The 62,948-nt window shown below is 40.7% G+C and overlaps 3 protein-coding genes across 3 annotated transcripts; 2 read left to right on the top strand and 1 right to left on the bottom strand.

Moving 5' to 3' along the window:
* Positions 1-9,298: 9,298 nt before the first annotated feature.
* Positions 9,299-26,578, top strand: cyb5r2 (cytochrome b5 reductase 2). Its single transcript, XM_088339219.1, has 9 exons — positions 9,299-9,425; positions 10,596-10,739; positions 10,819-10,891; positions 12,326-12,432; positions 12,955-13,084; positions 16,591-16,674; positions 19,620-19,705; positions 19,785-19,884; positions 26,372-26,578. The coding sequence occupies exons 1-9, from the start codon at positions 9,411-9,413 to the stop codon at positions 26,542-26,544; spliced, it is 912 nt and encodes a 303-aa protein (XP_088195345.1). The 5' UTR covers positions 9,299-9,410; the 3' UTR covers positions 26,545-26,578.
* Positions 26,579-27,820: 1,242 nt separating this feature from the next.
* Positions 27,821-41,148, top strand: poglut3 (protein O-glucosyltransferase 3). Its single transcript, XM_088339218.1, has 6 exons — positions 27,821-28,157; positions 30,033-30,230; positions 34,178-34,461; positions 36,385-36,595; positions 39,668-39,864; positions 39,938-41,148. The coding sequence occupies exons 1-6, from the start codon at positions 27,923-27,925 to the stop codon at positions 40,376-40,378; spliced, it is 1,566 nt and encodes a 521-aa protein (XP_088195344.1). The 5' UTR covers positions 27,821-27,922; the 3' UTR covers positions 40,379-41,148.
* Positions 41,149-48,087: 6,939 nt separating this feature from the next.
* rep15 (RAB15 effector protein) lies at positions 48,088-58,052 on the bottom strand. Its single transcript, XM_088339217.1, has 3 exons — positions 57,981-58,052; positions 52,753-53,078; positions 48,088-49,641 (listed from the first exon to the last, which is right to left on the bottom strand). Exons 2-3 carry the CDS (start codon positions 53,032-53,034, stop codon positions 49,096-49,098), a joined length of 828 nt encoding a protein of 275 aa, XP_088195343.1. The 5' UTR covers positions 53,035-53,078; positions 57,981-58,052; the 3' UTR covers positions 48,088-49,095.
* Between the last annotated feature and the right edge of the window lie 4,896 nt (positions 58,053-62,948).

Genomic DNA, 62,948 nt, shown 5'->3' with positions numbered 1-62,948 from the left:
CATCCATTTTAACAAGATACTTTTAACAAGATCGTATAATGACTTTTTAACGTTTACAACAAATTCAACATATTTTTCTTTAGTTTGAATTTTAACCAACATCATCCTTTTTATATATATATGAGAAAATAGAAATAATAACTATAATGAGTATAAAAACGGGTACAATTTACCTGCAAATGAATGAGTCACAACACATGGTAAGCTTCTCTGCTGGCTTTGATCTCTATAAGGGGAATTAGCCTTTTAGCACAACATGCAACGTCCGGCAAAACTAACATAAAAGGCGACAGAAACGAAACGAAAATAAATCCAAACAGCTTGACAACATCAATCACATTACTGTCCATGTTGAGAGATTTGTCAGCTGTGGTTTTAATGTTTAAAATTAAAAAATCGTGTCTTACCGTTGACAGCTCACTGTTAGACTGCCAACAAACCCTGCCTTCCGGTCACCTGTCAAAAGCCAAAACCAAACTTTACCCCATACCAGCAGGTGGCACTGTTGGACTCATCATTGCAGGACACTTACCAAAAACTATTCAACATATTTCAGCAGGAATTTCAACAAAACAAGTTATTATTACACCCGTTACACTTATAAAGGTTTGTGTATACAGCATTACATTTTTGGAAAAACCTGTTATATCAGCTTGGTTCTTCCTCTGTTGACATTAGGTCATTCCAAGGCAGGACGTTTGTTCGCCATTTCTTCTCTAAGTGCCTATTCATAACTCCTCATAACCACTTTCTATGATACTTTGTAAGGCTTGTTATATGTGGATTGCAGTAGCGAGACCCTCAGAGAATACACGGCATGCAATGTGTGCCCTTTTGTGCAGTGCTTGACAACAGCTGCCTGGAAACCAGTATTCGCTAACCGCTTTCACACCTACTGGGACGTGGGCCACAGTGCTGCCTGCGTAAACGGGAACCAGGGTCATACAGGGCTTCGAATGGGACCTCTGAGGCAGAAATTATATGTACTGACATCCGCATGCCTCTGTGGCGCTCCGCTCAAAGCGCAAGTTAGAGCATGTTATAGTGCCTGCGGCAAAAAAAAACATACAGTTTTACTGGCAATACTGCGATTTACATGTGGTGGGGACTGAAGTGCAGTAGGGGAGGTGCTATATGGACAAACAGCAAGTGTAGTGTTAAAGTAATGTTCCCTGTAATTTTCCTTACGGGTCTGAGCGTTCACACAAAGTCTGTGAGCAACGCTTGAAACAACAGTGAGCAACAGCAATCCCAAGTGTGGCAACTGAGTCATTATCAAACATGTCCAAAACTCACATTTTGCGGAGTTTCCGACAATGCCAAATTATTTTTCACTTTTGAATGAATTGACTCATGTACTATTGCAAAGGTTGTACGGCCTACAAACGTCGTTTGTTCTTACAATTCTTTCACAAGATATCCATTTCTTTTTATTTCCCGATATATTCTGTCGCATAATATTAACATTTTGGGGGACTTATGTAGTCGGTAGTAAGATACAGAACTGTACTTAATCACATTTTTAGTGGAAGTACAATGTTGGCAACAAGATTCACTTGATATAATTGGAAATTATCTGAATGCATCGCAAACTTTTTCTTCTTTTTTTCTGTGTTTTTTTCTACTTTTTTTAAATTCCTTGAAAAAAATCTCATTGTGTTTATTTTTTCCGAGCTGTTACTTTTTTATTTTTGTTCTCTATTTACTTTTTTCCTACATTTCTTTCTTTTCTTTTTTTCTGGCTTTTTTTTCTGAATTTCTTTTTTTCACTTCCTTTTGTTTCTTTTTTTCTCAGCTTTTCACTCCTTTTTCATTTTGGTATTTTTTTCTTTTTTGTTCTACCAACCCCCCCCCCCCCTTTAGGTCATTATGTGCATAATTTTACATAATATTTGGTCATGTTGGGATTAAAGAAGCAAAAACAACCTGAAGAGCCATTTGGGACCCGAAAGAGCCGGTTCCTTTTAGTGAGCCGAGCCAAAGAAGCCGGTTCTCGCCAAACTGTACTAACTTTACTCAACTTTGTCCTACTTCGACTCGACTTCAAAATACCGCATTTAGGACACAACATCAGGGGAACCCATGTATTTTTACCTTCATGCACTGTAACTTTAACTTAAGTCGCTTCTTAATTAGTAATTTTGAGCCCTCATTTTTGTGCGCTGGCTAGATTTTCTTGTGCTGAGAATGTGCGAGCAGTGCGCAATTGCGCACGCGCGCAGCTTAGAGGGATCACTCGTCACAAGCATCATTTCTAGTTTCTGTTTTCCAAAGCACATCTCCTCTGCTGGAGACAAGGGGTACTGCAAAATTGTAACTAAAAGGACTGTGTACTATTTTGCGCCTCCTGGTGGTAAAAAATGCATTCATTGAATAATTATACAAATATAATGATATAAAAATGAAGAAAATTCCATAAACTGTCATATAAACATGCATAAAAAAATACTCATCAGTCGAAAAATGTGCATTTATTTTACGTAACATGTTGATCACCTAAACAAGGGAGCTGACATAATTTTCAGTCATCTTGCTACTACAGGTACTCAATAACCTAAAAAAGGCTGGGCATACAATTGAGAAGTAAAATGGTCACTTTGAGTCTCTGTAGTTTGTATTCTTGCTGTGCTTTCTAGCACTTGTTTTCTGTTGTACTAAACTAGTGGCAACCAACCTTTTAGAACAGGGGTGGCGAACACGCGGTTTTAGAGCCGCCTGCGGCTCTTGGCCTATAAGAATGCGGCTCTTTGCCTCATCATACTTTCTCTATACTGTGGCTCTTTGCCTCGTTTCATGTTTAGTTTTTTCCCCTCTTAGAACACACTTGAATCCATCAGAGTTAATAACAAATAATAAATAATATTTTGAAATTAATTACACCATCCACTGATCTAAAACTAAAACCAGTTAAGGGTGTCCCCCGCCCATTGCATGAAACAATGATAAAAATCATACATAACATCTTAATCTGACGGGGATCCTTTCGGCTCTTTGTGTCAAACATGTTCGCCACCCCTGTTCTAGAAGCTCAGAACTAATTTTTTTGTTTCTGATTAGCACAAAAGGTTACCAGTTGAATATGCATTTCTAAAACATGTTGTTACCATGTTATTACAATCTTAATGCGGGGTTGTAATTATTAGAAGATAACATAGGCTTAGTCAAACACTAAACATCATGCTGGTTAGAACTCATACTTCCCAGAAAATCATAATGACCTATGATGTATTTTAAGAACCTGTCCGCGGGCTACACAGTTGCTTTAGGGGGAACCACGCTGAAGACCCCTTCACTACACCTCATCTCATCTCATCTCATCTCATCAGCCGTACCGCTTATCCTCATTAAGGTCGCGGGGGGGCTGGAGCCCATCTCCGGGCAGTGGGCTGAACTGGTTGCCAGCCAATCGCAGGGCACACAGGGACAGACAACTCATTCGCTCATTCACACCTAGGGACAATTTGGACCGGCCAATTCACCTGAAATGCATGTTTTTGGAACGTGGGAGGAAACCGGAGTGCCCGGAGGAAACCCACGCAAGCACGGGGAGAACATACAAACTCCGCACAGGAAGTCTGGAGCTGGATTTGAACCCACGACAGGTTCCCATGACATGAACTGTGCCGCACAAGCGCTAACCACTGCGCCGCCGTGCTGCCCCCCTTCACTACACAATTGGTCAAATAAAACACACTGTCCCTTTAGGAAGCAAGCTTACACCATTGTACACTTGTTTTTACATTAAAACACTCACTGGCTGTCTGCCATGGTTAAGTACGTTGAAATGAATTAATATCTCGTTTTTAGACATATATTAGAAACACTTAAGATCTGTAACAGAGAATGTAGTATTTGGGAAACAAGCAGGCCAGGAACTCAATATCTATGGGCTTGTATTGGACAAGTTAGGGCCAGAAATGAGATGTAAATTGTTGTAATCTTCTTGAGTCAGTATATATTTTTCTCGTCAGTATATATCTTCATAGAACATTGCCCACTCCAGTGTATTTTCGACTCCTTGCAGACTCAAGTAGTTGGAAAACCAGAAGAAGTGAAAATAGAATAGAATAGAATATACCTTTATTGTCATTGTTACAAAATGGGTTAACATATTGTGACGACGAAATTGGGCATGACACTCCAGTTTTACACATTCACAGTGAGGTATGAGCCAAGAAGATAAAGGAACAGAGAAGATAAGGTTATAAAACAAGGGGGATAAGGCTATAGTTATAATTTACATGGTATTTACACAAGAAATGTCGGCATGTGGGATGTTACATACAGTGTTGGGTAGGGTTACTTTAACTGGATTACTTTCAATTACTTTTGGATTACTCCAATACCAAATATGCTAATAAAAGACAAAAGAAACTAAATATGAATAAAATGATGACTCACAACACGTGGTAAGCTTTCTCTCCTGGCTTTGATCTCTTTGATCTCCGGCAAAACAAACATAAAATGCGACAGAAACAAAATGAAAATATATATAAACATCTTGCCAACATCATTTTTTGCCGTTCCATGTATTCCGTTACTCCCCAAGCCTGCACAAAATGTAGTAATTTTATTCATATTTAGTTTCTTTTGTCTTCTATTAGCATATTTGGTATTGGAGTAATCCAAAAGTAATTGAAAGTAATCCAGTTAATGTAACCCTACCCAACCCTGGCTGTAATACAAGAACATATTTTCAGTCCTTCCTTCCTGAACTCTTCATGTAAAAGCTTTATAGGGCATATAGTCATATTGAAATTATAGAACGATAAAACAAGAAATGCAACAATACTACCCTCTAGAGGGCTCAGTGGTGATGTACTACAAAATTAACTACAGAATTTGAATTAAATTGACAGTAATTGCGTTCTTTGGCTTTTGCGCACAAAAATCTCGACCGCAATATATTTTATCACGGATACATTTAGAAAACGTAATGAGAACAGGGCAGGCATTAGGTATGCTGCTTTAAAGTGCATTTTTTTTCATCAATATTTGCACTTTTGCATGTGATTTTTTTCTGTTTAGTGTAGCACTCCCATAGCAGAATTTCAGGGGGGTGTATGTAACGGGTGTAATAATAACTTTTGTTTTATTGAAATTCCTGCTGAAATATGTTGTATAGTTTCTGCATAAGTGTCCTGCAATGATGAGTCCAACAGTGCCACCTGCTGGTAAGTGGTAAGGTTTGGTTTGGATTTAGACTTTGCGACAGGAGGGGAGGGTTTTGGGCAGTCTACAAAGAGCTGCCAACGGTAAGACACGATCTTTTGGTGCTCCGCAAAAAGTTAATTTTAAACATTAAAACCACAGCTGACAAATCTCTCAACATGCACGGCAATGTGATTGATGTTGTCAAGCTGTTTGGATTTATTTTCGTTTTGTTTCTGTCGCCTTTTATGTTAGTTTTCCCGGACGTTGCATATTGTGCTAAAATGTTAAATCCCCTTATAGAGATCAAAGCCAGCAGAGAAGCTTACCACGTGTTGTGTTGTGGTTCGAGAACGTTCTCCATCCTGGCACCTGTGCTGTGGAATGCTCTCCCCCTGAGATTTGATTTGCAACCTCAGTGGAAATGTTTAAATCTAAGCATAAAACACACTTCTACTCTATAGCATATGATTAACCTATTCTTGGACAATATCTCTGTATTATTTGTGATTGCAGCATCCTTTGCTGTCTGGTAATCCTGAAAGGGGGATGCTACATGTGCGGTCCCTTCTCAAGGTTTCTTCATTTTCCTCATGTTGAGGTTTTTGAGTTTTTCCTTGCCCTCTTGTTGGTTCCAGATCAGGGGATGGTGTAATAATAGTCTGAAAAATAGTCTGTGTAATAACCTGTGCAGCCCTTTGAGACTCTTTGTGATTAAGGGCTATACAAATAAAAATGACTTGACTTGCATTAAAAGTAAGGAAACAAAGCAACACCACGCCTAATTTTTAGATTGTAACAACCTTTAAAAAAATACAGCTTACACATAATAACGTTTATTCCCGGGGTTCGCCAACCTTTTTGAACCCTAAATCTACTTTTTTTGCTACTGATTATCAGGAAGGGCCACCACTTTGAATTGCATTTCTAAAATAGCCAATTATGTCATTACTATGTTGTTACAATATTATTATTATCTTATAACCAGGTTGCGATTATTAGAAGTAGGGTTCAAACAAGCACAGTCAACAACTGAAACATATTTTTTAGGGTGCGTTGTTTGTGGTATCATTAAAAAGTTAACGGTAGAGTATTTTCTCAATTTCCAACTGAGTTAAAAGACTCATTATCATTTTTCTTACCACCTATCATCTTGTACAGTATCTTATTTTAGCATAGCTGTTTGGAGCAGAACACATTAGATAGGAAGAATGGGGAGGACAGGGGTGGGTTGGAGATTAACATCAAGCTTGTCGCCATGTCTTTCTATTTTTTTTTTCATATTGGTTAGTGTAGCTTGAAAATGGTGAAAGTAAGAAAAGGCCAACACAGTACAGTCCAAACTCCAACCCAAAACCAAAGAAAGATGAAAAAAGAAGAGTTTGTTAGAGTGCATCTAAAAAACGCAGGTACTTGCAAGCGCAACATATGCTTGGCAAAGGCTGCAATGATGACACAAGCCAGGAGATGGCGGCAGCGGGTAAAAAATATACAGCTCATGTCAATGATTTCTCATCCCAGTTGGAAATCAATTTTCCTTAAAAATAACCCATTACTAGTGAGCTATTTTCTAAAACCGTCTGCGGGCTACCAAGGTGCTCTAAGGGAGCTACCTGGTGCTCCAAGGCACCACGTTGGAGAACCTTGGTATATACAGTATTGTGCAGGGTGGGGCGAATCTATCTCATAATCCATAGACTTGTAGGAATAGACACGTGGACAGGGTTGCGTAGGGTTACTTTAACTTGATTACTTTCAATTACTTTTGGATTACTCCAATAGCAAATATGCTAATAAAAGACAAAAGAAACTAAATATGAATCAAATGACTAAATTTTGTGCAGGCTTGGGGAGTAACGGAATACATGGAACGGCAAAAATGATGTTGGCAAGCTGTTTGGGTTTATTGTCATTTTGTTTCTGTCGCATCTTATTTGTTCGTTTTGCCGGAGATCAAAGAGATCAAAGCCAGGAGAGAAAGCTTACCACGTGTTGTGAGTCATAATTTTATTCATATTTAGTTTATTTTGTCTTTTATTAGCATATTTGGTATTGGAGTAATGCAAAAGTATATTGTTCAGAATACATTTTATCTGCATGAATTGTTGGTCCTTGCTTTTCAAAGAGTTGTGTTAAACATTTTAAATGGCGTCAACACATGTTATTGATGATCAAGGTGTCATGTCCTGCACGGTCGTCATGGCACCCAGCTGGTCCCGCCACTTGACACCGGCTGAGACACATTGACTTGATTGCGTGTGGGATATTTAAGCGCTCCTTTTGGGACTGCCCGGGGCCAGACCATTGCTTGACTATGAGGAAAACCTGTTCATGCCTGTTTGTTCTGAGTAAATGCCTTGTTTGTAATTTTGATTGCCTTTAAGCCTGTTTTGTTTTGTCTTTGGTCCCTGTGTGTTGGACAACTTTTATTTTCCAATTAAAGTGACGGATCGTCTACGAATTTGAGTTCACACTTTCTGCTTCCTGGCCCGTTCCCTGACACAAGGGCACTTCCAGCGCTGCCAATTTTTTAGAATTATTGACAATGTCAAGACCAGAACGGAGATAGGACCCACTTGCGTTGTGTTTCTAACAAGTTTTATTAGAAGAAAGAAAGAGGGTTGCACCCATGATCTGGTGATTGCTGGACGCGGGAAGCAGGTCGCTCTGAACGCGGAAGTGGAACTTCCGTGGTAAGCGATGGCGGTGTCGGGAACGGAAAACGGCTCAGTAGCCGGGACAGGAGAGCAAAAATGTGGTCGGGGTCGTAAGCGAGTCGTAAGCCAGGAAAGGAGAGTAGACCTGGTCGGGGACAAAAAACGGGTCGAAGCCGGGGGACAGACGGGAGCAAAAAACAGGCTTGCCTAGTGTTAACTGAGGTTCGCGGACGGACTGACAACCGGTGACAGAAAGGAGTGGGTTTCTATAGGCACAGGGAGCCAATCAGAGGCAGTTGGTGCCAAAGGAGCGGGCACAGGTGCATCACAACGCTAATCATGACAAACAAACTTTAAATGCTCAAAATTGTTATTTCAAGTTTACAATTGTGTGGACGTCCTCGTCCATCCCTATGAAAATTTCTGCAATCATTTTTGAGCGACGTTCATGACGTGTGTTAAAGGATATTGTGGACATAAACAAATCAACCATAGTTTCTAGATGATAAACCCCAAATTGTCCAGATATGAAAATGTGCTTTATAACCTAGTGCGCTATATATACCGGAAAGTACAGAGGATAAAATTGGAAATTTATAGCTACAGTTGGCAGCACGGCGGAGCAGTGGTTAGCGCGTGTGCGGCACAGTTCTGAGGTCATGGGTTCAAATCCAGCTACCAAACTTCCTGTGCGGAGTTTGTATGTTCTCCCCATGCTTGCGTAGGTTTCCTCCGGGCACTCCGGTTTCCACCCACATTCCAAAAACATGCATTCCAGGTGAATTGGCTGGTCAAATTGTCCCTTGGTGTGAATGAGCGAGCGATTTGTCTGTCCCTGTGTGCCCTGCGACTGGTTCAGGGTGTCCCCTGCCCACTGCCCGAAGATAGCTGGGATGGGCTCCAGCACTCCCGCAACCCTACTGAGGATAAGCGGTGCAGATAATGGATGGATGGATGGATAGTTACAGTTAAATGATTCTGGTAACTGTTCTGTCTTTGAGAAACATAAAGAGTGGTCTTTGTGTGCCCTCTTGTGGTTAACATATTGATTGTTTGTCCACCTGCCTTATAATAAACTCCCACATCCTTCTTAACACCTGATTAATAATTTTCTTTTTAGCAGTATATGTCGAATTAAAAGAAAGCTACTTATATTGTTTAATCTAAAATCTGGCTAACTAGAAAATAACATTGCAATTGTAAAAATGCATGATAAAGTGAATGTACACTATATGAACATTACCTCTGGGGATAAAGGTCAATACAGAGCATTTTGTCTTAACAAGACCTAAAATGACTTCATTGACAAGAAAACAAGATGACTAAATTTTATGCAAGAAAGTGAGATATAACAAAATACTTCCTTCATTTCCAAACCGGCACCCACTCTTTGTAATGTCTGTTTAATCTCCTCCCTCATGCTGTGGAAGTGTGATGTCATACTATGTAGCGTCAGGCTGGAATCTGGCTTCCTATTGGTCCTCTCAACAGCGTAACCTCTCGTTCAATGGAGTAGGGAGTGAAAGTTGTTGAGTGGACTCTGGTCTTTCATACTGCTTGAACAGAAGAACAATCTGCAACTCTGCCTGACTTGTTACAATTATGGATCAAAGTATGGTGAGAATATTTGAATTTTTTTCCTATGTAATCTACTTATTTACCCGAAGCTACTTTTTGGAGGTCCATTATTGTCCCATGTCAAATCAAGTCACATTTATTTATATAGCCCTTAATCACAGAAATGTCTCAAAAGACTGCACAGGATTACAAATACACAATTGCCTGATCTTAAACCAACATGCGGGCAAGGAACAATTAAAAACCTCAGCGTGAGGAAAAAGAGAAACCTTGAGAAAGGACCCCACAAGTGGTAATCCCCCTTACAGGATGACCAGGGTAAATCACAATTAGCATTACTATACAAAAGCATAGTAAACACTCGGTAACATGTTGAAAATTTGTCCGGAAATTGCATGACAGCAGCGACGCCCCCAGCCTGTAAACTAGTCCAGAAAGTCTATGACGGCCACGACGCAGTTTCCCATCTCTGCCAGCTGGTCCATACAGGCGTTCACATGCTTCAGGTCCAAACACTGGTCCGCTGACTCATCTCCAAATTGTCCTTCTCCTTCGTATCACCACCAGGCAGGCAGTCGGAAAAAGACAGGACAATACAGAATATGAGGTGGGCATCAATCATAATCTTTGGAATAGAAGTGTGTCTTAAGCCTCGATTTAAAAACTTCCATTGAGGTTGCAGATCTTATCTCCGGAGGCAGGGCATTCCATAACACCGGGGCCCGGATGGAGAAGGCTCTCGAGCCTGCAGACTTCTTGGCTCTCTGAGTCACAAGTAGACCGGTATTTTCCGAGCGCAGACTCCGTGTAGGAACATAGGGGGAAATCAAATCAGAGAGATAAGAGGGTGCAAGTCCATGGAAACATTTATATGTTAATAAGAGAACCTTAAAGTCACATCTTAAGTGGACTGGGAGCCAGTGCAAGTTGGCTAATACAGGAGTAATATGCTCAAACTTTTTGGTCTTAGTCAAAAGTCGAGCTGCCGTATTCTGAACCAGCTGCAAACTTTTAATGCCAGACATGGGGAGACCAGGAAGCAATACAGTAATCAAGCCGAGAAGTAATAAACGCATGAATTAAAACCTCTGCATCCGATTAGGACAGCATCGAACGAATCTTCGCAATATTACCGGGTTGGTAGAATATTGATGACTTTTGGGGGTCTTGGTCTATCTTCATCAATGGTATACACTATCTATGTTCCAGTTCTTGCCTGTGGTAGTAGCTGTGTTTGCAGTAGTTTTAAGTCTACTGTCCTACTTTACGAGCGGTTCTGCAAACAAGAAGAAACCACCTGTCACCCTGCTGGATCCTTTGGTTAAATATCCTCTAAAGCTCATCGATAAACAGGTATAAAGAGAAGCACACGATCTGTTAACCAGTACAATGATGTGGCAGTATCTTATTTGTTAACTTTGTTCCTATGCAGGAAATTAGCCACGACACCAAGAAATTTCGTTTTGGGCTTCCCTCTGCCAATCATGTACTCGGACTGCCAGTTGGTACTATGACTCCCTGCTGTCCTTACAGGGGAATCAAATGATATCGGAAAAATATCATGTTGTATGGCCCTCTTGCAGGTCTAAACACGATAGTTCGTGTCTGTGGAATATGAGTTAAAGAGTAATATCCATCTTCGGGGGTGGCAATTTTGAGGGTTGTTAAAGGGACAGTGTGTATTGTTTAGCACCTCCTAATGGTAAAATAAAACAATTGATCCAACAAACTACATGTCACGGTTGCCATGGCGCCCAATTGGCCCCGCCCGTGTGTGCCAGCTGTGGCTTGTTGACAGATTGGCTTCCCTTCTATCTAAGCTCAGTGCTTTCACTCACCCTTGGTCAGTCCGTCAACAAACCTCTGCACCCGCTAGACGTGGGTTTTGACTCTGTGAGGTTTCCCATTTGTGTATCCTGTCCGGTTTGGATCCCGTCTGTTTCGTCCTGTTTTGATTTCAGTCTCAGGTCTCCAGTGTCTGGTATCGTGCCCGTCATTCTCGTCCTGTCTGATATCTGTCTCCAGTCTCCTATATCTGCGACATCATCTGTCCGTTATCGGCTCGTGTAACTGGTATCGATCTCGTTGGTCTCTTGCTTTCTGTTGTTCCACGCCAGACTTCTGTCTTTCTTCTTTTGCGATCGTTGAATCACTGGGGTTTTGTCTTAATGTGCATGACTGCCCCATTTCCTGTAAAATAAAAGCTGGTTCTTGACATTACATCAAATATCATATCGATGAGCATTTTTTTAAACACTCATAGGACAGGAATTTTTTATTTATTTACATGACATGAGTTTCACCTAGGCAGCTCGGCGGCGCAGTGGTTAGCGCGTGTGCGGCACAGTTCTGAGGTCGTGGGAACCTCCTGAGTGGGTTCAAATCCAGCTCCCGGCCTTACTGTGCGGAGTTTGTATGTTCTCCCACTCAGGTTTGCTCCCACATTCCAAAAACATGCATTTCAGGTGAATTGGCCGGTCCAAATTGTCCCTAGGTGTGACTGAGCGAGTGAGTTGTCTGTCTCCGTGTGCCCTGCGATTGGCTGGCAACCAGTTCAGGGTGTCCCCTGCCCACTGCCCGATGATTGCTGGGATGGGCTCCAGCACCCCCGCGACCTTACTGAGGATAAGCGGTGCAGCTGATGAGATGAGATGAGACTACTACAGCCATATTATAATATAGAAATACTTCAAAAATACTTTAAAATACTGCTACGATAATACTACAGAAATACTCAAAAAATACTACATAATACTACACAATACTACTTGTCTCGCGGGCCGCCTGTTTGACACCTGTGGTACAGCAGTTGTACAACTTTAATCGAAGTGCATTATTTGAACTAGCAGTGGCTCATGCAACATATTATTGTAAGGAAATCCTTCGGGTGAGCTTCTGCTTCAAGACTCTGTTAAAACTCACTGTGTTCTTTTTACCAGGCCAGCACGTGTACCTGTCGGCCAAGGTGAATGGCAACTTAGTTGTCCGAGCATACACGCCAGTCTCCAGCGATGACCAGCAAGGATATGTTGACCTTGTTGTCAAGGTATTTAAAGACGATCGGTAACATTTGCCATGTACAGTTTTAGGCATATTTCTGAAAAAACAGTAATTAGTTCAGTTACTAGTTACTTCATTTAAAAGGTAATACAGTTACGGTATTTCTTGCCGACGAATGGGATTACTTTTTTGGAATGTTTTCCTTTGTAATGCGTCTCAACACTGCTGAAACAGATTCTCGAATGAAGTGGAATCTGGAGTTATGTGGCCCACAAGAAGCACTAAATTGTTTCTTTAGAAGTTAAAAGCTAATATTTTACAGTGAGAGACAAAACTAAATATATGAGCACTGCAAAGCTGAGTGTTCTGACACAAACAGCACTGCCCGAGGACAGCATTTCCCAAAAGAAAAAGCTTAGAGTTTAGAGTTTGTTCTTGCCCTTTGAGACTTTTGTGATTAAGAGCTATACAAATAAATGTTGAATCGATCTGACACGTTTCTGACTATGTAAGCAGGCTAACAACATCCTAATGCTTTCAATTCAAAACAAACTTTTTATGTGTTCAGGTATACCATCGAAACAGTCACCCGTCATTCCCTGAGGGAGGTAAAATGTCCCAGTTTCTGGATAACATGGCTACTGGAGATGTTATTGACTTCAGGGGACCGAATGGACTGCTAGTGTATAGGGGCAATGGTATGTTGGGCATTATACACCAGTTTCACGTAACATTATATATGTATATATATATATATATATATATATATATATATATATATATATATATATTCAGGTAGAGTGTCTTAAAATCAACCTTGTTAAGTAACCCAAAACAAGGACAAGCCATTTCATAAGGAACAGGCTATGATGCAGGGGTCGGGGACCTAAGCCTCGGAAGCAATATATGGGGGGTCTACTCATGAGTACATCTGGCTTGGAGATCAAATAGGACTTGTACAATTTTAATTACATTGCTTCATACTGAACCGATGGTTTTACCACGAAGCAGAGGCAATGCAGAGTTTCCAAGGTTTTGGTCCAGTGCAAGTAGGACACAATTTTAACTACACACACCAGCAGACCCTGTTTTGGCTGTAAATCCTTTAATACCGTATTTTCCGCACTATGAGGTGCACTGTGTTATAAGGTGCACCTTCAATGAATGATATATTTTTAAACTTTTCCATACATAAGGCGCACCCCATTATAAGGCGCTATAAGTGCATGCTGGTTTAAGATCAGGTAATTGTGCAATTTTGTAATTGTAATCCTGTGCAGTCCTTCGAGACATTTTTGTGATTAAGGGCGTCATAAATAAACGTGACTTAACTTGACTTGGCTACAGTAGAGGATGTAGTTACGTTATGCAACCATTAGATGGTGCCGCGCTAAAGGGAATGTCAACAAAACAGTCGGATAGGTCAGTCAAACTTTATTAATAGATAACAAACAAGCTTTCCACAACTCCATTCACTCCCAAAATGAATAAACAGCCGTTTTATTATTTTCTCTGGGGTAAAGCATTTTCGTGACACATCTTTAACATCTTTGAACAACAGCAAGGCATAACATTTTACTTTTCCTCCATTTTGTCAACACGCAAAAAAACGTCTGATACTGTTATGGTAAATTAAACGTTAGTGCAATCGCAATATAGTGACACTCGTAATGTGCAAAAACAACAAGTGCAAAACAATAACAATAAAGCAATAACATAATAACTGTAAAATGTAAAACGTAAACACACACCAAGTAGGACCACCTCTGAATTCTTTAATGTTAAGTTCCCGTGCCAGCGCTGTTGCCTTCATTCGAATAGTTATTGTACTGACACTTCTACTTGCTGCTCTTTGTTCAACAACCCACTGTTCAAGTGTGTCCTCTAACTGTGGACATCTCACTTTATTGCCACAGAAACTTTGTTTAGTCTTCCTTACTTGGCCATCGATTCATTAGTGTTGAACTCTCTCGCTGCTGCTCTATTCCCGTGTTCTACTGCGTGACTGATCGCCTTGAGTTTAACCCTGCGTTGTAAGCATGTCTCTTAATAGGAGCCATTTCAGGGTCTTTATACAAACGCACAAATAAAAGAGAATCGTTGTTTAATATTTCCCAGTATGCACAGCGCACTTCTTCTTCTACGCGAAAAATGGAGTCGGTGGCTGCTTACCGTAAGTTGCGAGACCTTGTAATTCAATATTGATCCATATATAAGGCGCACCGGATTATAAGGCGCATAGTCAGCTTTTTTTTTTTAAAATCAGATTTTATGTGCACCTTATAGTGCAGAAAATACGGTAATCCCTTATATGGAACCTCATTAAATACCAAAGGTTCACTGTTGAGACGCTTTATGATGAAAATTCACAGATCAAACTTTAACCCAAACAAACCTTTTATCCAGAAGCTCTAGCAAAGCACCTACAACAATTTGATTGGGTAAGCGTTAGGAAGGGCGGAGCTATACACAGGACACGTATACTTGTTCTTCTTTGCTCTGTGCCGTCTGAACTGAAGGTAAATACGCTGGTATCCTTGCTTGCAGTATTTTGTGACATTTTTACAAAAGAACTTTGCTTTCACTTTGTTTCGAAACCATTATTCAGGAAAAAAATGACAGACAAAATGAGCCTCAACACTCTTAAGTAATTGCGGGAGGGAGTCAAATTTTAAGTGGTATATTTAATTTATAATTATTTCATAGATTTTATGAAACCATCAAACGTCACACAGTTGAATATAATGCCTTGATGAATGTGTGGCTCGCTCCCAAAAAAAAAAAAAAACATAAATATGTTTGCTTTTATGGCTCTTTATGTCAAAAAGGTTCTCAACTGCTTCTATGATGTATTCACAAGTGTCCACCCTCACAGTTATGGAGGAACAATTCTGTCATATATAGAAATAAATGTATGGACAAATAAATACCTAAATATATATTCCATATTATTAAATTAAAACATTAAAAAAAATCGTGCAATACCTAAATATATGACTGAAATGCAATTTATTCATCTTTTTTTAAATATCTGTATTTATTTTGTCGTGTATTTTGTCGAGCATTTGTTGTGTATTTGGGCAGCTCGGCAGCTTAGTTCTAAGGTCATAAGATCGAACCTTCCTCCGTGGAGTTTGCATGTTCTCCCCGTGCTTGCGTGGGTTTCCTCCCGGCACTCCGGTTTCCTCCCACATTCCAAAAACATGCATGTAAATTGGGCGGTCCAAATTGTCCCTAGTAGTGAAATGATCGAGAGAGGTGTCTGTCTCGATGTGCCCTGCGACTGGCTGGCAACCAGTTCAGGGTGTCCCCTGCCCACTGCCCGATGATTGTTGGGATGGGCTCCAGCACCCCCGCGACCCTACTGAGGGTAAGCGGCGCAGATAATGAATGAATGAATGAATGAATGTTGTGTATTTTGTCGTGTACTGTGTCATATATTTTGTCATAACAAAAGGTTATTCAAATGAGGAGGCGGGTCAAACAGGCTCAGCCAATGATCAGCCAAAAGGTGAACAGCTCCTCATTTGAATAACATTTTGCTGGAACAAAAAACATGATAAAATAAATGAAAAAAACAAATGACAAAAAACTACAAAATACATGACAAATGATGCGACAAATTACTCATGAAATATACGACAAAATACATGACATAATACACAACAAAAGGCACAACAGACTAAATGACAAACTACATGACAAAATAAGCAAAAAGTAGACGACAAAATACACTCCAAAATAGATATCAAAATATGCGACATTTTCACATCAATTATACGTCAAAACACTCAAAAAAATCAAATGACAAAATACATGGCAAAATACACCACAAAATACACGCTAAAATGAATCAAAACATACAGCACAAACAAAATACATGACAGAATAAATACCAAAAGGAATAAATGACAAAATAAATGGCAAAATGTGTGAATAAATGAATCGCATTTAGCTCATATATTTAGGTATTTAATGATTTATTTATGTGTAAATGTATTTGTATAGGATGCAGTATATTTTCAGGTATTTATTCATTTTTGTATTTAGTTCTACACATGCCAGAATTAGTCCTCCATACACCGTCAGGGCCCTTATTGACGCCACTATTATTTGCAAACGTGAAACTGGTGTATACAAAATCTCCAGCAGATGTCAGTGTTGCACAAGAAGAGCTTAAACCAATAGCCTTTTCTCCCATCAGGTCAATTTTCAATCCGTCCGGACAAGAAGTCAGAGCCAAAGAACTTGAAGATCAAACAAATAGGCATGATTGCTGGAGGGACCGGTGGGTTTTAGTCTTTTTTTCCACATCTTGTATTTATAAATTGTAGCTGCTTTTTCTATACAATGAGATATGCATTGTGAGTGTAAGATGTACAATTGTGTCACTTGATCACTATTTGGAAGATCAGAGTGTAGGACATATACCGTAGATTTCGGACTATAGAGCGCACATGATTATAGGCCGCACCCAGTACATTTTTGAAGAAAAAAAAATTGTACAAACATAAGCCGCACCTGCCTATAAGACGCGGTCAATCATGGACAATTCATCACATCCACTACACAGCATCATCTCCAAACGGAAGAGCAGCTTCAGCAACAGACTGCTGTCACAGTCTTGTTCCACAGACAGACTGAGGAGATCATTTCATCCTCATGCCATGAGGCTCTTTAACTCCACCCGGGGGAGTAAAAGCCCACATTAAACCACACCCCCACGTTTGCATATTACCCTATTTTTATTACAGTGTGTATTTTATGTAGCACTATTTAAATACTCTATATCAACACGTTACATTGGGTATTTATGTATTGTATTCCTTTTACTTATTGTTTTATTTTCAACACAAGGATACTGCTGGAAGTGTGATTTTCCCTACGGGGATGAATAAAGTATCTATCCATCTATCTATCTATCTATCTATCTATCTATCTATCTATCTATCTATCTATCTATCTATCTATCTATCTATCTATCTATCTATCTATCTATCTATCTATCTATCTATCTATCTATCTATCTATCTATCTATCTATCTATCTATCTATCTATCTATCTATCTATCTATCTATCTATCTATCTATCTATCTATCTATCTATCTATCTATCTATCTATCTATCTATCTATCTATCTATCTATCTATCTATCTATCTATCGATCAATTGAAACATGAGATATTTACAAAGAAAGACGGTACACAAAAGTTTTAATAATATACCGTAGATTAACGCCAGACTTTTGATAAACAAATATGTGTCAGTACGATGTCACCAGTCACTGAAATACGACATATCATTGGAAAGCTTAAACTCTTGGGATTCAAAATATCTATCTATCAATGTACCCTGGTCATATCCCTCGAGAGGGGTGACCGACAGCAAAACAAGCACATACAAAAACAAAGAAAACAAAAAAGGGAAAAAGTAGCAAAAAACACACAAAAAAATTGGACCATGGCCAATCAAAATACCCAAACACCAAGTAAAGCACCTCGGCGCCCACGTCGGTCATGCTTTCGTCCCTCCAGATGAAACAGGAAACAAGAAAGCCGCCATGTCACTCAGGTCAGGGTGACACAACACACTTTTGTTCAACAGCAGGGCCCGACAGCTTTCACTGGTTTACCCCTGCCGCATCATATAGGTGCCCTGCCCATCCCTTAGAACGCATCCGAACATCCCACTATCCTTTTACAACACCCTTTTACTCCTTCGTATTACCAACAAGAGCTCTTGCTTCCATTACATTTAGATCTCTTTTCTGCAGTGCACTCAACACCATCCATCCATGTCAATCGCGGCCGAAAGATATGATTTTTAAAATATTCTCATCACGATCATTCATGAACAAGATACCCGATAACTAAAAAGCCGGCGTACAGCCCCTGGTCATCTTCAACTTCTTTGAATGTCCGCGAAAATTGCTTTGTTACATCAAGGACAATTCATAGAATCCTACCGTGTAAAATATTTAGTCCAAAACACACGATAATGCCAACAGATGAATATTAAAACGCCTGAAACATTTTTGCTTCTTTGGACATTGCTTTTTGTAATCAGTTCGTTTCGCCACATTATTTCCTTTTTCAAATAAAAACTCGTTAAATTATTCCCAATACGGTAATTAGCCCTCCCCTTTCGATTCACACATTTTTTATGATAAGGGTCTCTTATGCTAACATTAGCATAGCGCTATATCTCCTGCCCGCTGCTATCAATAAACAGCAGCTTGCACACCCCGACGGAGCTTTTATCGTCGCCAGCGACTAATCAGGCATGCCTAAGGACTGTACTTCCCAAATTCATTCAATACGTGGACTGAGGAACCAGGGGAAAAAACACTGGACTGCGTGTACAGTAATATCAAACATCTACTTGGATCTGGCCATCTCTGTCTGTCCCTCACCCCCCTCATACACCCCAGGAAAACAAAGCCTGCAACAAGGACAATACAAATATTTTCTTTGTTCTTTTATCTCCTTTGTTTTCTTTTATCTTCACTCTAAAATGTGAAACTGGGGTGCCACGTCCAATTTCGTTGTCACAATATGTTCAACCCATTTTGTAACAATGACAATAAAGGTATATTCTATTCTCATCTCATCTCATCTCATCTCATTGGCTGCACTGCTTATCCTCAGTAGGGTCGCGGGGTGCTGGAGCCCATCCCAGCAATCATCGGGCAGTGGGCAGGGGACACCCTGAACTGGTTGCCAGCCAATCGCAGGGCACACGGGGACAGACAACTCACTCGCTCAGTCACACCTAGGGACAATTTGGACCGGCCAATTCACCTGAAATGCATGTCTTTGGAATGTGGGAGAAAACCGGAGTGCCCGGAGGAAACCCACGCAAGCATGGGGAGAACATACAAACTCCGCACAGGAAGTCCGTTAGCTGGATTTGAACCCACAAAGGAGGTTCCCAAGACCTTAGAACTGTGCCGTACACGCGCTAACCACTGCGCCGCCGTGCTACCTCTATTTAATTCTATTCTATTCTATTCTATTCTATTCTATTCTCTTCCTGCTAGTTTCATTCATGCACAAAGAACAAAGATGTCCTTCTCGACACATGTATTCCACCTGTCTCACTCTTTACTTGGGCGCCCCTGGCGGCCGTTAGAAAAAAATGCATAAATTAGCCGCATCGTTGCATAAGCCGCAGGGTTGAGATCTTGGGATAAAAGATGCGGCTTATAGTTCAGATTTTTATTACCTCGACAGGTATCACACCAATGTTGCAGTTAATTCGTACGATCACAGCTGAACCCAGTGACAGCACAATGTGTCATCTCATTTTTGCCAACCAGGTAAGCGTTTTTTTTTTTTTAAATCATTGTCTCGACGGTTAGTTTTTCTTTTCTCATGTTTCTGTGTGTTGTACTGCAGACTGAAAAAGACATTCTACTCGGGAAGGAACTTCACGAGTTGGAGAAAAGCCACCCTGACAAGCTGAAGCTGTGGTTTACACTGGACAAACCTAGTGAGGGTAATCATGCGTTTCTTCAACCTAAAGACCGTTTCGACTTTTACAAAAACACTCGCTAAGTGTGACTGAATATGTCCCACCATCAGCTACAATCCTTTCTCTGTTGCATTTCATATGGTATTATAAAACCAAAGTGTTTCTTTGAGAACACTATCGGATGTAAAGACAGAGTGACTCAAACATACCTGTGAACCTCAGCCAATTGCTCCCCTTATTAATGCTAAGTCAAGCCAAGTCATGTTTATTTGTATAGCCCTTAATCACAAGAAGTCTCAAAGGGCTACACAGACTATTACGACACCATCCCCTGATCTAAAACCTACATGAGGGCAAGGAAAAATACAAAACCTCAGCATTGCAAATGTCAGGAACCGGAACAGCATGACGTTTCTCACACAAGCGTTTTATTATATGGGAAATGGGGAGTCATGCACGTTAGACAGCAGTCTGGCTTGAAATGACAGGAAGCCAGAGGCCGACGAGGTTGATACCAATAGCCTGAGCAGATATCGGACAGATGGGGTCGATACTGGACAGGACTGGACAGACAGGAATGATATCGAAACAGGATATTGAAATTAAACAGGACAAACAAAACGGGAACGAAACTGGAAACCGATGTTACACAGGACAAAATAAACGGGAACAATAGGAAATTATATATATATATATATATATATATATATATATATATATATGAGTCATTCCTAAGACTTAAAAAGTGGTCGGCGGCGCCCTCTGTTGGCTGCGGCTGCATCGGCTCGCTACAACGGGTCAGGTGCAATCGACATTTCGTTCTGTGTACATTGTTACACAGAATGACAATACAAGGAAATTATTATTATTATTATATATATATATATATATATATATATATATATATACCCCAGCCATATCCCCCTAGTGGGAGGTGGCTACAGTCATTTCTGTCTCTTTTTGGGAGATTAATACAGAGGAGGGGATTCCCAGCCTCCTAGCTCAACCCAACTGAGGTGTTGGGAGTCATTAGGTGACCAAACCCCCCAATTCCAACCCGTAATGCTGAACGCCAAGCAGGGAGGCAACGGGTACCAATGTTTAAGTCTTAGGTATGACTCGGCCGAGACTTGAACCACAACCTCCCAGTCTCGGGGCGGGCGCCATACCCTCAAGGCCCCCAAGCTGTACCTACAGGAAACAGGACTCAGTCAAAACCCACGTCTTGCGGGGTAGAGGTTCCTTGACGGACTGACAAAGGAGGGGTGAGAGCACAGAGCTTAAATACATGGAAAGCCAATCTTTTAACGAGCCGTAGCTGGCACCACACGGGCGGGAACAATTGGGCGCCATGGAAACGGTGACAGCAAATTGTTCTTATTAAGCGATAATGAACCTTACAAACTGGAATGAGAGAGAAGAATGAAGACAGGGAGAGAATGAGAGAGGGAGAGAGAGAGAGAGAGAGAGAGAGAGAGAGAGAGAGAGAGAGAGAGAGAGAGAGAGAGAGAGAGAGAGAGAGAGAGAGAGAGAGAGAGAGAGAGAGAGAGAGAGAGAGAGAGAGAGAAAAGCACAGCTCCAGTTGCTTTGTGATTAGTGCCTCACTTTAGTGACATCAAGTGGGCATATTTAAAACTGCAGCTCGTTTTTCTCTTGCACTTCTCTCAGTGTTGTCTCAAGGGCCGGATTAAAACTATTGGTGGGCCTGATCTGGTCCGAGGGGCCGCATGCTGACACCTGTATGGTGGTGTAACGCAATAATATCAGCATTCTATAATGACGTCTTCTTTTACCAGTGACCGAGATGATTCGTTCTAATTTTAAAAAATGGGTTTCCGTAATATGTATTCTCCCTTGTGCTTTTCAGTGGTTTTACTTTACCAGGGGTCTCCAACCTTTTACTTTTTGGTTACTGATTAGCGCAAAAAGGTACTGGTTTGAAACGCATTTTGAAAATAGCAACTTATGTTATTACTGTGTTGTTACAACGTTATTACCAGGTAGAAGTTAGAAGTAGGGTTGAAACAAGGGAAGTCATCCACTATAATATTATTTTTAAAAACACTGATTATGTCAATGATTTCTCATGCTAGTTATAAATCAAATTTAAATCACCATGACCCATCACTGCTATCTTTGGGGGCGCCATGTTGCAGACCCCTGCACTACACCTCATAGAGACATCTTATGGTCAAATGGTACACGCTGTCCCTTTAGCTAAATCTTTTGAAATCTCTCGAGTTTTTACTTTCAATCCGTCCAGACAAGAAGTCTTTTTTTGTTTTATCATCCTTTTAATTATTTTAAAGCACTGTTAAAAGTGCAATGCAGTACTCCCCCCCTTATATTTCCATTCCTCCTCTTCCCAAGAAATCCCGGAGTGTTTAACTTGAAATGCTGCAAGCTAACTGATAAATGGAGTTGCACTTTAAAAAAACATGTAATTTTTGTACACACCCAGGAAAAGGTGTGTTTACATCATACCTGTCAAAGTACGTTTATAATGCATTTTAAGACGTGAAAATCTGTACGGAAAAATGCAAATTTATAAATTATGGGTACCATCCGGTATACACCGACTATCACGAAACGGCAAATAAATCAAGTCAAACGAGTTCGCCGCTGTAGCCTCTATCTCGGTATCGTTTTTTTCCGTTGCAAACAAAGGGAACGGTTTGATGCTACTGTGCGTGTGCGTCTGCCGCCTGGGGATATCCCATCATGCATCATTCTGTGGTAGTTGTGTAGTGAAAGGAAGTCCGTCTCTTTTTATGATATAACGAAACACATGTACAATATAACATCTTCTATCTATCTATCTACCTTGGTCATATCCCTCAAGAGGGGTGACCAACAGCAAGACAAACACATACAATAACAAAGAAAATAAAAGGGAAAAAAAAAAAACTACATTAATAAACACTTTTGGAAAAAAAATGTGGTGTAAGATTATTTTGTATTTTGTAAGGGAAAATACGACATTTTGTAAGGGCATGGAGCCCTGGAGCTTGACAGGTATGTTACATGAACACTTTGAAGTCTGTGGTGCACTTTAATCGCTGTATTAACTCGCGGAAGTGTAAACACCGAGTGTCGAAAACATGAGCTATCTGCTGACAACCGGTTCATCGCGCCGTATTTAAAAGTTAGATGAAATGATCTAAGCTTGAGTCCTTTAGATGCACTCTCGAATCTTCTACAAAACGAGCAAACGTGAGGGAAAATCCCAGAACAGCATGCGGCAAGATGTAGGCCGGAAAAGCAGTTAAAGTCGTTTACAAAAGGCACATTTGCATAATCCTTCAAGCGAGGGGGAAATAACAAACACAATATTTTACATACTGTAATCTCTGTTGGGAAATCCTCGAAAGATGTCCCCACTCCGCTTTTCTGCGTCTTTCTAGAGGGAATAACGGATCCATGATCATTCTTCTTGTGTGTGGAGCTATGCTGAATTTTAGAACTGGGTAGAATTATTTTTGAACGTAATTATTTTATCGGTTTCAACTTATCAGACGGGGACGCTTTCCTGATTGTCCTTTTTTAGGAGCAATATTGTTCATATGAGAGATAAAACTGTCACGGTTGCCATGGCGCCCAATTGGCCCCGCCTGTGTGGCGCGAGCTGCGGCTCGTTGACAGATGGGCTTTAAGCTTTAAGCTCAGTGCTTTTACTCTTCCTTTGTCAGTCCGTCAAGGAACTCTGCCCCGCACGACGTGGGTTTTGACTCAGTCCTGTTTCCTGTAGGTATTCCGGTATTGTTCCTGTCTATTTTGTCCTGTTTAATATTGGTTTCCAATTTCGTTCCCGTCTAGTTTGTCCTGTTAAATTTCAATATCCTGTTTTGATATCAACTCCGTCTGTCCCGTTGTTTAATATCGGTTTCCAGTTTTGTTCCCGTCTAGTTTGTCCCGTTAAATTTCGATATCCTGTCTGTCCTGTCCGGTATCGACCCCATCTGTCCGATATCTGCTCGGGCAATTGGTATCGATCTCGTCAGCCTCTGGCTTCCTATCATTCCACGCTGGACTGCTGCCTAATGTGCATGACTCCCCATTTACCGTAAAATAAAAGGCTTGTGTGAAAAACATCACACATTTGGGTCCTGATCCTGTTCCTGTTCATGGCAAAAACAATTGGCGTCACCAGACATCAGTCACAGGGGGGAATATTAAATGCATAGAGGAGCACCAATATTATTACCCAACCAAAAACTGTACAGAGCACTGACCAATGCACGTTAAACATACCCAGCAGCACACTCAGCAGCAGTTGAAACCAGGTTTCATGTAAATGTAAATGTTTTGCATTTATATAGCGCTTTTCAAGTCAAAGCACTGTAAAATGTGCTTCACACTTACCCATTTACACACACTCACAATGCATGCAAAGCAACTAGCTGCTTATCTGGGGCATTAGGAATTCAGTGTCTTGCCCAAGGACACTTCCGCATATAAAATAAAACAAAGGAGCTGGGAATTGAACCAGTGACCCCTTAATCCCAAGACGAGCGCTTTACCCCCTGAGCTACTGCTTAAAACAATAGACAGCCAGCTCCCTCCCAGACACTTATATCTTCTTGTGATTGGTCAATATGCAGTTTTTTTTCCACGGATTCTGTGTTGTTGATCTTAATTTCTTGACATGGTCAGCGGGCAGCACGGCGAATGAGCGGTTAGCGCGTCAGTGGCACAGTTCTGAGGTCATGGGATCGAATCCTCCTGTGCGGAGTTTGCATGTTCTCCCAGTGCTTGCGTGGGTTTCCTCCGGGCACTTCGGTTTCCTCCCACATTCCAAAAACATGCATGTCAGGTTAATTGGCCAGTCCAAATTGTCCCTAGGTGTAAATGAACGAGTGAGTGGTCTGTCTCTGTGTCTGTGGACTGGCTGGCAACCGGTTCGAGGTGCCCCCTGCCCACTGCCCGAGGACAGATGAGATGGGCTCCAGCACCCCTGCGATATAAAATCTAACAAAGAAGTTCCCACATTCAGGTAAATGTTTTCATTAAAAAAAAAGAAAAACGTAGAAAAACTCATCTCATCTCATTAGCTGCACCCGCTTATCCTCAGTAGGGTCGCGTGGGTGCTCGAGCCCATCCCAACAATCATCGGGCAGTGGGCAGGGGACACCCTGAACTGGTTGCCAGCCAATCGCAGGGCACACTGGGACAGACAACTCGCTCACTCATTCACACCTAGGGACAATTTGGACAGGCCAATCCACCTGAAATGCATGTCTTTGGAATGTGGGAGGAAACCGGAGTGCCCGGAGGAAACCAACGCAAGCACGGGGAGAACATACAAACTCCGCACAGTAAGTCCGGTAGCTGGATTTGAACCCACACAGGAGGTTCCCAAGACCTTAGAACTGTGCCGCATACGCGCAAACCACTGCGCCGCCGTGCTGCCCACGTAGAAAAACTAAAATCATCAAATCAATCATTCCAATGATTGTTTTTATGCTATTTTTCTCACTTTTTAATCTGCATGAGTTTCCTGAGTTAAATAAACTGTAGTGGTTGTTCTTGATAAACACTTTACAAGATCAAATCTTGGTGAAGGAAAATAAATATTGAGGTAAAGAAACCTCAATACTGGCAGCACGGCAGTGCTTAGCGCGTGTGCGGCACAGTTCTGAGGTCGTGGGAACCTCCTAAGTGGGTTCAAATCCAGCTCCCGGCCTTACTGTGCGGAGTTTGTATGTTCTCCCCGTGCTTGCGTGGGTTTCCTCCGGGCACTCCGGTTTCCTCCCACATTCCAAAAAACATGCATTTCAGGTGAATTGGCCGGTCCAAATTGTCCCTAGGTGTGACTGAGCGAGTGAGTTGTCTGTCCCCGTGTGCCCTGCGATTGGCTGGCAACCAGTCCAGGGTGTCCCCTGCCCACTGCCCGATGATTGCTGGGATGGGCTCCAGCACCCCCGCGACCCTACTGAAGATAAGCGGCGCAGCTGATGAGATGAGATGAGAAACCTCAATACTTGTTTTATAGTCATATCATACATCGCTGAACTGTTAGCCTCCTAAAAGACCCCCAGCCCTATATCTTAGGCACACTTTTTATAACATTAATTTACTAATATGTCCTCTGTGAGAATGATTTTCCTAGCATGTGGCTCCGTGAGCTAAATGAGTGTGACACCCCTGATGTGAATAGTTCGTATCAGTCAAATCAATGAAAATATATAAAAAAGCAAACTGGGATACTATGCAAACGCCTTTGCAGGTGTCCATTATCAAAAAGGAATAAACCTTTTCAGTTTTAAGGCCGGAACAAAAACTCCATCCTTGTATGGCAAAAGACACCAACAGACTAGCATTGTTTAAGATTTGTATTTGTCTTCAATAACAGCTTGATTAATGCTCCTCTTGAGGGGTTCCTCTTGCCGGTCTTTCCTTGAGTAGTACAATTGCCAGTTCTATCGGGTCTGAATCGACCAGATGAGCTTACAACCTTCAGTTTTTGTGTTTTGAGTATGTTTTTTCTTTTTTTTTGTTCTCTACTGTCAAGGTTGGAAGTACAGTTCTGGGTTTGTGACCTCAACTATGATCAAGAACCACCTGCCGCCTCCATCTTCAGACGTTCTTGTTGTTCTTTGTGGTCCTCCTCCAATGATCCAGTATGCCTGTCTGCCGAATCTGGAAAAACTGGGCTACAAAACAGAACACATCTTTGCATACTGATGGAGAAGAAAAACAAATATTAATTACACTTTCAAAATCCGAATAAATATTTTTTTCTTTTATTATTTTGTATACAAACTGTCCTTTTGTATTCATTCAGAAGAGCATATCATAATGAAATCAGTCTTTTGATCAGCTTGATGATGAATTTAGAAATTAATTTCGGATTTTTGGAAGAAAAAAGGTTGGAAAAAAAATCATTAAACATTAAATTTATTTTAAATTTTGCGTAGACATAAACTTCCATTTTGATAAATTCCCTTTTAAAAATTCTGCGTCAGTGGCAGGCGTGAAAGTTAACCCCGTTTGCCGTTGCTAACATGTTTTATATACAGGGTTGGGTAGGGTTACTTTAACTTGATTACTTTCAATTACTTTTGGATTACTCCAATACCAAATATGCTAATAAAAGACAAAAGAAACTAAATATGAATAAAATGACTCAATTTGTAGACTGCTAACAATATCCGCATTCTGCCCTTAAAATCAGAAGCCAAACCAAACCTTACCCCCTACCAGCAGATGGCACTTTTGGACTCGTCATTGCAGGATGCTTATACAAAAACTATACAAACATATTTCAGCAGTAATTTCAACAAAACAAAAGTTATTATTTCACACGTTACACAAAGAAATATGACTTGACCTGACATAAGGATCTATCTATCTATCTACCTTGGTCATATCCCTCAAGAGGGGTGACCGACAACAAAACAAACACATACAATAACAAAGAAAATAAAAGGGAAAAAAAATAGCGAAAAAACACACACAAAATTTTTGGGACTATGGCCAACCCAATTGCTCAAACACCCAAACAAGTTAGGCACCTCGGCACCTAAGTTGGTCATGCTTTCGTCCCTCCAGATGAAACGGGGCACCAGAAAGCGGCCATGTCACTCGGGTCAGGGTGACACAACACACTCTTTTGTTCAACAGCAGGGCCCGACAGCTTTCACTGGTTTACCCCTGCCGCATCATACGGGTGCTCAGCCCATCCTTAAGAGCGCGTATACAATCCCACTATCCTTTCACAACACCTCTCCACTCCTTTCTATCACCAACAAGAGCTCTAGCTTCCATCATATTTAGACATGAAGATGATTGAAGATTTTTAAAAGAATATGAGACTGTACCGGGGATTAATTTTCAAACATTTTCGAGATTTTTTTTTCATGTAAAAAAGTGTGTTTTGGCTCAAAAAAGGATGAGAAAAACATGCCATTTGGAATTTAAAATGAGACATGTGAAATAATGATGTCCGAGGTAACCTGAATGCATCACCATTTAGGAGGTGTGTCTATCTGAGCCAACATGTCACCCTACTCGTAAAAGTTTTCTGTGAAATGTTAAAACTGTCTCCCGACTAAGTTACAAGATGCTAAAACGCAAAATAGACGCACCCCTTTTCACTAACCCCGCGTTACCGTGTCTCCAACTGGCCTTCGCTGTATTTATTGGTTTACAAGTTGTAGTTACTAACTGCGAAGGGATTAACCCAAAGAATTGTCTCATCTGGGGTCCAGGACTTCACCCTGATGTCGTGTTGCCCGTTCGCTACTTTTTCATCCAAGCGGTCGATTTCAAAGGAGAAAATCTGAGTTCATCAGCAGGTAAAATTTCCCTCATTTTAATATATACAAATGTAAGTTGCATTCATTCATTACAGGCATTCTTTCTGGGCTTTAGTGCCTTGCACTGATTCGGTACAAATGGGGGTACGTGAAGGCACGTAAAGTAAAAAGTAGACTATTCATCCACCCATTATCTACAATTATACGCACTGCTTATCCTCAGTAGGGTCGCAGGGGTGCTGGAGCCCATCCCAGCTGTCTTCGGGCAGGGGACACCCTGAACTGGTTGCCAGCCAGTCGCAGGGCTCACAGAGACAGACAATTCGCTCGCTCATTCACACCTAGGGACAATTTGGATGTTTTTGGAATGTGGGAGGAAACCGGAGTGCCAGGAGGAAACCCACGTAAGGACGGGGAGAACATGCAAACTCCACACAGGAGGTTCGATCCCATGACCTCAGAACTGTGCCGCACACACGCTAACCACTGCCCTCCGTGCTGCCTATATGATTATGTCTCATCTCATCTCATTAGCTGCACCGCTTATCCTCAGTAGGGTCGCGGGGGTGCTGGAGCCCATCCCAGCAATCATCGGGCAGTGGGCAGGGGACACCCTGAACTGGTTGCCAGCCAATCACAGGGCACACAGGGACAGACAACTCGCGCTCATTCACACCTAGGGACATTTTGGACCGGCCAATCCACCTGAAATGCATGTCTTTGGAATGTGGGAGGAAACCGGAGTGCCCGGAGGAAACCCACGCAAGCACGGAGAGAACATACAAACTCCGCACAGGAAGTCCGGTAGCTGGATTTGAACCCACACAGGAGGTTCCCAAAACCTTAAAACTGTGCCGCACACGCGCTAACCACTGCCCCGCCGTGCTGCCTATATAATTATGTATTTTTGCTTATTATTTATTCCCTTTAAATCAGTTTCTTTCAAATGTTTACAATTTTCATACTATCTATGACAGTTTTCTCTTAGGCAAGTAACCCAGAGGATTGCAAGGCGCTTTTACTTAAAGGGACAGCGTGTATTATTTAGTGCCTAGTGGTTAAACAACACTTCATTCATTAAAAAAAAACAATACTGATTTGAATGAATAAACAAAAAAACATGAACCATTGTATGAACATGCTTTTTTCTTTTTGAATACTTGTACTTCGAGAAATATATATAACGTAAGCCTTACCTTGAGGGAGATCGCATAATTTTGCTAATATATACCCAGAAGCCTCAAAAGGCTGTCTTTCTGCTTTATATAAAAGATTACCTTATATAGAAATATAATATAGGAACTTTAGTGTTAGATTTCATATCTTCTTTAAACTTCTGCAAATACACCCAGATACTATTGTTTTCAAGGTTGTATTTGTTGTATTCCCTAAACAGTGCGTCAGTGACTTTTATTTTTAATACAATAATATTGAGATGGGTGTTCTCTGGTTGATAAATGGTAGTCAGCAAATACAGCTACAGTGGGTGCTTTGGCAACATCCAGTGGACATATTAAAAACGGCAAGTTATTGTTTGACGTTTTGCAGCTCACTTTTCTCTTTTGCTTCTCCAAGCTTTGTCTCGCAGGCCACATATAATAACGTGGCGGCCCATATATGGCCCTCGGGCCATGATTTGGACATTTGATCTTCCGTGATGAAGCAAAATTTCCTGGAATGCCTTCATGTAACGCCAATTTGGGTCTTAAATAACTTTAATATTTCAAGTCTAGTAGATCCCCCCCAAAAAAAAGGTTGAAAACCACAATTTGTTCTTTTAGGGTCCTCGTCATCTAAGTCTGCTTTGTATCAATTTCTGACATCTCATTTTCTTTTTATACTTAATATGGAATGAACCAAATTCATCTACCTTATTCTTACCTTGAATGAGAATGATTTACTGTTTCTGTGTAGGTAAGGACACATTCAAAGTGAAGATAACATCACTGGAGAAGAAGGAGCGCATCCGCATCCACGTACCCCCTCTTTTGGACAGAGGAGATGGATCTTTCCTGGTGAGGTACCGCTTGTACACTACAGTACCAACAGGCCTCAAAGTTGAGATCTTCCACCATGAAGATCCTGTCGCCAAATCACCCTACATCGTCCCAGGTGAGTTTGGCATCCGCTGGGACATTGTACCGTAAATTCCGGACTATAGAGCGCACCTAATTATAAGCCGCAGCCACCACATTTTAAGAGGAAAACCGATTTTGTACCTACACAAGCCGCACCTGTATATAAGCCGCATGCGCCCACATTTAAACATGTAACACAAACACAAAATTAGCCCAAACCCGACTTCAAGTCTCGCGATTGAAACTAAATGTCCTTCATTAAAATCCACAGTCCAAAAATCTCAGCCAGCAAAATGAACGGAAAATTATATTTAAGGTTTGATGCAGACCTGCAGAGTCCGGGGTCCCGTTGAAAGTAATCCAAGGAAAAAAGTGTATATTTCCAAAGGTAAGGGTGGGAAAAATATATCAGATGAACACATTTACTCACGCAACTCCTTTTTCTTTAATCAACTTTTTATCCCCTCTTCTTTCCTTGTTTGTCCCTCACCTTTGCGGTCCCCACTTAAACTCGGCGCCCCGCATTTGTTCCGCCCCTCATTTTTCGTTCACCCGTGCAAAACATATCAGAATAAGTGTCTAAAATAAATACATTACAAAAATATACAATTGCAAATACATATTATACATGGGTTGCACATATTTACAAAGAAAGACGGTACACCGAGAGAGTTTTCAAAGCTTCAATAATAATAATATAGCTTTCATCCCAAATGGCGGCTGTGACAGGGCAGTTAATGGTAGCAACATTCGAGCGCCGCTGGCGGCCATTAGAAAAACTACATAAATTGGCCGCATCACTGAATAAGCCGCAGGGTTGAAAGTTAGGGGAAAAAGTAGCGGCTTATAGTCCAGAATTTACGGTATATTGATTAGTCCGATTGAGATCAGAATTTGAGTTTGCGGACCGATCCAAAATAATCATTTACATTAGGGATGCACCTAAATAAGGAAAAAAGGGGTTGAAACCAAGATAAAAAAATGCGAAAGGTTTGGCCAAAAACGGAAACAATGAAAATAGATAAAACAACTAGTTATTTGATAATAAACTGACTTTAATATTATAAGACACTGATTTAAATTTTATTTTATCATACTCTCAAAAAACATCGAACAATGCAACAGATAAAGCTGTTGGGAGCTCTAAAATGCAAATAACAGGCAAGTTAATGAAAAATAAATAGCTTGATCTATCTCTTCCTTTTTAGAATATATTTTTGGGGTATATTAGCTTTTAATTGGCAGGCGAATGAATAGTGACCAGAAAAAGGGAGAAAGAATGATGAGGTAGTTGGCGCAGTGTTATTACAATATTACAACGAACCAGTTACACTTGCTTATTTTCTAAAGTAAAATAATAATAATAATTCATATATATATATATATATATATATATATATATATATATATATATATATCTTCTCATCTCATTAGCTACACCGCTTATCCTCAGTAGGGTCGCGGGGGTGCTGGAGCCCATTCCAGCAATCATCGGGCAGTGGGCAGGGGACACCCTGAACTGGTTGCCAGCCAATCGCAGGGCACACGGGGACAGACAACTCACTCGCTCATTCACACCTAGGGACAATTTGGACCTGCCAATTCACCTGAAAATGCATGTTTTTGGAATGTGGGAGGAAACCGGAGTGCCCGGAGGAAACCCACGCAAGCACGGGGAGAACATACAAACTCCGCACAGGAAGTCTGGAGCTGGATTTGAACCCACGCAGGAGGTTCCCAAGACATGAACTGTGCCGCACATGCGCTAACCACTGCGCCGCCGTGCTGCCCTATATATATATATACTGGACTGTCTCAGAAAATTTGAATATTGTGATAAAGTTCTTTATTTTCTGTAATGCAATTAAAAAAACAAAAATGTCATACATTCTGGATTCATTACACATCAACTGAACTATTTCAAGCCTTTTATTATTTAATATTGCTGATTTTGGCTTACAGCTGAAAAAAACTCAAAAATCCTATCTCAAAATATTAGAATACTTCCTCAGACCAAGTAAAAAAATAATTTTATAACAGCAAAACTAAATCAAACATTTGAAAATGTCCATTGATGCACTCAGTACTTGGTTAGGAATCCTTTTGCACGGATTACTGCATCAATCCGGCGTGGCATGGAGGCAATCAGCCTGTGGCATTGCTGAGGTGTTATTGATGCCCAGGATGCTTCGATAGCGGCCTTCAGCTCATTTGCATTTGTAGGTCTGGTGTCTTTCATCTTCTTCTTAACTATACCCCACAAATTCTCGATGGGGTTCAGGTCAGGGGAATTAGCAGGCCAATCAAGGACAGTGATGCCATGGTCAGTGCACCAGTTACTGGTGGTTTTGGCACTGTGGGTAGGTGCCAGATCATGCTGGAAAATGAAATCCTCATCTCCATAGAGCTTTTCAGCAGATGGAAGCATGTAGTGCTCTAAAATCTCTTGGTACACAGTTGCATTTACTCTGGACTTGATAAAACACAGTGGACCAACACCAGCAGCTGACATGGCTCCCCAAACCATTGCTGACTGTGGGAACTTCACACTGGATTTCAAGCAACTTGGATTTTGCTCCTCTCCAGCCTTTCTCCAGACTCTGGCGCCTTGACTTCCAAATGAAATGCAAAACTTGCTTTCGTCTGAAAAGAGGACTTTGGACCACTCTGCAACTGTCCAGTGCTTCTTCTCCATAGCCCAAGTCAGACGCTTCTTCCGTTGTCTTGAGTTCAGAAGTGGCTTGACCATGGGAATACGGCTATTGTAGCCCATTTCCCGGACACGTCTGTGAACTGTGGCTTTTGATACCTGGACTCCAGCTTCAGCCCACTGTCTTTGAAGCTCCCTCAAATTCTGGAAGCGGCTCTTCTTCACAATTTTGTTAAGGCTGCGGTCATCTCTCTTGGTTGTGCAGCGTTTCCGGCCACATTTTTCCCTTCCAACAGACTTTTTGTGGATATGCTTTGAAACTGCACTCTGTGAACAGCCTGCTCTTTGAGAAATTTATTTTTGTGTCTTACCCTCCTGATGGAGGGAATCAATGATGGTCCTCTGGACAGCAGTCAGATCAGGAGTCTTCCCCATACTTGTGATTTAGTTTACTGAACCAAGCTGAGTGTTTTTAAGGCTCAGGAAACCCTCGCAAGGTGTTTCGAGTTAATTAGACGATTCAGGTGATTAGTTGAATAGCCTACTTGTATACTTTTTCATGATATTCTAATATTTTGAGATAGGATTTTTGAGTTTTCTTAAGCTGTAAGCCAAATTCAGCAATATTAAAATAATAAAAGGCTTGAAATAGTTCAGTTGATGTGTAATGAATCCAGAATGTATGACATTTTTGTTTTTTTAATTGCATTACAGAAAATAAAGAACTTTATCACAATATTCTAATTTTCTGAGACAGTCCAGTATATATATATATATATATATATATATATATATATATATATATATATATATATGAGAGAGGGGGGATGAGTCAGAGAGAGAGAGAGAGATAGAGAGAGGGGGATGAATCACAGAGAGAGAGAGGGGGGATGAGTTAGAGAGAGAGAGAAAGAGAGAGAGAGAAGGGGGGTATGATTCTGGGAGAGAGAGTGTGAGAGGAGAGGGAGAGAAGGGAAAGAGAGTGAGATTATAATTACAAATAACAAAAGACCTTTTCTAAACTCGTTTATTAAGAAACAATGGCATTGAATGTGTTATCTGTTTTTTTTTTAACAGTTGAGTGCATGCAGTTTTACACGTGAACCCACTCACCTCACTATTCAAATTCAACACTGCTCTCTAGCGGCCAGTGGGAGCATTTGTTTTGCTTTCAGTACACAGTACAACACAATTTTACTTGAAATCATGATTGTTTGACTGCATTATTGTCTGCATTGTCAAACCAGATTGAAGTGTTGCAAATATGAACTTGCCAAAAGAACTGAACTGCTGTAAAATCTGTAAAAGTAAATCAATTTCTGAATGTGTAGGTCCTCTCTATCACGAGTACTGCGAGTGTCCTGAACCTGACGCCGCCACTTGGCAGAACATCATGCAATGTCCACCCGACGAGCCTCAAATCGAGGCGGACTTTAAATCCTTTCCGAGCATCAACCTGCAGAATCTCAGAGACCAGGGCCCTCAGAGATTTGCCAACAGAGGAGGCGTCATTCACTACGCCATCATCAACAATCGTCTGTTCCGCCGAACACTGGGAAAATACACCGACTTCAAGATGTTTTCTGACGAGATGCTGCTATCCCTGACGAGGAAGGTAGAGATTTCAAATCCCTCCACTCGCTATCCATACCTGTCAACTTAAAAGTTTTCCCATTTTTTTATGCATGTTTTGATCGTTTCAAATTGTGTACTCCAAAGAACAACTTTTGTATGGGTGGGGAAAAAATCCTTCTTTTTTGTCAGACTAATCTTGTCCTTGCAGTTGGTGGAATGGAGTGTGAGGTACTCCACAGAGTGAATCAAGGAAGCAAGGTTTTGGGTGCTCTGAGGAGAGTGATGAGCAACAAGAGTATGGTATGGATGTTAAGAGGGGACTGTATGTGAGTGTGATTGTGCCGACTGTGTTGTATGGTGCAGAGACTTGGAGACTGAACGCAGATTTGAGAAGGAAATTAAATGTTTTTGAGGAGTATGTTAGGAGTGACAAGATTGGATGGATTGAGAAATGAAATTGTGAGAGACAGAACTGGAGTAGTAGTGGAACTGAGCAAGTGCGTGTATAAGAGAGTACTCGGATGGTTAGGACACATGGAGAGGATGGATGAGGAGCGAATGTTGAAGAGTATCTACAGAGCAGAAGTAAATGGAAGGAGACCAAGAGGAAGGCCGCGATTGACGTGGATGGATGGTGTCATGAGTGCACTGCAGGAAAGAAGTTTAAATTTAGTGGAAGCTTGTTCTCTTGTTGGTGATAGGAATGAGTGGAGAGGTGCTGTCAAAGGATAGTGGGATGTTTGGACGCGTTATAAGGGATGGGCAGGGCACCTGTATGATGCGGCAGGGGTAAACCAGCTAAATCTGTCGGGCCCTGCTGTTGAACAGAAGAGTGTGTTGTGCCACCTTGACCCAAGTGTCATGGCGGCTTTCTTGTGTCTGGTTTCATTTGGAGGGATGAAAGCTTAACCAACTTTGGTACAGAGGTGCTTAACTTGTTTGGGTGTTTGGGCATTTCGGTTGGCCATGGTCCAAAAAGTTTGTCTGTGTTTTTTGCTATTTTTCCCCCTTTTTTATTTTTCTTTGTTTTTGTATGTGTTTGTCTTGCTGTTAGTCATCCCTCTCGAGGGATGTGACCAGGGTAGATAGTTAATATATATAATCTCGTCCTACCCATTTTGACTCTGATCCAAATTGTCTCAGGTACTGGTAGCAATGCTAATATTGTTGCAGTACTGGAGGGACATCAATATAGCAATGAAAATTGAGCTCTGTAGCTATAGAGGCAATGGACATGTTAAAAGAAAGCTTGAAACCTCATTTTTCATCGGAAAAAAGTAACTTTTACGACTAGATTTGACCATTGTTTAATTAACAACAGGTAAGCATTGCTTAGTTTCTTGAAAATACTCGTTTCCAAGAAAACTTTTTGTGAAAGAGTGCATTTTGAACAAAACTTTCACTTGGGTGATTTTTTTAATTTTTTTTTCCTTTTTTCTTTTGCATTTGTAATACCCTCAATATCTAAATCCTTTCCATAAACACAAGGGCACTCTGCTTGCCAAATAACATTTTTTTTCCCCAAAAAAGGGAACTTGTGCATGAACGCTGCAAGAACTTTTGAGCACCCGATGTTTACAGTGAGGTGATCACATGGTTTTGGTCATTCAGGAGGAGCCCTCTGCACACTCTCAATGGCTGGATAGAGAAAACAAAGCATCACGAGGAAGTGGGGCTCCTCGATGTGTGAACAAAGATCTGATCAAAGTCATTCCTGCCATCGAATGGTTATTTATCATATTTTAATCATTCCCAGAGGCTTGATACTTACTGATCAGCAGCGCCAAAGCTTTTAGCATAGTTTGTAAAATAAAACGACAACAAAAAAACATGTTTTTACATTTTGGCACTCAGAGACAATGCTTCCGAAAACATATGTATACGTTATGGGACTGAATGTGTTGAAGAAAAGCCTTTTAATGGTTTGATAACCGAATGGATGTGTAATCCCCAATTGTGAAAGGTGAGGGTACCCGACGTGGAGTTTTTCCTCAATGTCGGTGACTGGCCATTGGAGACGAGGCCAGCTGACGCGAGTCCTATTCCGGTCCTGTCCTGGTGTGGGTCTGAGGACACACGAGATATTGTCCTCCCTACCTACGAGGTCACTCGTTCCACTTTGGAGAGCATTCGAGGCGTTACTAATGACCTGCTCTCCGTTCAAGGCAACACAGGTAAAACCCTCAGGAGTGGAAGGAATATGTGGTCTAAATGTTGATTTATCTTTTTTGCTGTGCACACTTTCAAACAATTCCTATTAGAATTTGGTCCATTGTCACATTCTGAGCTATATTTCACATAGATCACTTTCTTGCAAACTTGAGATGATCAGATTAGCATGTATCCACTCAATCTGGGGCGGCAGTAGCTCAGGTGGTAGAGCACTTGTCTTGGGATCAAGGGATCCCAGTTCGGATCCCGGCTCGTCCGTGTTACATGTCGAAGTGTCCTTGGGTAAGACACTGAACCCCTAATACCCCCAACAAGCAGGTTAGCGTCTTACATGGCTGCAATACAAGGCCGCTATTGGGAAATGTGGAGCACATTGTAAAGCGCTTTGGGTAGTCATTGACTTGAAAAGCTCTATTTAAATGCAAATCATTTCATTTCATCAGACATCAGGGGGAAAAGACGAATGGACCCTGAACTCTGGACTACAAAGCAGACAAATTCAATTTTGTCTTTATGGAAGCCGCAAAGGATTTTAAGATGCAGGCATAAGTAGATCTGGCGCATAGGCAATTTGGCGTCTACACCAACTGCGCCGTACCCCTGTACACCTCAAGCCATTTTCAGCTCTACTGCAAGTTGTTTACACATGAGTTTTCGGATCATGTTATCATTTGCGTTGGAGACTACTGGAGCGGTTAGGAAAACGAGCACATATCTAACTACTATGCCAAAAGAAAACGCAAATGAGGACTGCATTCCATAAAATAAAAGCCCTATATTTCCAGACGACGCAAGGACAACCATACTGTGGAGATTGCGACACAAACATAGTTTTTGTGCTATTGGCATCTGTGGTTGCCACAGTAACGGACAAAATTGCATTCGCTTGTCTTCGTTCCTCTATGATTAAAGGAAATTCCTGCAACCTGACAATGACTGATGATAGTCAAGTCAAGTCATGTTTATTTGTATAGCTCTTAATCACAAAGAGTCTCAAAGGGCTTCACAGGCGTATTTTTTTGGTTTCTATTTCTGTCTCCTTATTTTCTGTCTGTTTTTCCTGCTTTTTCTTTTCTATCTTTCTTTTCTGTCCTTCTCATTTTTCATTCTATTTTGCTCTCTTACAACGAAAAGAGAACAAAAGCATTTCTGATGGCTAACTTCCACTGCGGTTCAGTTCGTATGTATACATTGTGGACTTGTTTTCTAGGTGAAAAGTTTTAAATATCGTGAGCACGCTGTAAACATTAAATAGAGTACTGTCAAACCTCCCGATTTGCTCCTGTTTTATGTTGTTTAAATACATACTGTAGTTCTTTTCACTATTTATGTATTTGATTTCCCTCTTCGACTACCAGAGTGCGCAAAAAGTAGCGGCTTATTGTCCAGAATTTACTGTGGTCATACAGAGCCTAACTGAACACATTGTGTCTGCTCCTGATATGATCCCAGCAATTTCAGCTTCTTTATTTAAGTCTTACATGAATTTGGTCACACTGGCTTTGCAGAATGGATCTCCATGATGAATTCAGTGCATTGGTCTTTGTGCTGCTGTAATGCATAAACCGGATAACTCCAACATCTTCAGTTCAGCCACTGGTCAAGTTTATTCTCTTGATGTTTTCTTAACTTTGCAAAGAACACATATGAAAATGTGTTAATGGGGGAAGGGTTTTTACAGATGATCAGAAAATGTTCATCTTAAAATATAGTAGTATTATTTAGATTGCATTTCATTACGACCAACTACTTACGCCTCACTACTAACCCTAACCCTAACATATATTATATCTTGTTATCCCAAACGGAAGGCGGTATTATGTGGCTGTCTAGAGCTGTGTCCTCACTGGTCCCCCGACAAACCAGGCAGTTGAAGCATGCGTGGACCACGATTATGTGGCTTGAATTCAAAATAAAAGCAATCTTCATTGCCAACCCAGGAACTTAGGGACTTCTATATTGCATGTTGATGAAAGTTTCCCCTCCACCAACACTGATTGAAGTTATTAGTTTATCTGCAGGTTTAGAAGAATGATGATGGTTCTGATGCCTCCTGGCTCAGACGATTGCCTTTACCCAGCTTGTATCAAGGCGAGACAATGTTGTAGAGTAAAGGCTGCAGTTTTTAGGGTGGAAATAATAGAACCTCATACATGTTAAGTTTCAGAAATGGGAAATCGGGAGATTTTTTTTTCAACGCGATTATTATTATTATTATTATTATTTGAAAAGACAACAATAAAACTCGTTTTTCAATCTACTTTATTGTTATTTTATGTTTACATGTGATTATTACAATGTTTAATTATTCTAAATTTTCTGGTGTTCTTTAACATAGTCATATGTAGCACTCTTATTTGTCTGCTGCTATCGAAGGAATGAGATCACGTGGAGTTCGAGATTATGATTGCCGAGTCTCGATCAAAGGTTTTTCAGGTGCAGAATGGCGAAAAAGACGCTGATAAAGACTATGGATAATTTGGCTACATTTTAATCGGCAAAACTTTGTTCACATAAAAATTTCGGTGACCCAAAAAAGACATTTTTAGAAATCGGTAGATGTTGCTTTCAGATCGGTAGGCAGGAGAATCATAGCCAAAGCGGTAGTCTCCCGACCAGATCGTGAGACTTAACAAGTGTGCAACCTCTATTTTAGTTTGGTGTTTCTGTCAGCTTTTCATTCTGTCATGTTCAACTGATATTTTCTTTCCCGCTACTTGTAAGCATAGTTTTCTACTTTGTATAGTGATTTTATGCACATTATGGTTCACTACACAATGCAAATTAATGATTAATGTGGTACCCATAGCAAATATAATCAAGAATGTTTTGTTTTTGTTATTTTCCATTTGTGACGTGTGTTAAAAAACGTAATATTTTTAACCTGAAAGCATTTATAACGACCGTCTGTTATTCCTCCTTATATTTGTGCTCTCAGAAAGAAAAGGAAGCAATCTCAAATTGTTTGCTCAGGTATTGTTTAGTCTGATAGAACTCAAACTGGGAGGAAAAAAACTGGGGTTTACAAAAAAAACAAGCAAAGATTTACACCAGATAAAATCTATGACTTTCAGGTCCCTCCTGGGCAAACAAAACGGATCGGGCCTTTTTCCGCGGTCGGGACAGCCGAGAAGAACGTCTCCAGCTGGTTGCTCTGTCCAAGAAACATCCAGAACTTCTGGATGCCGGCATCACGGGGTGGTTCTTTTTCAGGGATCGAGAGAAGCAAGTTGGCAAAGCGGCCCTCGTTGGATTCTTTGATTTCTTTAAGGTGAGCAGTAAATTGCTAGAACCAGAAAGGTAAGCATTTGAGTTTCTTCTCGGCTCAATTTTATCCTCCACAGTACAAGTACCAGGTGAATGTGGACGGTACTGTGGCGGCATACCGGTTTCCTTACCTGATGCTTGGTAACAGTCTAGTTCTGAAGCAGGACTCGCACTACTATGAACATTTTTATAGTAGTCTGGAAGCTGGCACCCACTACATTCCATTCAATAGAAACCTGTCTGACCTGTTGCAAAAAATCAAATGGGCCCAAGAGAATGATGCAGAGTCGCAAAAAATTGCCACGGCTGGCCAGGCCATAGCCCGTCAACTGCTGCAACCCGGCAGAATCTACTGCTATTACTTCCGAGTGCTGATGACGTACAGCCGGCGGCAATCGGGCCAGCCGAGCCGCCATCCAGATATGGAGGCCGTGCCTCATTCCGACGAACACGAAAACGGGTGTAAATGTCATCGTGAGAGCAGCACAGGAGAAAAGTTTGCCAAAGATGAACTATGATGGACCTTCAACAGCCATGCAATCAAACCTTGCGTTTTAAAAGTGGCAACATGTGAGAATTGAGGTTACAGTAACAGCAGTATGAGATTTTTCAAACACAAACTCCCCAATTTGATTGTTATTTTTCATCCTGACTGTGTTTACATTTGTTTTTGTGTATCATTACGGCAGTAGTCATTTTGAAGAAAATGCTCTATTCATTGTATGAGAAATATTTTTGTGCTTAACTGTCAATACTTACCAACATGTTTTCTCTTCCAGACCTAAATTTTGAGATATTCTACCTCATTTCTAGCACGCTGGAAACATTTACAGTTTTTCTTCGAAATTTCTAACTCATTAAAATTGTAAAATGTAAAAATAAATCTGTGAACAGCAGTCAGTTGGAATTAGGTCTTGACTTGTCATTGCGACGTTTGGATTAATTTATTTGTGAACTTTTCCAGTTTTCATGTTTTTTTTAACACATAACCCCGTATACAGGGCGTTTGCAAATAACCCTATCAGAAGAGGCGCACCACGAATGACATTTCTTACCCAGATAAACGTTTCCGTGTGTAACTTTTGACTTTAAATAAAGGATTATTTTGCTCATCTTACTCACCACAATCAACAAAGTACAGTGTTTGTTTGCTCCTCGCTCCATTGCTGTGTACAGTACTGCCTGTTTACATGTTGGGCTTCTAGGCGGCTTGCCAGAAGCAAGAACTTACCTTATACAGTATATGCATGTATACAACTGTCATTTTCTGCGTGGGGGCAGAAAATACAATTAGAATAGTCCTAATTGTCATTGTTTACAACGAGATTGGACGTGGCACTCCAGGATAATAGGGTGGTCCTTAATGGGGGTCGAATTTTTTTTTTTTGAAATATTGGGCTCTGACCCCCCGCATATGTTCTTTTATCGATAAAAACACACTGTATGCAATTTTGAACAATTTGGATAATATTTAGAGGTAGCTCAACGACTTTGAAATTTCCCAAAATGGTAAAATTTTGGCAATTTTCGAGAAAAAACGGAAATCTTAACCCTATGTGTACGGCGTTTTAGAACATCCAATTTCAGTCCATTGCTTATAATTGTAACACAAGAAAAGTTACAAGTAACTTTGTACACTAGGTCTGATATAATGTGCGAAAAATCCTTATTTTTCATACCAAAATTTCAGAGGCCTTGAGCGACCTCTAAATATCCTTTGATTTTGATGAAACTTTGCCTAATTACGTTTTGTATATATTGGAACATATTCAAGGGGTCAGAGCATGAAATTTTAAAAGTCGAAAAATAAGGACCACCCTAATAATAATCCTACCCTGGTCATATCCCTCAAGATGGGTGCCCAACAGCAAGACAAACACATACAAAAACAAAGAAATTAAAATAAGGGAAAAAGTAGCGAAAGCATAACATAAACACACCTAAACATTTTTGGACCATGGCAAACCCAAATGCCCAAACACCCAAACAAGCACCTCGGCACCTAAGTTGGTCGTGCTTTCGTCCCTCCGGATGAAACCGGACACAAGAAAGCGGCCATGTCACTCGGGTCAGGGTGACACAACACACAGTTTAGTTTAACAGCAGGACATGACAGCTTTCACTGGTTTACCCCTGACGCATCTCACGGATCCCACTATCTTTTTACAACACCCCTCCACTCATTCCTATCACCAACAAGAGCTCTAGCTTCCACTAGATTTAGACCCCTTTCCTGCCGTACACTCATAACACCATCCATCCACGTCAATCACGGCCTTCCTCTTGGTCTCCTTCCATTTACTTCTGCTCTGTAGATCTTCTTCAACATTCGCTCCTCTCCATATGTCCAAACCAACCGAGTACTCTCTTATCCACACGCTTGCTCAGTTCCACTACTACTCCAGTTCTGTCCCTCACAATTTCCTTTCTCAACCTATCCAATCTTGTCACTCCTAACATACTCCTCAAACACTTCATCTAAAAAACATTTAATTTACTTTTCAAATCTGCGTTTAGGCTCCAAGTCTCTGCACCATACAACACAGTCGGCACAATCAGGCTCTCATATAGTACCCTTTGCCAATCCGTACTGATACTCTTGCTCATCTCTCTCTTCAGAGCACCCAAAACCTTGCCTCCTTGATTCACTCTGTGCAATACCTCGCACTCTATTCCACCAACTGCAGCCACATCACAACCCAAGTACCCAAAGCTTTCAACTTCTTCCAGTACCTGTCCCTTCAACCTTATTTCCAACGCCATGCCCACTCCATCACGTGAACACTTCATCACCTTACTCTTCCCAATATTCACACATAACTTACGCCTATCACATACGCTTCCAATCTCCATTACCAACCTTCTCAATATTTCCTCTGAATCAGCCACAAGCGCTGTTTCATCTGCAAACAACAACAGACTTACCTGCCACACCGTTCCACTGTTATCCATCATCTCTACACCTCTGCCAAATACTCTTGCATTTACCTCTTTCACCACACCTTCCATGTACACATTAAACAGCCATGGTGCCGTCACACTACCCTGTCTCACACCAGTCAACACAGGGAACCACTCACTTGTCTCACTCCCTTCTCTTACACATGCTCTGCTGTTCACATAAAAACTCTTCAATGCTTCCAACAACTTTCAACCCACTCCATACATTACCATCACCTGCCACAGTGCCTCTCTATCAACTCTGTCATTCGCCTTTTCCAAGTCAATGAAAGCCAAATAAACATCCTTACCTTTTGCAAAATATTTCTCACACACCTGTTTTACTGCAAACACCTGATCCACACATCCTCTTCCTTTCCTGAAACCATTCTGCTCCTCCATCACCACCTCATCCATTCTTCCTCTCACTCTCTCTATCAAGACTCTTTCATACAGCTTACCTGGCACTGATAGGATAATAATAATTACTTAAACAGACTAGTATACAATTTAAAAAAATAAATTGAAAATGTTCCAGAGAAATCAACTCAAACAAATCAGGCTTTTTCTTTAACAAGTAAGCCGAAATTTGTGTGCATAATTTGTCCCTCAGCTACAAGTCCCTGCGGTGTTTTGCTTACCGGATTAGGTAAACTGTGCATGTGCATTAATGCACACAAGTGATTAAACTCAATCAATTGGAAAATCAAAGGACAAATCTAACCATTTTAGTTAGACTACTCCAAATCGGAATAAGACGTATATCGGATTTTTGCTCTCGTTTGATTAACCGAAATACCGGCAATACTAGTTGTCTTAGTGAAAGTGATTTAAGCAAGTAGCATTAAAAGGACATTGTGTATTACTTAGCGCCTCCTAGTTGGTAAACAAACTTCATTCATTACAAAAAAAAAATCTGCCATTGAACATATATTTTTAAAATTACTTGAAGGTCTGCAATTTTAGCATTTACTTCACATAACATAATGTTTAGCTGAAGGGAGCTGGTATAATTTTCCACTATCTTGCTATTACGGGTACCCAAAAGCATCAAAAGGGCTGTGCAAAAAAGATAAATAAAATTATGCTTTTTAATCAGTTTGAGTCTCCGTAATTTGCATTCTTCCTTCCGATTTTAGCACTAATTCTCAGCGATAATCTATTGTTCTAATAATAGACATTGTTCCTTTAATTTATTCAGCGAAATGAGACTTGAAATGTGTCCCTCAGTGTAAATATTAGCAATGTTGTGGTTATACAATTGTCATTTGTATGCAAACAGTTGATCATCACCTGAGGCGATGGTAGATTGCACACTCCCCCCCCCAAAAAATTTAATTCGAACTGAAAGTCATTCCTATATATGTGTAATGGAGAGTATCCATGGTCAAACTAAATACTAATAAATTAACATGAAACAGAATTATTCTGACTCCGTTTGTTTGATTTAAAAGGTGTACTGTATCCAAAAGATGTATCATTGGTGTTTTCTTGGTGAGAAGAATGAAGCAAAATAGATTTATTGCATAGAAACAGGAAAAGAATGTAATGCTCGATGCGCACAGCGAGGAAGTTGGTTCAAATAAGTCTTATGTCTATGCGTCGGCGATAAGCAATAGGTGTAAGGTTCCTGGATCACGATTCACAGATCCCTGAATCGCCTGGGTTGTCAGGGCACCACTGAGGACTCTGGACAGCTCTCTCCACTGCTGATGGTTCCTGGCCTGAGTTTGGATTATAGCATATTTGGCACCAGTCCATTCTTTGATGTTGTTGGCCCAGTTATTTTTCTGACTTCCTCACTCTGCCCCTTTGGGCTGTGCCCTGGAGAATAATAATCTTGGCCAGTCCTGATGATCTTGTGACATGCCCAGTTTTTGTCTGTGCACAGTTGACAGCAGTTCTTTGTCCAATGGGTCCAATGTGCCTTCTGATATGTGTTTTGCATTTACATTACATTTGTTACATTTGTCACGGGGCTTTTATAGCTATACCCAGAAGTTATTTGTAGCATCGCATCTCCATGGCCTGGATTTTTCTTTCCAGCTTTGCTGTAAAAGTCCATGTCTTACAAGTGTAGAGGCAGATGGAAGAAACCAGCGCTTGCATGATTCTGATCTTTGGTGTCGCTGGTTTGTCCTTGTCCCTCAATATGGGTTTTAGTCTGCCAATTGTGGATTTGTTTTCAACTATCCTGGCCATGATTTCTGCTTCAGACCACTCTTCTGATGTTACAACAATTTTTTTTCTTAATTTGGTAAGAGGTTCAAGCTCTTGGTGGTTGATGGTGATATCTGTGATGATACCTGAGGGGTTGTTGGTCATTCCTATTTTTTCTCTGCTGACTTTAACATACTGGCTCCAGGCAATTGTAGAATAGAGGTTCTCAAAGGTGTTTGGGTGTACTACCCCTCGGAGTACATTCGTTTTTAAAAATATTTTTAGAAAAGTCTACATTGTCATCATTTAAGGAAGATTGCACGTGATTCTACAAAACTACATTTATCATGTTCTGTGAATGTGAAGTGATGTAAATAAGATTTCTAGGGAGTGTATAAGAACACTATTAGTTTACACTGCTTTGCTGGATTATTATCTTTAAATATTGCTAACTGCCACCATGCCAAGCTTTGATTAAAACCTGTTAATTTGTGGTCTGGTCGCCCAATATAGGTGAGTATACCAGTATATCTTTAGTCACTTGAACTTTTGATTGGTTTAAGATAGTTTGTGGTCTTAGATTCTGTAACAGGTATGTGTCATAAGCCTATTTTCATCTAACTTTGATTACTTTGATGACTAGATTCAAGGAAAGTTTGTCTTTTTCAGGAAAACATCCTTTTCTGTAAATAAATCGCTTTCTTAGATCTTATTTTGTGTTTATGGATTCTCGCTCGCACCGGAACATGAAACCAGCTTCAAAACAGTTGGTTTAAATTATCCAAAATGGGTCAAGTGTAGTACCATTCACTATTTGGTATACTGTTTTTCTAAATTGAGTTTTTTATGCAAAACAACCCCATGCTCCACTAACTGTATCAGATTCTGGCCTTTGAAACAAAAAAAAATACACATTTGTTAATCAAATACACTGCTCACTAAATGTGAAGGATTTTATTCTTATTCAGCGACAGAGTTGCCTATGAACATCAACATCAATTTCAATTGTGTTGTCAATTTAAAGAGAAACTAAAATGACCCAACTCGATTTGACATTCCACATCCTCTCTATTATGCATTTCCGACCTAATACCAGTGTCAGAAATAACGTCTGCCCGGACGTTTTACGTCGGGCGTAAGACTTTTCAAAACGTCTCCGCCCGGGTGGCTGACAACTTTCTCAAGAAAAAAAATGTATATTTTTTTTCAAATGAAACGTTTGCTTTATTCCGATTTCGAAATCTTCGTTCGGTTTGCAAATTTCGTAATTTCGGTTCGTTTGGCAATTTGCATACTCCGCAGTCAATCAGAAGCCTGCATTAAATAACTCCGTGCTTCCGGACTTTCTCGAGCCTATAAGGTCGTGCCTTTGCATATCATTTTCCAAAGTGGACGCACAGAGAACACAAGAAAAATGGATAAGTGGTTAGGAATCAAGCCAAAACGTCAGCCCCAGAAGAAAGATTCAAAAGAAGCTAACAAAATTGATGACGCTACAAAACGTAAACGTACATTAAAAGCATCGTGGAAAGAGGAGTTCACGTTGCTTGTAGCAGATGACGCAACGCAAACATTGCATGAATGAAGATGAGTAAATACAGGTACATCCTAATGGCAGATGGAAAACAGTGATGTCTTATACATGCAATGAATGTTATAAGTAGATTTATAATAAACTTAAATTTACAGTGTTGTGCTGTTATATATTCTGATTATCAATCCTTCATACTTTGCGGCAATGGTTTTTTTAGCGATTAGTCGTCTTATTGTGTTTCGAGTTGTGAAAAATGCGGCAGGCAACTTTTCAGAGTTGTCTGCCCTGGTGTCCGGTAACCTTTTGTCATGAGTTTAAGACACTGCTAATACTTTGTAAATAATAATTTAATAATTTTTGGGGGGGCTCTTCTAATCTCTCTTCAATGTTTGCCTCTGTGATTTTTTTTTTTTTAATCTTCATTGCTAAAGACAGGAAAAGTCCCAGGAAGTAGAGGTCTCTAATCCTTTTTATAGAAGACTGATTGTGGTGAAGATGTTTTTGGACCTTATTGTGCTTTTCAAATGTCAATCTGTAAATTCAAAGTCAATGTGTTTTGCTCCAATTAGACATCAGAGAATGCAAGCAATTTAAGCATTACCAAGCCCAATCCCAGATAAAAATAGCTGGGTACATACACCCATGGAGACCCTTTTTCTCAGTTTTTTTCTCAGAATCAGTATAGTGATACAATTAGCGTCTATCAATTTAAGATCACTTAAGCTAAAAACTACGTACTTGGATGTCAAACTTTTGGTGCACCAATGAAAAAAAACATCTAGTTTTTTCTTTAAATACTTGAAAGTTGCTACTCTGAGTCTAGTTTTTCAACACCAAGGAATCCAGCCCAGAATGCCTTTGCTTCCGAGAAGTCATCCCAATTTTTGGTGAGAGTATTCTACACCATTTTTTTTTATTCTTGAGGAAAACGCATCACGGGTAAGATCTGTAGTTTATTGTAAAATCACAGGTTGTTTCTCTTTTAAAATCTTTTTCAGATTTACTCCTAAATTACCTTTAACAACCTACCGACAGTTAACTTAAGGTTTTATAACGACAATAAATGTACCGTATTTTCCGCATATAAGACACACCTAAAAGTCTTAAATTTTTTCAAAAGCTGACCATGCGCCTTATAATACAGTGCGCCTTATATATGGCTCAATATTAAATCGCAAGGTCTCGCAACTTACGCAACAGCCGCCGACTCGATTTTCCCCCGAACGTGGAGTAGTCCGCGGTGTATGCTGGGATTTATATACCGGCGTTTCATTGGCTAACCAATGTGTCAATCATCATTTGAATCGATCGCTATTGGCTAAAGTTATTCGGAGCCTCGGATAGGCTAGAGGGCCGAAACAAACCCTGCAATTGGCCGAAAAAGATGTGTCAATCATCAGTCAAATCACTCACTATTGGCTGAAGTTATTCGGAGCCTCGGATTGGCTAGAGCGCCAAAACAAACCCTGCTATTGGCCGAAAAAGATGTGTCAATCATCCGTTAAATCGATCGCTATTGGCTGAAGTTATTCGGAGCCTTGGATTGGCTAGAGGGCCGAAACAAACCCTGCAATTGGCCGAAAAAGATGTGTCAATCATCAGTCAAATCGATCACTATTGGCTGAAGTTATTCGGAGCCTCTGATTGGCTAGAGCGCCAAAAAAGATGTGTCAATCATCCGTTAAATCGATCGCTATTGGCTGAAGTTATTCAGAGCCTTGGATTGGCTAGAGGGCCAAAACAAACCCTGCAATTGGCCGAAAAAGATGTGTCAATCATCCGTTAAATCGATCGCTATTGGCTGAAGTTATTCAGAGCCTCGGATAGGCTAGAGGGCCAAAACAAACCCTGCAATTGGCCGAAAAAGAGAGCCGAATAGCAAGCTTGCTAAACTACGCCATAAAGAAACATGTTTCATTAGTCTGTATTTGTAAACATTTTACTCTCCTGGATTTACTACACTCACGGTTGTAAGAAGACCATGATTGCGTATCACTATTGAACGTGAGAACTTAGGTGAGCTATGCGGCTTTTAATTTTCCCGGTATCTTGTTCTAGAACGATCTTGATGTTGCTGTGATGAGTTGAGTGAATTAAACTCAATTCCAAGTGTTTATTGTCATATGCACAGTAAAGTTGCGAGCGAAAAAGAAAATAGAAACTAAGGAATGGTTGGCATTTCTTGAATCCCAAGACTTTAACCTCCCGAATGATATTTGAAATGATGCATTTGAGTGACATCGTACGGACACCGCATCCGCACTTGTCTACGACACGTATTTGCTTCTTTGCAAGCTTTGGGAATGTTAAGGGGGTAATCAGTTTGACTGAATCATCTGACTGTTTTGTCGACGTTCCCATTGTAGCGCCTTATAATCCGGTGCGCCTTATCTATGGAAGATGTAGGACCAAAAACTACTTTTTGGGGGTGCGCCCTATAACCCGGTGCGCCCTATAGTGCGGAAAATACGGTATGTAACGATTGTTTAAATGGTGATCAGAGAATTGGCTGGAATTAGAAACACATCAGTTGAGTTTTGTCCCGTTCGGTTCACAACCTAAGACTGATTTGTGAGAATCGATTTACTCGAGATGTTGGGATCAGCTGAACTTAATCATGAGGGTGAGAGGGTCGCCCTGATTCTGAGTGATGACCGACTGCATCATTCCAGAAGGTGTGTGCAGGTAACGAGACCCCTTGAAGAAGTTCTCGAGAAGAGCTCTGTCGATCTTGTTGCACTTGCCAAGGGCCGCCTCGAAGTTGTTACTCAGGACGCCGTAGATATTGCTCTTGTCATTTTTTCTCCCCAAGAACAAGAACAGAGCGTAGCAGTCCTTGCCCACAGAAGTGCAGAAGTCCACCATTCTTTCGTGCATGTTCTTGTCGCTGGACTCTCGCTGGGCCATTTTGACGCTTTCACTGCACGTCTCCGGGAGACCGCCGTCCTCTTCACTGCCCTCCCTCTGGGACAGGTGGAGGACCTGCACTGCGATCTGGATGCGAGGGTTTTTTGTAGACTTCTCTAACACGGCCCAAACCCAGTCAGCCCCTAGCAGAATGCGTTGTTCTGCTGTCATGGCCGTGCAGTTGAAGGTCTCGGTCAGGTTGAGGTTGACACTTTGGGAGATGTAGGTCATAAGGAAGATCTGTGGAAAAAAAAGGTCAAATTACTCCCACTTACTAAATAGGCAATAGTTTCTCGTTTGGCTATTGACACTATCACGCCAGATAACTGCCTTTGCAGACGAAGGAATTCAGGTATTAAATCATTTGATAGGAGACACTCTTAAATGCTGTTGCCTGTAGCCAAAAATGTTTGAGAAAACTGTAATTTTGCAAAACCTTTCTGCAATATGTGCCTCTTTTCGGAGAACTGATGGGATTTATTCGTGTATTAGAGGAAAACGAGTTTACCGGGTTTGAAAGTTTGACTGCTGGCTGGGTGTTCTGACAACCTTCATTTTTAGTACATGCCCCCAGCACACTAAAAGGCGTGGTGACAGAGTTGACAAAACTTTAGGGCTAGTGAAACACTCTCTAAGTCGTGGTGAATTTGATCCAAGTGCGGACACAATTTGTGCTTTGCTGATCTGTGCATTAAAACTATTCATCTAGTCATCTATACTATACTACTATTCTTCCTTGATTGGTTGGAGAAGTGCTAGACCTGAAGCTATCCCGCATGTCTTCTGTCAAAAGGTGCGGTAAACCTTGACTGCTGCAAGGCAAACAGGGACAACCATGCAGACTTATAGACCAAACAATAGTGATGTCTTGAGATAGGTAACCAATAATGAGGCCGTCAACATGTTTCTTCAGATCTGGTGTTCGCTCTCGCACTCGGCTTGTGATCCGAACTTGGAAGTGGATCTAACGTAGCGAGCGATGGCGTGTCAGGGGCGGAAAACTGGTTGGTAGCCGGGACTGGGAGAGCAGACGTGGTTGAGATCAAAACAGGTCGTTGCGAGAGACAAACAGGAGCAAAAAACGAGACAGGCGTGAGGCAGGGTCGAAAAAGGGCTTGCCGTGTAAAAACAGAGACGGACTGACAAAAGGGGACAGATAGGAGTGGGTTTAAATAGGGACAGGGAGCCAATCAGAGTTCAAGGCAGTTGGCGCCATCGGTAATCATGCCAACCAAGGGTTCTGGTTGTCACACTATCCAGCGTGGAAAGGGGACTCCAAGTGCCCAGTGGTCAATTATACAGTATCCACCAGTGGGAATATCTACAAATTGTATCGTAAATGTTCCGATCTTAAGCAGACTCCAGTAGGTCCTTCTACCATGTAGAGTAGACGAACAGGTTCACTTGCCTGAACTTTGTTTGATTATTGAAATGTGCCAATGTCATGATTTAACAAGTTTTCCGGCTTTATGTGTTGTGCTCTCATCAACAAAATAGACAAGAAAAACGGCGTGCAGTTTACGTGACTTTACTGGGTGCTTAAAGATTTTTTAACAGGTACAGCACTCGTTGATCGACCCACAGCCTACATTGTATCACTATGCGCCGTGCGCATGTCACAACTACAATGTTATTACACAGAAAGTAGTTCCTTTTGAAAATAACAATGTGTTTTATTATTTTGATCATCACATTATTCATTTAGTGGTAACAAATGCTTCTTATGCTTATCCATATATTTAAATGAAGTATTTACTTCTTGTTGTATTCAGATTCAGATATACTTTATTGTCATTCTTGTACACGTGTATACAGAACGAAATGTCGATACATCTGACCTGCACAGTTACGTACGTATGTACAGATATAAATAAAATGGTGTATTGAGTTGGAGTATTAAAGTACTAATAATATACTAAATAATTATAGCTATGTATAGTATTATACAGTAGTGCAAAGAGTGCAAGAGGAGCAGCTAACCAGATGTGCAAAATAAAATGTGCGACGAGGCATATATTCACCTGTATCCATACATTCAGTGGTTATTCTTTCCAAAATTGTTTCCAAGTGTTTTGTTTTACTGTTATAAGGCAGGCTTTGAGTCTGCCCTAATCTTACCATACCACCTACAAAATGGAGTTGGATCGAGTCTTAACAAAGATCTGTTGGTAATCTTAGACACCCTGACTTTGTCTGGAAGATCCCATTCCAGTTTCATTTCAAGTTTAATTCTTGTCAAACCACGCCCTTTTCCTATCAAATTAATGGTGAGCTATTTTGTCTATGCTTGTTTGGGAAAGACTTAGTCCTACTGACAAGCCTAGAATATTCTGTTTATGTCTTATATGGTTTCGTTGTAGTAAAAGTCCTCAACAGAACTACTCACTTTAGCTTGTTTCTTTATCCAAAATTCTCGGCGGAACCCAAAATGTTTAATTGAGCGTGCAGCAGGACATGAGGCGTCTAGCGCAGTACAACTTTAAAACATATGAAATGAAATGATCTGCATTTATGTAGCGCTTTTCAAGTGAATGACTTCCCAAAGCGCTTTACAATGTGCTCTACATTTCCCAATAGCGGCCTTGGTGCTAACCTGCTTATTGGGGGTATTAGGGGTTCAGTGTCTTACCCACGGACACTTGGACATGTAACATGGACGAGCTAGGATTTGAACTGGGATCCCTTGATCCCAAGACGAGTGCTCTACCTCCTGAGCTACTGCCTCCCAACATAGGCTACTTTTATTGGCTAGGAGCCAAATTCTCTATGTTGTTCACTCCCACAACGCTGCAACTGGATATTTCTTCGTCCATCCATAAAAAACATCAAAGAAAGAATATTTTGCTCATTTGACTTGAAAATGTAATCTAATCTATACTCAGGGTTGGGTAGGGTTACTTTAACTGGATTACTTTCAATTACTTTTGGATGACTCCAATACCAAATATGATAATAAAAGACAAAAGAAACTAAATATGAATAAAATTATGACTCACAACACGTGGTAAGCTTTCTCTCCTGGCTTTGATCTCCGGCAAAACGAACATAAATGCGACAGAAACAAAATGAAAATAAATCCAAACAGCTTGCCAACATCATTTATGCCGTACCATGTATTCCGTTACTCCCCAAGCCTGCACAAAATTGAGTCATTTTATTCATATTTAGTTTCTTTTGTCTTTTATTAGCATATTTGGTATTGGAGTAATCCAAAAGTAATTGAAAGTAATCCAGTTAAAGTAACCCTACCCATCCTGTCTATACTTCTACCAGAGTATTGTTTTACTTTAGTGCGCTGTATGAGTACTTATGTTTGGGGCATCTTGTAAAATGAATCAAGGTGCAGGTTACCTGAGTGAGGGCCTCTGGGCTTGGGCGGAACTTGTCCTCGGGGTCTTTGAAGAGAAGGTATTCTTGAGTCCGAGATGAGGCCGCGCCGATGCAATCGCTGAAGAGAGGGATGAAGTCATTTGGCTTGGCTGCCGGGGGCCGTCGCAGCGTTGCGAAGATGCTCGATCGAGGGGGGTTGTTGTTATTGGTGGTGGGAGGGATGTAGGGCTTAAAAGAGGTGAAGAAGTTGTGATCCTGAAAGGGTTTGGCTGTGGGTTTGCTTTTACTCATTTTTTCGCCCATGGTTGATGCCGGTGGGGGGGGGCAAGGGCGGTCTCACCGATACTCTGGGCAGAAAAAGATGCGAGTAAAGTATTCTCTATGGCAATGTACCCTCTAAGCTGCGCGTGCGCGCAATCGCGCACTGCTCGCACATTCTCAGCCCACAAGAAAATCTAGCCAGTGCACAAAAATGAGGGCTCAAAATTACTAATGAAGAAGCGACTTAAGTCAAAGTTACAGTGCATGAAGGTAAAAATACACGGGTTACCCTGACGTTGTGTCCTAAATGTGGTATTTTGAAGTCGAGTCGAAGTAGAACGAAGTTGAGTAAAGTTAGTAGAGTTTGTCGAGAACCGGCTTCTTCGGCTCGGCTGACTAAAAGGAACCGGCTCTTTCTAAAGATAGAAAAAAAAGAAGGAAAAATTTAGGAAAAAGCCAGAAAAAAAGAAAAGAAAGAAATGTCGGAAAAAAGTAATTAGATAACAAAAAGAAAAAAGTAACAGCTCGGAAAAAATAAACACAATGAGATTTTTTTAAAGGAATTTTAAAAAATTAGAAAAAAACACAGAAAAAGAAGAAAAAGTTTTTGTTGCATTCAAATAATTTCCTATTATATCAAGTGAATCTTGTTGCCAACATTGTACTTCCACTAAAAATGTGATTAAGTACAGTTCTGTATCTTACGACCGACTAAATAAGCCCCCAAAAATGTTAATATTATGCGACAAAATATATCAGGAAATAAAAAGAAATGGATGTCTTGTGAAAGAATTGTAAGAACAAACGACGTTTGTAGGCTCTACCACCTTTGCAATAGTACATGAGTCAATTCATTCAAAAGAGAAAAATAATTTTGCATTGCCGGAAACTCAGCAAAATGTAACGTGATGTCAAGTTTTGGACATGTTTGATAATGATTTAGTTGCCACACTCGGGATTGCTGTTGCTCACTGTTGTTTCAAGCGTTGCTCACCGACTTTGTGTGAACGCTCAGACCCGCGGAAAATTACAGGGAACATTGCTCTATGGGCTTTGTTTTGCCAGGCAATAGATATGATTCACAAGTTTACAACATACAGCCAACTTCAGTTCAAACACAGCACCGATAGAAAAGGGGTGTTGCTCCAGAAAGCTTGCATAGAATAAAAAAAAACAAAATACTATTATCGTTATTATTAGTAAACAGCCCATTGAGCTCAAATGTAATTGCTTGGTTCCTTTAAATAGTTTGCACCATTAACCCATTTTTTGTAAATCTTGTGTTTACACCTGAGAAAAACAACCCAGAAAAATAAACACCTGGGGTCAAGGGTGTTGGTTTAGTCTTGGCTTTGTAGGGAACTTACCGCAACTTTTAAAGTGATCACATAATATTGGTAGGACAAAACAATAATTACTCTACTGGTGGGCACCTGTCCATGCCAAAATTTTTCCTACTATTGCATTTCACTAAGGACTGCACAAAATCCGGCCAGGGGGCCAGTTACAGCCTGAGATCAAATTTTTAGTGTAATATGTGGCCTGCCAGTGATGTTGACCGCAGTATAAAACACATTTGTCCCCCCAAAACATATATATCACTATTTGACCAGATGATGGCAGTAGCCCCTTAGCCGCCTTGTCTTTCTTTGAGAATTTTAGCCCAGCCCATTTCTGACATGGCAACTGTTGGTAAAAAAAAGGAAAGTTGACTGTGAGGGTAGCTGCTTCCAGGAAGATTGGAAGTTGGAGTATTTTTTCATTGAAATCCTAAAAAACTGTCTGCCTAATTTGTCGAGAAACTGTGGCTGTCTTTCTCATCTCATTAGCTGCACCGCTTATCCTCAGTAGGGTCGCAGGGGTGCTGGAGCCCATCCCAGCCATCTCCGGGCAGTGGGCAGGGGACACCCTGAACTGGTTGCCAGCCAATTGCAGGGCACACAGGGACAGAAAACTCGCTCGCTCATTCACACCTAGGGACAATTTGGACCGGCCAATCCACCTGAAATGCATGTCTTTGGAATGTGGGAGGAAACCGGAGTGCCCGGAGGAAATCCACGCAAGCACGCGGAGAACATGCAAACTCCGCACAGGAAGTCCGGTAGCTGGATTTGAACCCACACAGGAGGTTCCCAAGACCTTAGAACTGTGCCGCACACGCGCTAACCACTGCGTGTGGCTGTTTTTAAAGAATACAATATCAAGAGGCACTGCCAGAAAAAATATGCTGACTACAAAAAGGTGAGAACAAACGCTGTGAAAAGGTGAAGCAACGTGAATCTCTTTTAACGGCACAGCAGCGCTTTTTCATGCGAGCCTGTGAGTCAAATGAACATGCTACAAAGGCGAGCAACCAGAATGCATACCTATCAGCCTCCACAGGCCTTACAGACTTGTATTTTCCCTTACAAAATTCAAAATAATCTTACACCATATTTTTTTTTTAAACGTGTTTATTTATGTAGTTTAACACGTTATATTGTCCATGTGTTTCGTTATATCAGATATTTTGGTAATTAACATATTGTTGTGAGATCCTGAGTTGCTCGACATGAATGAGGTTTATTATAAAAAAAAGTTCAAAAATTAAGTAGCTTGGACGTTCACTGTAGCAGGAAAAATACATGCAAATATAATTAAGTAGAATACATTTTCTTATTCAAATTATGAACTCATTTTCTGCATTGAATTATTGTTGGTAATATACTTATTAAAGGGATAACCACAATTTTTTTTATGTTCTCATTTTATACTTCCTTTTTTTTTTTAACTTCTTTATACAACATAATAATTCATAATATTATGCATCAAAGCAAGTGAGCCGTTTGAGAGCCGTTTCTCTTTAATGAGTTGAGCCGAAAAAGCCGGTTCTCTAAAAAGAGACGGACTTCCTTTCACTACATCAAACCGCTCGCTTCGTTTGGAACGAAAAAAACGATGCCGAGATAGAGGCTTCCGCGGCGAACTCGTTTGACTCGATTGATTTGCTGTTTCGTGATAGTCGGTGTATCCCGGATGGTACCCATCATTGACAAATTTGCGTTTTTCCGTACAGATTTTCTCATATGTCGTACACGTCTTAAAATGCATAATAAACGTACCTTGTACGATAAAACCGTACAGCTTGACAGGTATGAAGATGCGACACTGATCGCCAAACACAGCAAACCTATTACTAAAGACTGTCATGAAATTGGAGTTTTCCAATATTTGCCTGTCTTGTAACACTGTGGTAAAGAGAATTGAAGACAGTTCGTTATATATAAAGAGACAATTACAAGCAAAAGGAACAGAGTTTGACTTTTTTTTTCGTTAAATCTGGTCCGCTTTCTGAAAAGTTTGGACACCTCACACTAAAGAGGTTCAACAAAAGCTGACTTCCGAGTTGTAGCAGCCTGATCAAAAATGTCAAGTTTTAGGATAAAAGACTGCATAAATGGATCCCTGATTTAATGAGTCATCATGGCTACAGGGAAGCTAAATTAGTTGTTTTTTTTCTTTAAACGCTTCCTGAAGTAGAAAGCTAATAAAAATGCATTAACAAAGAAACATGAAGTACGGACAAAATTCAAAAGAAGTGTGCATACTTCCCCCACTAACGCAAAAGAACCACACTCCCCCCTTCTGCACAGAAGATCGCATAGAAAATCGAATTTTGTGTGTCGCTAGATGGAGGCGAAGGCATACAAAAGTTTTGTCGAGGAAAAACCTGCTCCTGAGCAGTTAGTGACCATAGTAACAGTATCTTTGGAACTCGAGTAAGATTCTACCTTTGAAAAACCGTTTAAGTTACCCTCTTTCTTTGTTTAAAGGACTTCTATCATCAATCAGTGGGCCACAGGGTCAAGGAGGTGGTAGCAATGTACTCAAGACTGGGCAGAGATCAGCCAATGATTTTCTGGGCTGTGTGGATTACACTGTTTTTTTTCTGTTCGCTGCACTTTTTCCAGCCTACTCCAACGTGATGCTGTATGCCAGGGTTGAAAAAAACATGATTCTCAATAAACACCTTTTATGCAATGAACTAAACTAAACTAAACTAGAGCTGAAATTTCCGAAAATAGTGCTGAGGTTCTATATGGAACCATGTAGTTCTTTTTAAGCGATTATAGCTGGGAACAATGAGTCTTATGAGTGTCACAGGTTGGAACCTTAGAATTTATATGGCAAAGGCTCTCTTTGTAAATCATTAGGTTGTCATCCATTTTAATCCCTATTTATAGAATGGGAAATACGTTGCTACAAACATTTAAAAAAATTCAATTTAAAATTTATGTAATACAATTTTCTTTCAAGAAAATTCAACATTTCTGTGAAACTGATGGATGTATTCATGCTAGATCATCCAAAGTGGAATACCTTCAAAATTAAATGCATTTAATCCAGAATGTTTTTCAAGTATTTGCACTTGCAAGCGATAGTTTCACATTGAAAAGCGTTTCTGTATACCAAATTTGAAGTTCTGATCATGAAGATTTACTCCAGATATACTAATTCAACTTTATTTCCATATGGAGTTATGATACTGAAGCTCTTGTTACATTCGTAACCAGGGTTGGGTAGGGTTACTTTAACTGGATTACTTTCAATTACTTTTGGATTACTCCAAAACCAAATATGCTAATAAAAGACAAAAGAAACTAAATATGAATAAAATGACTCAATTTTGTGCAGGCTTGGGGAGTAACGGAACACATGGAACGGCAAAAATGATGTTGGCAAGCTGTCTGGATTTATTTTCATTTTGTTTCTGTCGCATTTGATGTTACTTTTGCCGGAGATCAAAGCCAGGAGAGAAAGCTTACTACGTGTTGTGAGTCATCATTTTATTCATATTTAGTTTCTTTTGTCTTTCATTAGCATATTTGCTATTGGAGTAATCTAAAAGTAATTGAAAGTAATCAAGTTAAAGTAACCCTACCCAACCCTGTTTGTAACACACCAGTTAAAAAAAAAAAAACGCCTAGCTGATAAAGTGGAATACTCACCAGGATGGGCTTTGGTGTATTCAGGAGAATATCTGCTTGTCTTCTCAGCTTGATCTCAAGCGCAAGGCGTAAGTGTTCGTTTATTTTTTTAGTTAAAAAATAAAACCTTCCTACCACAGCTTCCAATAACACGTGACAGTGTTAGCAAGGGTGGGGTTTTTTTTTTATCATTCACAGTTTTCATAAGTCAACAAAAAGTTATCTTACCAGTTATATATTCAAAAAGACATTTAGTTGCCTGTGCTTGGCCCGAAGGGTTGGACGAGTCAACAGCTTTCATTTCTTTGTTTTCCAAAGGAAGGGGCAAACAAAATAGAAAGGAATTGGCTTTTAGTACTTCGTCGATTGCGACATAAGGGAGATCATCCTGTGTAATAACCAAGATACAGTGGAACCTCGGTTTTCGAACGCCTCTCAGTTCGAACGAATCGGAGTCCGACCAAAATTTTGGAGAAATTCTTGCTTCGCTGTTCGGTCAAAAAAAATCGGAGTTCGAACGCCGGTAATGCGTGACTGCGTACGCTAGGGTGCGATGCTGAGCGGCGTACGGGTGTTTTAGCCCCTTATTATGCAAGTGCATTAAGAAAGTCAGTGCAAGCAGCAAAGTTGCTACAGGTGAAAAAAGAAAAGTAGTGCGTACAACTATTGCATTTAAGAAAGAAATAATAGCAAAATATGAAGGAGGTGTGCGAGCGCCTTCTGCTGACCACCACAAAGGTAAGAAATCCTATTCATAATTCTTTTCTTTATCCTTTTGTACACGTTCATGTTAGCGTATCTTTCGTACGGAAGATTACGATAACGCGAACGTACGATTGGCCTGGGTTAGCTTTACGTTAAACATTCAAGGTAAACATTCAGGGTGTTGGAATGGATTCAAACGATTTACATTATTTTTAATGGGAAAAATGATTTCGGTGATCGACAAAATCGGTTTTCGAACGGATTATGGTCGAGAACCGAGGTTCCACTGTAATGCGGAAAATATGCCTATTTTGAGATTCACATCGCCTCTTCTAAAAAGCAGAAAGCAATCCAGCAAGGCCTCGATGGTAGTGTCCAAATGGAAGCCATTTTTTCGTAAGAAACGTCAGACCTAGAGGGACAAAATCTACTTTGGCAACTTATTTTGCAAAGTGTTCAAAGACATTAAAAAAAAGATGCTTTGTCATAAATGTACTTAAAAAAAAAGAGGGAAATTCAACATTTCTGTGAAACTGGCAGATTTATTCATGCAACAATAAGATACTCCAAAGTGGAATACTTCTAAAGTTACATACATTTAATCCAGAAGGGCAATTGACGGAGTACAAGGTGTCATGTCTGGGGGAAACCAAATTGACTTCTATCGTAACTTCCGGACTATAGAGCGCACCTGATTATAAGCAGCACCCACCACATTTTAAGAGGTAAACCGATTTTGTACATACATAAGCCGCACCTGTATATAAGCCGCACGTGCCAACATTTAAACATGTAACACAAACAGAAAATTAACACAAACCCGACTTCAAGTCCCACGATTGAAACTAAATGTCCTTCATTAAAGTCTACAGTCCAAAAATCACAGCCGGCAAAATGAACGGAAAATGATACCGGTAGTTAAAGTTAGATGCAGACCTGCAGAGTCCGGGTCCCGTTGAAAGTAATCCAAGGAATAAAGTGTATATTTTCAAAGGTAAGGGTGGGAAACATATATCAGATGAACACATTTACGGACGCAACTCCTTTTTATTTAACCAACTTTTTACCCCCTCTTCTTTCCTTGTCTGTCCCTCACCTTTAGCGGTCCCTACTTAAACTCGGCACCCCGCGTTTGTTCCGCCCCTCATTTTTGTTCACACGTGCAAAACATATCAGAATAAGTGTCTAAAATAAATACAAATAAATACATTACAAAAATATACAGTTGCAAATACATATCATACATGGGTTACACATATTTACAAAGAAAGGCGGTACACCGAGAGAGTTTTCTAAGCTTTAATGATAATAATATAGCTTTGACAGGGCAGTTAATGGTAGCAACACTCGAGCGCCGCTGGCGGCCGTTAGAAAAATGACATAAATTGGCCGCATCACTGAATAAGCCGCAGGGTTGAAAGTTAGGGAAAAAAGTAGCGGCTTATAGTTCGGAATTTACGGTATTTAAATTGAAGGAGGAAAAGCTATTTTCTCCTCTACGTGTTCTAATCAACATCCGGGTTGCGAGACGAGACGGTTCAAACAAGAGCTTGAGCGAAGCAGTTCCGTTGAGTCTTTTGGACACATGTGTGGCCAAAAACACTTACAGTAGGGACGAACTTATTCGGTTGGGTGGGCGTCTAAATTTCGATTATTCGGGCACTTTTTATACCGCCCATGATATACCGAGCGAACTTCAAAGAGACCCGGCATCCTTGTGGACAGCTATTCCTCTTAAAAAACGGCGGCGGCGGCCCCGTAAAGAAAGAAAACAGAAACGTGGTTGCCGTGCAGGTAGATGTGTGAAGCGTGTGAAGTCCAAGCAGCAAGATGGACGCGAGGATGTAACTAATTCCACCATTCATTCCTCGCCGGACAACCGACGCTTTGAACTCAGCGCTCACGAGCGGCCACAACGCCGGGAGCTTTTGAAGATCTCGACAAAGACTACAAAGAGTTCAGCTAAGTCAAATGATTCAGCAAAGCTGAAATTTGGTCTGTTAAATATTAGATCGCTTGCTCCAAAAGCTTTACTTGTTGATAACATTATTCGTGATTATAAACTTAACTGTATGGGTCTTTGTGAAACGTGGTTACGCCCGGATGAGCACTTAGCGCTAAATTATGCCTCTCCCCCAGACTACGAGAGTAGTCATATAGCACGCACACTGAAAAGGGGTGGTGGTGTTGCGCTAATCTCTGAAAAATCGCTCAAATTTAATACACGTACCTCTAATAATTACAAAACGTTTGAGGCTCTTGTGATGCGGTCCCCTCAATTGTCAATTGATGTAATAACTATCTATCGTGCACCTGGGCCATACACAACTTTCTTAGACGAATTTGCTGAACTTTTGTCTGAACTAGTAACCTATGCAGACAAAATTATAATTATGGGAGACTTTAACATTCATATGAACTCCCCACACAGTTCACTTACTATTGCGTTTAGTTCTCTAATTGATGCATTTGGTTTTACTCAACTGGTTGACTTGCCAACCCATAAAAATGGGAACACGCTAGACTTGATTCTGACTCGAGGAGTTTTAACCTCAAACATTATGGTGCTACCGTGTACTACTGTTATCTCTGATCATTATTTAGTGACATTTGAGGTGCTAACTAAATGTAAAGTTAATAAAGCTGAGGGATCTAGCGGACGCAATATAAGCACTGGCACAGTTTCTGAGCTCTTTGAACTCCTTCCTGGAGCAGTTGCGTCCTTTCCTAAATACAATGGCTCGATTGACTCACTCATGAATGAGTTCAATACCACCCTGACTAGTGTGCTGGATTCAATAGCGCCCATAAAACTAAAATCACGTCCTAAAAGACGCACACCTTGGTTTACTGATGAAACTAGAACCCTTAAAAAAGAATGCAGGAAATGGGAGAGAAAATGGCGCGCTACCAAGCTTGAGGTTTTCCATCAAACCTGGTGTGACAGCTTGTTAAAGTATAAAGCGGCCCTTGCCTCTGCAAAATCGGCCTACCTTTCGAAGGTGATTGCGTCTCAAAAGAACAACCCCAAAGCCCTTTTTGACACTGTAGCATCGCTTACAAGGCAACAGCCTATCGCAGACAGTTCGACACACTCTGCTCAGGACTTAATGGTCTTCTTCACTAAGAAGATTCAATGCATACAGGAAGAAATTGCAAAAGATATTGTTAGTACCACACGTATTAAAGGACTGAAATTTACAGATGCACGACAGGGTGGCTGCCCTGGGAAAATGGCCGGTTTTAGTGAACTGTCACTTGATGATCTCAAACAAGTGGTGAATGCGGCCAAACCGACAACTTGCCAGTTCGACCCGCTCCCAGGTTCACTTATTAAAAGTCTTTTTAGCGTCCTTGGGCCTTCAGTTCTAAATATTATAAATACATCACTCTCCTCAGGAGTAGTTCCAGCAGCTTTTAAGTCCGCCGTTATTAAACCCACACTGAAACGACCCAACCTTGATCCAGAAATATTAAGTAATTACAGACCTGTGTCAAACCTACCTTTCCTCTCTAAAGTACTCGAAAGAGTAGTGGCACAGCAGCTGAATGCTTTCATATCGGAGAATAACCTTTTTGAATCCATGCAATCAGGATTCAGGGCTAACCACTCTACTGAGACAGCTCTGATCAAGGTAACAAATGATCTCCTAATGTCAATGGATTCTGGCGCTTCATCACTTTTGCTGCTGCTGGATCTTAGTGCTGCTTTTGACACAGTGCGCCACAATATCCTACTAGAACGGTTGGAAAAATGGATTGGTCTCTCAGGAGCTGTCCTCTCGTGGTTCAAATCCTACCTCTCAGATAGGACACACTGTGTTAAATATGGTGAAACGACATCTGAGCCCTTTAATGTTACCTGCGGTGTTCCGCAGGGTTCAGTGCTCGGCCCCCTACTTTTCAACATTTACATGCTTCCGTTAGGTGATATTATTCGCAAGTACAATATCAGCTTCCATTGCTATGCAGACGACACTCAACTATATCTTCCGTTGGAGGAATCTTCCACACTAAACTGTGGAAATTTGGAGGCCTGTCTCACTGAGATAAAAGAGTGGATGTCACTCAACTTCTTGCGTCTTAACTCTGAAAAGACTGAAATGTTAGTCATTGGTCCTTCTAAATGCCGGGACTTATTCTCAAAAACTGCTGTGAACATTGACAAATGTCACATCACACAGAGTGACTCAGTTAAAAATTTAGGTGTCATATTTGACCCTGAACTATCCTTTGAGATGCATGTAAAACAAATTACTAGAACTGCCTTCTTCCATCTTCGCA

This window comes from Urocampus carinirostris, chromosome 7 (assembly GCF_059441175.1).
Source record: "Urocampus carinirostris isolate Australia breed hairy pipefish chromosome 7, RoL_Ucar_1.0, whole genome shotgun sequence".
In the NCBI taxonomy this organism is placed as follows: Eukaryota; Metazoa; Chordata; class Actinopteri; order Syngnathiformes; family Syngnathidae; genus Urocampus; species Urocampus carinirostris.
The sequence above is the reverse complement of the archived record's forward strand: the minus strand, read 5'-3'. Positions and strand labels throughout refer to the sequence as shown.

Coding starts and splice junctions, on each gene's coding strand:
- rep15 (XM_088339217.1), bottom strand. CDS start 53,034: ATGGGCGAAAAAATGAGTAAAAGCAAACCCACAGCCAAACCCTTTCAG. Junction 49,642..52,752: donor GCCCAGAGGCCCTCACTCAG/GTAACCTGCACC, acceptor TTTTTTCCACAG/ATCTTCCTTATGACCTACAT.
- cyb5r2 (XM_088339219.1), top strand. Junction 10,892..12,325: donor TGTACTCGGACTGCCAGTTG/GTACTATGACTC, acceptor TCTTTTTACCAG/GCCAGCACGTGTACCTGTCG. Junction 19,706..19,784: donor ATCTCATTTTTGCCAACCAG/GTAAGCGTTTTT, acceptor GTTGTACTGCAG/ACTGAAAAAGACATTCTACT.
- poglut3 (XM_088339218.1), top strand. CDS start 27,923: ATGCTAAAACGCAAAATAGACGCACCCCTTTTCACTAACCCCGCGTTA. Junction 28,158..30,032: donor AAATCTGAGTTCATCAGCAG/GTAAAATTTCCC, acceptor GTTTCTGTGTAG/GTAAGGACACATTCAAAGTG. Junction 36,596..39,667: donor CTCCGTTCAAGGCAACACAG/GTAAAACCCTCA, acceptor TATGACTTTCAG/GTCCCTCCTGGGCAAACAAA.